Source organism: Salvelinus fontinalis, chromosome 34, assembly GCF_029448725.1.
Source record: "Salvelinus fontinalis isolate EN_2023a chromosome 34, ASM2944872v1, whole genome shotgun sequence".
Classification (NCBI taxonomy): Eukaryota; Metazoa; Chordata; class Actinopteri; order Salmoniformes; family Salmonidae; genus Salvelinus; species Salvelinus fontinalis.
Genome location: NC_074698.1, coordinates 3,784,717 through 3,842,943, shown reverse-complemented (window position 1 = coordinate 3,842,943; position 58,227 = coordinate 3,784,717). Strand labels below are relative to the sequence as shown.

Genomic DNA, 58,227 nt, shown 5'->3' with positions numbered 1-58,227 from the left:
GAGGAACTTTAACTGTGTGCATCCTCAAGCTATAAGTTCAATGTAGGTACAGATGAAAACCAAAAAGAACGATATGCTCAGTATGTCCCTATATTGAAAGCTATGCTCAAGGATCCGGTTGTTTGGCAGGAATGTACAAAGTCAGTAAAGGACACCACATGTACTTCTGCACATGTGATACATGATGTTTGTGATGGATCTGTGTTCAAGTCTAATGCAGTGTTTATGGACTCAAGGTGTAACTCTAAAGCTTGTATTGTATCAAGATGCTTTTGAGGTTGTTAACCCTCTTGGATCATCAAAGAAGAAACATAAGATTGTGGGGGTCTACTTTATGCTTGCAAACTTTGATCCATTTTATCGCTGCTGTATTGATACTTCACAGCTCATGTTATTGTGTAATGACAGAGACTTTAAATACTTTGGCCATGACAAGCTTTTTTCGACAATGCTGTCAGATCTCAGAGATTTAGAAACCAATTGGGTTGGAGATATCTGGACATGCAGGAAAGGCAGCAGTCTTTTGCATTACTGGGGATAATTTGGGGTCTCACGACATAGGAGGATTCACAGAAAATGTTAGTACCTCCAACAACTGCTGTCAGTACTGCCTTGCAACTAGAGGTTAGCTGTTTGATTTTGATGACCCTGCTGCTGCCAGAATAGTACAAAATTACAAGGCAGTGAAAGCACTACAAGATGGTAATGAGGCAGAATCCAGAGGGTTAAAATTTGACTCTGCATTTAATTCCCTCAAGCAGTTTCATGTCTTACATTCAGGCCTCCCACCATGCATTGGCCATGATTTGTTTGAGGAGATAGTGGCATATGACCTAGCCATTTATATCAAGTACTTTGTACAAGTAAATAAATTCTTTACATACTTGGAGCTTAACCGCAGGATCAGGCAGTTTAGCTCCCAAGGATCTCATGTGAATTCCACACCCTCAGAAGTTGGTGAAAAGGGAAATAAACTGGGTGGCCAGGCAACAGAAAACGAGTCTCTTTTGAGGCTCCTCCCTGTGATAATAGGCAAAAAGATTACTCATACAGAAGACTGTGTATGGCAACTAACAATTCTACTTAAAGAAGTTGTGGAATTAAACTGCCCCCTCCATTTCTGTGGCTCAAGTTACTTTGCTCAAGTATCTACAGACAAGAAAATAGTTAATCCTTCTCTCAAACTGAAACCAAAGCACCACTATCTGATCCACTATCCTGCTTTGATACTAAAATTTGGCCCACTTATAAGGCTGTGGATAATTTGTTTTGAAAGTAAAGTCTCATATTTCAACAGATTTGTCTGGAGAGTACAACATTTCAAAAACGTGTCAAACGCTTGCCAATAATCACCAATTTCTGCAAACCTATCTGAACTCAAGTTCCTTCTTTGCTCCTGCTTTGCAAGTAAAATGTTCCTTGCTGTACGCAATGCAGTTGAGGCAAGCTTGCTTAGGGGACCGGATATTCTGGTGTCCACTGAGATGCATTTGAAGGGCACCTTTCTATGTCTTTGTAATGGTGTGTCATCAGAATTCGGGCAGAGAGCTTCTGTTGATCAAGGAGAACAAGCGTGTCTACTTTCTTGTTACACGTCATAGCTCATCTTATTCACCAGAATTTGGACTGTAATGACGTTCAAAGTGCTATTGAGGGCATGATGTGTCTTAATGCAGAACTATGTTTGGATTACTACCCATTACCTGCGTATGCTTTCTACAGAACTAGTCATTTCACTGAAACATAGCACAGTAGATGCTGAATAGGAAATCAATTAAGTGGTAGAAGTGACAGTTCAAATAACACGAGTTTGGACAAAAGTACAGTTGAATAGAGACCATGTGAACAATTTGTATTGAACGGTAGTCTTTGCTTTTTTTTCTCTAGTAGACATGGATGATCAAGACAGTGCTCTTGCATAATTTCTATGTTCTGTGCTGCCAAACTCAAGTGGACATCAGTCAGTGCTGGATTCTCTGAAGACATCCGGGTGTGGAAAAGCTGGAAGACATGGAGTATGTTCAGGAGGCAAGTCTTCATGTCCTGAAGCCAGTAGATACAAGGAAGCTGATAGCCCGAGTGTACGCTATATGTAAGTGTATCAGTTTGTTACTTAAAGAACTCATAACGGTCATTTAAACATGGTATTGCCACTATGTAATATGTGTTAAGCATGGTGAGACAATTAGAACATGATACACGGCCTGATTCCCAACCTCTTCTTTCTAGCCAAGGTGAAAAGGATAGTACTGAAATGAATGATCCAACACCCTGAAGTGTGTCTGGTAGCCCCCAAGCACCCCGCAGCGAGGATTGTTCCTTTGCTGTACATAAGAAACTGCTAAACGGGCTATACATTTACTGTTTAAAAAGCGCATATACATCCAAAACTTAAATGGGCTCTATATATGATTTACAATAAAATATTTTCAAGGTGGGTGTCAAGTCAGGTAATATTTGTCTTATTCAAATAGTTAAAATCATAACTTTTGGAAATCTTTTCGAGTTATACTACCAACGATTTCAGTCTACACAGACATTAGAACGTTCTCATCTAGGCTCAGTTTCTCAGACTCTGATTTAAGCCTAGTGTAGCCCTCCTATTCATCGTGTGTAAAACATGTAGTTTTATGGCTTTATCAAATGTTTTATGTCATGACAATCATATTATTTAACAAGCAGATAATCGACAGCAAGATGTATATGTTACAATGGGAGTTAAGTTTGGATGAGAAACTCAGTGATGATAATGTATGTGGTGTCAGGGAGTAAAATGTGGAGTCGAGAGAACCCCAAATGTGTTTCTTGTGCACTTTCGCAGGTGGTAGATACAACACTGAAAGCACAGGCTCAAGTTCAAGCGCTTGCCCCAGTAGACGAACAGCACTGGACAATAACTGGCACTTCAGTTTTGTAATTCCTTGGAATCTAATGCCATCTGAGGTTACAAGAAAGCTGGAGAACAAGGAGCGCCCAACTGGAAGGGAGAGACGTGCCTGATTGTAGATGAAATCCTTACTGTTGGTCCAATGCCAGGAAAGAAGCATTTGAGTGAAGTAGCCAGAAAGATGGTGCTGACTTATCCTAAGGCATTCCAAGATGTTATCGAAGGTGAAATTGTTGGTAGTGGACACGACTCCCTCACTAAGCAGCTGCAGAGCCGAGTTGAGCGAGGGAACACCCCCCCCCCCCCCCCCCCCCCCCCCCAGTCCCTAAGAAGACAGTCAAGTGAGTCTGAGGATGCACAATCCAAGAGGATATGCCTGGATTCTTACGGCTGTATCAACTGGTGACCAGGACGGCTACCAGCCAATGAAACTAGAGAAACACAGAAACATACACAAGAAGAACTGAAGAAGATTTACAAAAACAGAAGCAAAGACAACAAGAGTATTGAAAAGAAAATGGCAGCAACCTTCTACTCCCAGATGAAAGACATAATTTGTGGTATGGAGACCTGTGACATTGCCAAAGAATGGCTATATCTACACCAGACCCCTGGCATCAAGACTCATCTTAGAGAACTTACTGGTGTTGATCTCAATGAAGAGCATGAAAAAGCCATGGCGAACAAATGTGTGACAATTGTGTGCTACTTCAAGTCACCCTCGTGAGTGGAGGAGCAAGATTGCCAAGACACTGTCAGATATAGAAACTGTCAAAGAGAAGCCAGAAGCCAACCTACCTGGGTCTTCAATGAAGAAGAGAACAATATGTTCCTCAACGTTGATGAAACTTGCCTTCAATAGGAACGTGAATGTGCAAAGCTGCCAAGCACACCATGCATCGCTGTTTGTGGTAAGACTTTTTCTGCATTTTCACTTTACATACCCAAGTGAAATCAACGGTTTTTCTAAAGTGTACTATTTTGGAACCACATAAGTTTTACTTTAGTACACAGAATAGTATTAAAAGTAATCATTATACGTAAGTGTGTTAAAAATAAACCTAATTATTTTATACTTTAGTATGCTTATAATTCAAGATTGGAAATATCATTTTAATATACTTAAAATATATTTCTAATTTAAACTAATAGCTTATTTTAAGTGTACCGAAATGCTATTCGTAGTCCTGTATTAAAAGCATTGTGATCGGTCCTGCATAACAATAAAGCAGGACAAGTGGGAAAGGAACGAGACAAAAAGAACCAAGGGCAATTTCAAGTGTTTTAAATTTGAATAAACAAGGCGTTTAATTTCCAAATAAGCAAGTTGACTTATTTCTCTGACCATTTGAAGGGAACTGAAATAAACAGTAAACCAATATGCACTCTAAGGAACAAAAAGGAGACTTAACAGAAGCTATACTGATGAATAGGAAGAGAGGAGTCCGACTCCTGTCTGGTTGTTGCGTGAGGTCAGAAGCTTTGAACGTCATTGGGCACGTGGTGTTGTTACTTTGACAACAAGCTTCTGGTTTACTGCATTGAATTGGTAGCTCTTTGAAAACTGAACTGGGCATCAGAGCTTGTTTTATTTTATTTTTCCCATCACTACTTATTATTTAAATATCATTTAAATACTATTTTAATACTATATAGTGTTCTAATGTACAACTAAAGTGGCTCCAAAATAATACAAGGACAGAAGCTTTTTTCGCTTGGGTAACAATGTGTCAGATCTATGTGGGTGTGTGTGAGGGAGATAGAGCGGGAGTTTGAGGAAGGAGGAGGAAGTGGGTGAGGTTGCAGGAGGTAATGAGATAGATGGGTAAAGAGAGGGAGAGTTTGAATGGAGGATAAACAGTGGTAAAACATTTCACCCCTTGTCTGTTATTACCATAAGAAGTTATCCTCTGACTGCTGAAAACTTCACGGTTTCTGTGGACCAGATCGTCCTGAATGGCATTCTTACCTTCAACGATTCCCTGGTAATGATGTGTGTGTTATTGCTTTAACGTAAATTACGCCTCTGACCTGGCAGCAACATTGGAGTTCCTGCAGAGGTATGAATTCATCCCTTATTACCCACTACAATTTCATTTGAAGTGACTGACTTTATAGTTTCTCCAAGATTTTTTTGTAGCACTTGGGAAAGTGGCGTGTAACATTATATTGTGCACCCATTGCAATAGACATTACTTTCTTTGCACACGTTATAACTAACTGTAGTCTGGTGTTGTCATCTATGATGCCTTACTGTTGACTACAACTTTCAATTTCAAAACAGAACCACACCCACCAGTCCCTCTTTGGCCAATAGAAATGTAACATTTCAGGATACACTTTCTATGCACCCAATATACTTTCGGGTGAAAAAGCATTGTGAAACATTATCGTTCCACTGTTACTTTAACTGTATCATAGACATTTTCTAATATTACATTGCAAACATCATACATGTAGCCTCTTTCAATTCAATAAATAGATTTTTACAGGTTCATTTTTGATAGTTAACAAATCAAATTAAAGGGGTAGAGGGCCAGTGCTAGTGATTAAGAATGGCAGACACACAAGTATAGAATGACATTATTTATGTTATTTCATCCAACGCAGGTGCCTATTCAAGATCAACCAAGATAAGGGGTCCAAAGTGGAGAAGATTTCAAGAAAGCAGCATGCAATCAATCCAAAAGTTACTTCTCTGATCTCAAACAATGCAGACTATGAATGGAGGGTGTAGCCTTGCGCACGGACACAGACAGGGACTTAAACTGCAGCACGCAGTCAAGAAACAGGGAGATGATAAACACTTGACCAAAATCTTAGAACTGAATGTTTTTACATTAGCATGTTGTAAGTTGCGTTTAAGTGAATGTTTGACATAGTATATGTGAAGTTTGAGTTCAATAAATAGTTTTGCATTAGGAGCAACATACCTTGGCAAACACACATCTCCCATCCCCCCCATATACAGTTGAAGTTGGAAGTTTACATACACCTAGGTTGGAGTCATTAAAACTCGTTTTTTAACCCCTCCACACATTTCTTGTGAACAATCTATAGTTTTGGCAAGTAGGTTAGGACATCTACTTTGTGCATGACTGTAAGGGCTGTCGTTCTCCTCATCCTCGGACGAGGAGAGGAGAGAAGGATCAGTAGACCAAAATGCAGCATTAGGGAAATAAGCCATCTCTTTATTCGTAACGACGGCACACGAAAACAAACACTTTTACAAAATTACAAAACAAGAAAACGACGTAGACGAAAACTGAACATGAACTTAACTAACTAAACGTAAAACTCACGGACAGGAACAGACTACATCAAAACGAACGAACAACCAAACAGTCCCGTATGGAGCAAACCATAACACAGATACGGAAGACAATCACCCACAAACAAACAGTGAGAACACCCTACCTAAATATGACTCTTAATTAGAGGAGAACGCAAAACACCTGCCTCTAATTAAGAGCCATACCAGGCAACCAAAACCAACATAGAAACAGAAAACATAGACTGCCCACCCAAAACACACGCCCTGACCATAAACACATAAAAAAACAACATAAAACAGGTCAGGAACGTTACGATGACACAAGTAATTTTCCCAACAATTGTTTACAGACAGATTATTTCACTTATAATCAACTGTATCACAATCCAAGTGGGTCAGATGTTTACATACACTGAGCTGACTGACTTTAAACAGCATGGAAAATTCCAGAAAATGATGTTATGGCTTTAGAAGCTTCTGATAGGCTAATTGACAAAGTTTGAGTCAATTGGAGGTGTACCTGTGGATGTATGTAAAGGCCTTCCTTCAAACTCAGTGCCTCTTTGCTTGACATCATGGGAAAATCAAAAGAAATCAGCCAAGAACTCAGAAAAAAACATTCATCTGTACAAACAATAGCTTGCAAGTATAAACACTATGGGACGACGCAGCCGTCATACCGCTCAGGAAGGAGACACATTCTGTCTCCTAGAGATGAACGTACTTCGGTGCAAAAGGTGCAAATCAATCCCAGAACAAACAAAGGACCTTGTGAAGATGCTGGAGGAAACAAGCACAAAAGTATCTATATCCACACTAAAACGAGTCCCATATCGACATAGCCTGAAAGGCCGCTCAGCAAAGAAGAAGCCACTGCTCCAAAACCGCCATAAAAAAAAGCCGGACTACGGTTTGCAACTGCACATGGAGACAAAGATCATACTTTTTGGAGAAATGTCCTCTGGTCTGATGAAACAAAAATAGACCTGTTTGGCCAGAATGACCATCGTTATGTTTGGAGGAAAAAGGAGGATGCTTGCAAGCTGAAGAACACCATCCCAACCGTGAAGCACTGGGGTGGCAGCATCATGTTGTGGGGGTGCTTTGCTGCAGGAGGGACTGGTGCACTTCCCAAAATAGATGGCATCATGAAGCAGGAAAATTATGTGGATATATTGAAGCAACATCTCAAGACATCAGTCAGGAAGTTAAAGCTTGGTCACAAAGGGGTCTTCCAAATGGACAGTGACCGCAAGCATACTTCCAAAGTTGTGGCAAAATGGCTTAAGGACAACAAAGTCAAGGTATTGGAGTGGCCATCACAAAGCCCGGACCTCAATCCTATAGAACATTTGTGGGCAGAACTGAAAAAGTGTGTGCGAGTAAGGAGGCCTACAAACCTGACTCAGTTACACCAGCTCTGTCAGGAGGAATGGGACAAAATTCACCCAACTTATTGTGGGAAGCTTGTGGAAGGCTACCCAAAACATTTGACCCAAGTTAAACAATTTAAAGGCAATGCTTCCAAATACTAATTGAGTGTATGTAAACTTCTGACCCACTGGGAATGTGATGAAAGACATAAAAGCTGAAATAAATCATTCTCTCTACTATTATTCTGAATATCACATTCTTAAAATTAAGTGGTGATCCTAACTGACCTATGACAGGAATTTTTACATAGATTAAATGTCAGGTATTGTGAAAACTGAGTTTAAATGTATTTGGCTAAGGTGTATGTACATTTCTGACTTCAACTGTAGTTGTGGGTTAGGACGAAGGAATAATATCTTCACCTAAATTTTATATCCAAAATGCTTAAGAATATAATAATTCTCAAAGTCTGCTGCCTCAGTTTGTATGATTGCAATTTGCATATTCTCCAGAATGTTATGAAGAGTGATCAGATGAATTGCAATTAATTGCAAAGTCCCTCTTTGCCATGCAAATTAACTGAATCCCCCAAAAACATGTCCACTGCATTTCAGCCCTGCCACAAAAGGACCAGCTGACATCATGTCAGTTATTCTCTCGTTAACACTGGTGGCTGGAGATCACTCTGTCATGCTGATTGAGTTTGAATAACAGACTGGAAGCTTCAAAAAGAGGGTGGTGCTTGGAATCATTGTTCTTCCTCTGTCAATCATGGTTACCTGCAAGGAAACAGTGCCATCATCATTGCTTTGCGCAAAAAGGGCTTTACAGGCAAGGATATTGCTGCCAGTAAGATTGCACCTAAATCAACCATTTATCGGATCATCAAGAACTTCAAGGAGAGCGGTTTAATTGTTGTGAAGAACGCTTCAGGGTGCCCAAGAAAGTCCAGCAAGCGCCAGGCCCGTCTCATAAAGTTGATTCAGCTGCGGGATTGGGGCACCACCAGTACAGAGCTTGCTCAGGAACGGCAGCAGGCAGGTGTGAGTGCATCTGCATGCACAGTGAGGCAAAAACATTTGGAGGATAGCCTGGTGTCAAGAAGGGCAGCAAAGAAGCCACTTCTCTCCAGGAAAAACATCAGGGACAGACTGATATTCCGCAAAAGGTACAGGGATTGGACTGCTGAGGACTGGGGTAAAGTCATTTTCTCTGATGAATCCCCTTTCCGAATGTTTGGGGCATCCGGAAAAAAGCTTGTCCGGAGAAGACAAGGTGAGCGCTACCATCAGTCCTGTGTCATACCAACAGTAAAGCATCCTGAGACCATTCATGTGTGGTGTTGCTTCTCAGCCAAGGGAGTGGGCTCACTCACAATTTTGCCTAAGAACACTGCCATGAATAAAGAATGGTACCAACACGTCCTCCGAGAACAACTTCTCCCAAGCATCCAGGAACAGTTTGGGGACAAACAATTCCTTTTCCAGCATGATGGAGCACCTTGCCACAAGGCAAAAGTGATAACTAAGTTGCTCGGGGAACAAAACATCGATATTTTGGGTCCGTGGCCAGGAAACTCCCCAGACCTTAATCCCATTGAGAACTTGTGGTCAACCCTCAAGAGGCGGGTGGACAAACAAAAACCCACAAATTCTGATAAACTCCAAGCATTGATTATGCAAGAATGGGCTGCCATCAGTCAGGATGTGGCCAAGAAGTTAATTGAAAGCATGCCAGGGCGGATTGCAGAGGTCTTGAAAAAGAAGGGTCAACAACTGCAAATATTGACTCTTTGCATCAACTTCATGTAATTGTCAATAAAAGCCTTTGACACTTATTAAATGCTTGTAATTATACTTCAGTATTCCACAGTAACATCTGACAAAAATATCTAAAGACACTGAAGCAGCAAACTTTGTGGAAATTAATATTTGTGTCGTTCTCAAAACTTTTGGCCACGACTGTACTAACCAGGTGTCCGCGGGCACGCGCACAGACGAGATGCTGCACCAGACGAGGTAAGAAAAAACGACTACCAGAGGCAGAGGAGACCATTCACACGGTCCCAGAACCCACGGGACTGAGTGTCTTTAATCTATCAAGCAAGATATTGAGCCCTGCCCATGTCTCCTTGCTTAATATAGCGGTATATGTTGTGCCTACAACTCAGTGCAACGATGTTGATGTTAAGGTAGACATGTTTAAGTTTTTTAGAAACTTCCGTTTTGCTTGATTTACAATCCGATAGGTCAGTACTTAAAGGACACCAGCAGTATGATCTCTGTTATTGAATCTCTTGATCCTCTCCCTGATAATACTTTGTTGGTTGCTTTTGATGTTGAGTCCTTATACACAAATATTCCACACGAGGGCGGTATTGAAGCTATGGAACATTTTCTTCTGCAACGTGACCCTAATGAACTACCTTCCAGTGCCTGCATTATAACATTCCCTGAAATAGTACTCACACATAACTACTTCATGTTTCTAAATGATTTCTTTATTCAGACGAAGGGTAAAGCTATTTGGATCCCCCATGGCTCCTAACTATGCTCATTTGTTTGTGGGTTACATGGAGAAACAGTCAATTTTCTCTCTGTTCTGAGCATCTGAGATTTACTGTGCAATCTGACACACGTCAAATCAGTTTCCTTGATATTCTGATCTTGTGTGAAGATAATGTTCTATACACTGATCTTTACAGGAAACCTACTGATCGGAACAGTTTGTTGAGGGCTGACAGTTGTCACCCACTTCCCTTGAAAAACAGTTTGCCCTACAGCCAATTCTGTCAAATCAAAATAATTTTCAAAAAACAATCATATTTCAACAGAAATATGGCTGAGACGCAAAGAAGATTCAAGGAGAGGGGGTACAAAAATGGTCAGATTAATACTGCCATTGAGAAAATTCAAACCAAAACGAGACATGACCCTTTTCAAGGTCAGTCTCACAAAAAGATGCATTATTACTATTCAAAGTGCTCTGAACAGTTGTTCATAAACATTGGCACGTTCTAAGATCCGATGACAGTATCAGTAATGTGTTTTCGACCCTCCCTTGGTCGTATTCTCGCGAGGCAGAAATTTCAGCGATCAATATGATAACTCTGATTTACCACATCAAGATATCCCTGCACAACGTCTATTTGCGCCCCTACTGGATGGAAATGACAAGTGAAATGCCTGTGCTCAACGCAATGGCACTTATAAATGTAGATCCTTCAAACACCCACAAACAGGGAAACAGATCCCAATCAAAGTTGTTATCACGTGCTCCACTTAGACAGTTATTTATCTTATAACTTGTCCTTGTGGTAAAAATGATCTGGGTAAAACAAAGCGCAAATTAAAAGTACGAATATCGGAGCATTTATTTAAAAAGCTAGTTGTGAACAAGTTCTCATTTGCGACTGCGACCTGGCCAAGATAAAGCAACGCAGTTTGACACATACAACAACACAGAGTTACACATGGAATAAACAAACATAATCAACAATACATTAGAAAAGTCTATATACAGCATGTGCAAATGAGGTAGGATAAGAGAGGTATAAGGCAATAAATAGGCCATGGTGGCGAAGTAATTACAATATAGCAATTAAACACTGGAGTGATAGATGTGCAGAAGATGAATGTGCAAGTAGAGATACTGGGGTGCAAAGGAGCAATATAAATAAATAAATACAGTATGTGGATGAGGTAGATTGGATGGGCTATTTACAGATGGGCTATGTACAAGTGCAGTGATCTGTGAGCTGCTCTGACAGCTGGTGCTTAAAGCTAGTGAGGGACGTAAGAGTCTCCAGCTTTAGGGATTTTTGCAGTTCGTTGGCAGCAGAGAACTGGAAGGAGAGGCGGCCAATGGAAGAATTGGCTTTGGGGATGGCCAGTGAGATATACCTGCTGGAGCGCGTGCTATGGGTGGGTGCTGCTATGGTGACCAGTGAGCTGAGATAAGGCGGGGCTTTACCTAGCAGAGACTTGTAGATGACCATTCTTGGGATTATTGCGATTTTGACTATTATAAATGTTTGTAGGCCTATGTAGCCAAATGGTATCTATGATCGTATGCTATCCATTTATGTTTTTAGTATGCGTTTTTAATATATGAGAATTAACCGACGGTATCAGGCCACACCCGGTCATGATTACAGACACCTGTGTGTGTCCTTTGACACTATAAAAGCTAGTCACCCCGCAGTGTTTGTCATTATACCCTGATGAAGACAGCTTGTCTGTCGAAACGTTGGATATTAGGTTATTCAATTATTGCATCTGAGCTCCTAGAGTGTGCGGCTCTCCTTGAAATGTTCAAGCGTTCCACTCCGCTAGCCAGCACCTCGCCTAAATAGGTGTGCGTTTCTTTCGCCTTCAGACGACTGTACACTGAGTTTACCTGATAGCCCTCTTCTTAACGCACCTCTCCCATCCCTCCTTTTCTACCCCTTTACCTCTCTGCCATGCAAATGCACGCACAGGTTAAGGTTTGAACGTGTATTGAACAACTTAATATACGTAATAAATCTTGTAAAAATATATATAAGGAAATCCCTGTGTAATGTCTGTTATTTATTTATTTTTTTTACTGGAGAATTCTTTATTTTCACAACCAATAATAGTTACATTGAGAGTAGATTTTTGTAATATTATGATACTTTTCTGTTTTCTAGCTTTATTTTGTCATCAATTAAGGAGTTGTGTCTGTTTTTTTAGCTGACCAATTCTCTATTTTCACAAATGATACCAATTGAATGAAGAGTAGTTTTTTTGTAATATAATGACAATTATCTGTATTTTTGTTTAACGTTGGCATCAATTAAGGAATTATTTCGTTTTCTTAGCTGACCAATTCTCTGTTTTCACAACTGATACCAGTTATATTGAGAGTAGGTTTTTGTAATATTATGACAAATATCTGTGTTCTAGCTATATTTTGTCATCAATTCAGGAGTCATTTCTGGGTTTCAGCTGTCTAATTCTCTATTTTCACAACTGATAACAGGTCGATTGAGAGTCGTTTTTTGTAAAATATTATGATTATAATCTGTGTTCTAGCTATATTTTGACATCAATTAAGGAGTTATTTATGCTTTTTAGCTGGCCAATTATTTATTTTCACAACCAATGCCAGCAAAAGAAAAGAGGATTCAATGTAAAAAATAGGAGTTCATGTCGTAAAACTGTAGTAATAAACTTTATTTGATGGAAAGTAAATCACCGTTTTTATACAGATTACATATGTTCGTTTTCAGTCTGTAGTTTTACAGTCTATTTCGGGCACCCATGCTGCCAGACTTTTACCGTATACTAACAGATTTTTTTTTTTACAGTGTAGCACGGAGGAGGATCGCATGTTGTAGTAGGCCTTTTAGGCCGCTTAAAAAGTTTTACGTAATTTTCTTATAAACCTACAATAAGGTTATCACAACACATTGGCAAACTAATTTATTTAAATAAGTAACGACAAAATATAAAAATATGTTAATGCTAACGCAGAGATTTGGTTCTAGGTTGCCGATATTATTCAGATGATAAAGACATATATAGGTCTACTGCATTCATATAAGTGTCGATATTCTCTCTCTCTCTCTCTCTCTCTCTCTCTCTCTCTCTCTCTCTCTCTCTCTCTCTCTCTCCCTCTCTCTCTCTCCCTCTCTCTCTCTCCCTCTCTCTCTCTCCCTCTCTCTGATTTAGCTATGTTTGAGCCTTCGCAAGGCCAGATGAGTGGCATTGTTTAGACCTAGCCTACTGAGGACACATTAGGCACACGATGAGAGAGAAGTGTTAATGCTAAATTGTAATTATTTCGCCTCTATGGCCTATTTATTGCCTTGCCTCCCTTAATTTTACTACATTTGCACACACTGAACATATATTGTTCTATTGTGTTATTGACTGTACGTTTGTTCATCCCATGTGTAACTCTGTTTTGTTGTTTTTGTCGCAGTGCTTTGCTTTATCTTGGCCAAGTCGTAGTTGTAAATGAGAACTTGTTCTCAACTAGACTACCTGGTTAAATAAAGGTTAAATAAAATAGATAAAGTGGAGAATGCGAAAGGGAAATCCGGTAGGCCTATTGCGGTTTTGACTAGGCCAAACGTTCCCAAATTCATTCATTTTTTACTTAAACTTAGTGAGACCCCCTTTCACGTTTTGTACATCCTTTAAATTCGTACAATTTAAATTAAGCCGCGGATATGGGATCAGAACACAAATTCTGACTCTATCAGAAGACAAACGACATTCTGAAATGGCAACAGGTGAGTCAATATATCATTTGATCATTGCTTCAGGTTTCAACGAATGAATCATTTTCAGGATTATATTCAACTAACAATGATACTCTGCTGCAGATCATCTCACTACCCTAAGAATGGCACATCAGACTATCACTTGGATGAGCGCCTTCCTCTGCCTCGCGCAAGTTTTCTCGATGCCCATGCCTTGCCAGCTACGACGATATCTTGTGGGAACATCCCACAACCTACTGAGAGACATGGTACATTTTTTAAATGACTTTTGACTTGAATTGTATTATCCAACTATGTTTATTAATTAACTGACTAGCTCAACCTGACTTCTGTGTTTTCTCTTTCTTCCAGGGAGGTCATTTTCCACTGGAGTGCCTGCAGGAGAATAATGTCTTCATGGTATTCCCAGCCACTGCATTTGCAACCTCGGGCGCGCCACAGGTAAGCGCATGGGCACATATCCAAGTGTTCTTTACAGCATGAAAGAGTATTTGCAACCGTTAGGATTAGAAAGTAGACAGACAACGTTACGATGCCATTTATGTTATTTGAAATTATTGTTGTCTGTTTCAGTTGAGCAGCAGTGGTGCTAAGGCTATTTATGAGACATTGAAGAACATCGACACATTGTTTGGAACTGACGAACTGCCGACAATGTGGGACCAACATAAATTGGAGTATTTTCAGAACATTATCTACCGTCAGACTGAAGAGAGCAAATGTGTGAGTACCAACCTATGCCAATACAGATAGCTTAACTGTTTAAGTGTGGTATGGTGACATTTGAATTATTTTCTTCTTGTGTCAGATGATGGGGAGTGTGGATTCACGTGATTATCTAGTCAGGGAAAATGCGCTGAATACATACTTTAGTAACATCGCGGCTGTCCTAAAATAAAAAGTAGGGTACAAGCAAATACACTATAATGGATGCATTTTAATTATTATTCATCGCCTGCCTCTTTCTTTCTTTCTGTCAGATGATGGGCAGTGTGGATACAAGTGATTATCCCATCAGGGCAGAGGGCCTGAAGACGTACTTTGGGAACATTGCAGCAGTCCTAAAAGAAAAGGTAGAATATAGGTTGAAAACAAATAGACACATTGTTTTGATAATATCTCTACATAGGACAATATTACCCTACATTGCCCTAACAGTTTATTTTTTATTTTCACAGAATTTCAGTTACTGCGCCTGGGAAGTGGTTCGAAAAGAACTCCTGTACACCCTAGAATTCATTCTGAAACACAACTCTGATAGCCTTCTGTGGTCCAACAGAACATGAATTTGAATTTGCAGAACTGATTTATATACTGTACTTGATTTTGATAGCCTACCATTCTACAATGATGTAATGTGCCATGTCAAACTGCAATATAAGACATGCATTTATTTGTCTTTCAAGGTTATATATTTATTTACATATTTATTTATTTGAAAATTGTGCCTATTGTTGCTGTCAAGTAAATACACATTTTTATACTTTTAAATATTGCTACTCTGTGCACTCATTCTGAAGCATCGTGATGCACTGTCTGTCGGTGTGTGAACGTTCAGATTTGGGTAAACATGCTCAGGACATCAAATCAAGTCAAATTTGATTGGTCACATACACATGGTGAGCAGATGTTAATGCGAGTGTAGCGAAATGCTTGTGCTTCTAGTAGATTCGACAGTGCAGTTTTACAACAACTACAGAAAACACACAAATGTAAAGGGATGGAATAAGAATATGTGCATATACATATATTCAAGAACACTAAGGTAACCTGCCTAAATGACTACCGACCCGTAGCATTCACGTCTGTAGCCATGAAGTGCTTTGAAACGCTGGTCATGGCTGACATAATCACCATTATCCCAGAAACCCTAGACCCACTCCAATTTGCATACCGCCCCAACAGATCCACAGATGATGCAGTCTCTATTGCACTCCACACTGCCCTTTCCCACCTGGACAGATGGAACACCTATGTGAGAATGCTATTCATTGACTACAGCTCAGCGTTCAACACCATAGTGCCCTCAATGCTCATCAATAAGCTAAGGACCCTGGGACTAAACACCTCCCTCTGCAACTGTATCCTGGACTTCCTGACGGGCCGCCCCCAGGTGGTAAGGGTAGGTAACAACACATCCGCCACGCTGATCCTCAACACAGGGGCCCCTCAGGGGTGCATGCTCAGCCCCCTCCTGTACTCCCTGTTCACTCATGGCTGCACGGCCAGGCACGACTCCAACACCATCATTACATTTACCGATGACACAACAGTGGTAGGCCTGATCACCGACAACAGCGAGACAGCCTATAGGGAGGAGGTCAGAGACATGGCCGTGTGGTGCCAGGACATTAACCTCTACCTCAACATGATCAAGACAAAGGAGATGATTGTGGGCTACAGGAAAAAGAGGGCTGAGCACGCCCCCATTCTCAACGGAGCTGCAGTAGAGCAGGTTGAGAGCTTCAAGTTCGTTGGTGTCCACATCACCAACAAACTAACATGGTCCAAGCACACCATGACAGTTGTGAAGCGGGCACGACAAAACCTATTCCCCCTCAGGAGACTGAAAAGATTTGGCATGGGTCCTCAGATCCTCAAAAGGTTCTACAGCTGCACCATCGAGAGCATCCTGACTGGTTGCATCACTGCCCAGTATGGAAACTGCTCGGCCTCCGACCGCAAGGCACTACAGAGGGTAGTGCAAATGGCCCAGTACATCACTGGGGCCAAAGGTTCCTGCCATCCAGGACCTCTATACCAGGCGGTGTCAGAGGAAGGCCCTGAAAATTGTCAAAGACTCAAGCCACCCTAGTCATAGACTGTTCTCTCTGCTACCACATGGCAAGCGGCACCGGAGTGCCAAGTCTAGATCCAAGAGGCTTCTAAACAGCTTCTACCCTCAAGCCATAAGACTCCTGAACATCTAGTCAAATGGCTACCCAGACTATTCACATTGCCCTCCCCCCTCCACACCACTGCCACTCTCTGTTGTCATCTATGCATACTCACTTTAATTAACTCTACCTACATGTACATACTACATCAACTAACCGGTGCCCCCGCACATTGACTCTGTACCGGCACCCCCCTGTAGATATTGTTATTTTTTACTCTTTAATTACTTGCTACTTTTATCTCTTATTCTTATCCGTATTTATTTTAACTGCACTGTCGGTTAAGGGCTCGTAAGTAAGCATTTCACTGTAAGGTCTACACCGGTTGTATTCGGCGCATGTGACTAATCAAATTTGATTTGATTTGATTTGGATGAGCAATGGCTGAGCGGCATAGGCAAGATGCAATAGATGGTATAAAATACAGTATATACATATGAGATGAGTAATGTAAGATATGTAAACATTATTAAAGTGACATTTTTTTAAATGATTAGTGGTCCAATTATTAATAAAGTGGCTAATGATTTGAGTCTGTATGTAGGCAGCAGTCTGATGGCGTTGAGATGGAAGCTGTTTTTCAGTCTCTCGGTCCTAGCTTTCATGCACCTGTACTGATCTCATCTCCTGGATGGTAGCCCCTGGTGATGCGTTGTGCAGACCGCACCACCCACTGGAGAGCCTTGCGGTTGAGGGCGGTGCAGTTGCCGTACCAGGCGGTGATACAGCCCGACAGGATGCTCTCAATTGTGCATCTGTAAAAGTTTGTGAGGCTTGTGACAAGCCACATTTCATCAGCTTCCTGAGGTTGAAAAGGCACTGTTGCACCTTCTTCACCACACTGTCTGTGTCGGTGGACCATTTCAGTTTGTCCGTGATGTGTACGCCGAGGAACTTAAAACTTTTCACATTCTCCACTACTGTCCCGTCGATGTGGATAGGGGGGTGCTCCCTCTGCTGTTTCCTGAAGTCCACGATCATCTCCTTTGTTTTGCTGACGTTGAGTGAGAGGATGTTTTCCTGACGCCACACTCCCAGAGCCCTCACCTCCTCCCTGTAGGCTGTCTTGTTGTTGGTAATCAAGCCCACTACTGTTGTGCCGTCTGCCAACTTGATGATTGAGTTGGAGGCGTGCAAGGCCACGCAGTCACGGGTGAACAGGGAGTAGAGGAGGGGGCTGAGCACGTACACTTGTGGGGCACCAGTGTTGAGGATCAGCGAAGTCGGGATGTTGTTTCCTACCTTCACCACCTGGGGGTGGCCCGTCAGAAAGTTCAGGGGTCCTCATTTATCAATGTTGCGTAGAAAAGCTTCTAAATAAACTCGTACAATTTTGGGGGGAATTTTCGCAAATACAAAAAAAGTTTATATTTATCAATTGCTCGTACGCTGATTTACACACACCTGTAAGTATTTTTGCCTTGATGAATCAGGCACGCTCTAAAACACTGCACTAGTGCACGTGAAGTCTCATTTACATAAAGAACCGCCCTAAATGACCATTTATGGTCACAAACCTTCCCCTTAAAGCTGCAAAAAAATGTCACTTGGGAGCAGGTTAGAGCTGTGGTAAATTCTGCCTCATCTGAATTCAGGACAGTTAAGGAAATTAAAAATAAATTGTTTGGTTTGAAAACATTGGGCAGAGTGACTCTTCACTGTCTGCTATGGACCAGCGCATTGACAGCATAATTGGAGAGACCTCAGTGTCTGGCATATTTTTTGATGGTGATACTGAGGACCCTCTCCCAGACCCTGAAGGAATACCAGACCCACCAACTGATGGTAAGTCAAGCTTTATTTTCGCAACCATATTCAGACATGGACCACATCTAAATATATTTTCTTGACAATAAATAACAAATATGACAAAATAAATGTAACAAAATGAATAAAAATAACAATACATGAAATCTTCACAGATGTGGGTGATTTGCCTGGCCCCTCAGCCATCCCCAGGCCTTATCAGATATGAAGATAAGACCCAGATGCAGACCCCGTCGGATAACCAGTAGTTTAATAATCCTAGAGGGGCAGGCAAATAGACAGGTCAAGGCAGGCAGGGTTCAATAGTCCAGAGAAGTGGGGGAAAGGCACAGGACGGCAGGCAGGTTCAGGGTCAGGCAGAGGTCGGTAATCCAGAGGTAGGGCAAAGGTATAGGACAGCAGGCAAGCTCGGGGTCAGGCAGAGTGGTCAGGCAGGCGGGCTCAGAGACAGGCAGAGTGGTCAGGCAGGCGGGCTCAGAGACAGGACAGGCAAGGGTCAAAACCAGGAGGGCGATAAAAGCGTGACTGGGGGAAAAGCAGGAGCTGAGACAAACCGCTGGTAGGCTTGAACAAACAAGGTGAACTGGCACAGACGGGTGAAACAGATCAGGGTGTGACAGGCCTACAAGAAGGGTGTCCTCGTTGGCCGAGCGCTTCAGCTGCGCCGCATGTTTTGACTGACGCAGTCCTGAAACAACAAGAAGAGATCAACACATCAATTCTCGGACTGAAAAAGCATCTGGGGGATGTACGCAACGGCCCGAGAGAGATAAATCAATCATTGAAAGAACTTGTTGATTGTGTCAAACGTGTGAGACAATAAATTCTGCTGCTATGTAAATGTGTTTTCCTTGTCGATTTTATTACAATACTTGGAAGAACAGATACCTAAAACCGTTGTATGATATTGACTCTTGTCCTCAGTGCCAGGGCTATGGGTGGTGGGAAACACTCCCTGTCAGGCATGGGCTCATCGAGTCTGGGTAGATCATTCAGTGGAATGCCCTTTTTGAATGCAAAGTTGTGGAGCACGCTGCAAGCCTTGACAATTGTAGCAAACCTAAAAGGGAATTTGCACATTGTATTACATTCACGTGATGGCATTTGAAGGAATGTCATTTCAGTGGCGAACCTTGCTAGGCTGCTATTGCAGTGTGCTTCGTGTCCCACACAAGCACAGACAACGCCCTTTTCAGCAGGCCTATGGTGCGTTCCACTGTTGATCTTGTGCGTGCGTGGGCTTGGTTGTACCTTGAGGGGTTTGTGAGGAGAGTCCTCAGCCATGTTTTTAATGGGTAGTCCCGGTCTCCTGCAGTTATGAACTCAACATTCAGATATTGTTTCCCAGTAGAGGTCTAGAACCTAAACATAAGTCACTTACCAATAAGCCATCCATCCTCAACAGCTCCTTCCTGGAGGTTAAGGCCCGACTGAACTGTTCTGCACAATGAATGAACCATGTGTCCCACCTGGCCATTTGGCCACTACATTCAACGAAGCCAAATGTGAATCACAGATGACCTGCACATTGACAGAATGGAAATCTTTTCTTTTTGACGAAGTTGAATTCGTTCACTGATGGTGCTTTTACTGCGACGTGGGTGCAGTCAATTGCTCCTGTGACATTGGGAAATCCAGCTACGGTATGGAAATCCCTTTTCACTCTGGCCTGTTGCACGGCAGTGTACGGAAACCGTATGTATTGTGGGGGTCAATGAAATAAAGCCATAAAGGACTACAGGCAATATTCGGCTCGTGGTTGGTTGTGAAATGCCAATCTCCCGTTGGAATGTTCCAGTGGCCCAAAATCCCAGGGTGGAGAGGACTTGGGTATGCACTGGGATGTCATTGGTGCGATTCGTCTCCCTTTCTAATACCGGACAGAGTTGGTTGCAGAGATACAATAAAATATGCCCTGGAAAACGAAATCTACTAATAAGCCAAGCGTCGCTCTCAGCAAAAAACATCTGCACGCTCATTGAAAACACGCTCCTTGCAGCTTGTGCCAGATCCTCCAGCAATGCAAGATTTGTCACTTTGGACAAGTCACAATGCCTCAGTGTTGCCCTTTATATTATTAAACTGGTTTAACTAAATTGCCTCCAACCTTACATTCCACTCTTTCTAATTGACTTTATTATTTGAAAAGGCTTAAGTGGTTTCATATTTATGAATTCGATAGCACCCTGAGAAAACTATTAGTAGCTTAAGTGTCTATAAAAGAAATACATTAATAAACTATTCATGTATTATCTTTTTGTCTTCATAGTTGATGATTTGGTCCAGTATGTTAACCCTTTGTCCATTTGGTGGGAGGTATTTCATTAGCAGTTTGACTTTTCTACCACAAGGTGTTGTGGGTACGCATGGTTCCCGAACATTTCTGTTCCTACTCAACATTGATAAACGAGGGCCCAGGACCCAGTTGCATAGGGGCGGAGCTGAGACCCAGGGCCTCAAGCTTGATGAGCTTGGATGGTACTATGGTGTTGAATGCTGAGCTGTAGTCAATGAACATCATTCTTACATGCACGGCTGGCAGTAGAATTTGGCCAATACCCTAATAATTCATAAAGGAAATCCCTAAAAACAAGTCAGATGTAACTTCTCAGACTCTAGTTAGGCTATATTAAAAGCATGCCTTCAATGAGGATAAGTAAACGGGTTTCAGCAGGGCTCGCCTGTTTTGAACACAGTACTTTGAGCTCTTACGAATTCCGTTTGAACCCCCTCCATGAAGTTGCATTCCACAATAACTTAATCAGAACAATATTCGCTGAATAGAAATAAGACGCATGGTGAATTCCCAAGCAGTGAGGAATAACAGCTTTCCCTACAGTTCCCTTTTCCACTTTCAGTTTCAATTTCCATTTCCTTAGAGTCTTCAAAAAGTGTTCAAACCCTCTGACTTATTCCACATTTTGTTGTGTTACAGCCTGAAATCAAAATGGATTAAATACTATAATTGTTTCCCTCACCTATCTACACAAAATACCCCATAATGACAAAGTGAAAACATGTTTTTAGATTTTTACTTAATAATAATAAGCATAACAATAACAACAATAACACAATATTTTAGTTCTGTGTTTATGATTTTATTTTAATATAAAAATCCAAATATGAGGTAGACTCCCAGCAGAGCCCCAAATCCAATGGACATATCCTCTGGCTTGTTGATGTTAAAGTGTTGATATTCTTCGTACCCATAGCCAGAATGATTTTGCAGTTTGTGGTGATGAACAGGTTTCCTGTTCTATTCATCAGAGGTGTGGGGAGTGTGAAGTCTGTGAATCCCAAAAATAGTAGTTATACAGATGATTAACAAAACGTGCACATGACAGAATTCATACCAACCGACATACCTTTGTATGCCTCCTCGTCTGTAAACCTGCAGACATAGACACGTACGTGAACAGTTCAGTCATCTGCACCCAATACAGCTAGCCTTCAACATATTCTTATAGCCTTACCTCTGATTGGGATCTATTGAATTGTGTCCATTTTGTTTTAGAAAGATTTGCACAAAAATGAAACGATAGATGGTATCATCATAAAACATCATATTAGATCATACAAGGGACAAACCTTACCTTAACCCTCCTGTTGTGTTCGGTTCATGTTAATGAATTGTGTGTTCCCGGTCCAAAATTACCGCCCCATTATAGCTGATTGTAAATCCATATATTATCACCTAATGTTGTGTTAGATCTTTTTAACGTAAGTTCTTGTGAACATTACACGTTTTGAACTTCTATTTGTTATTTACCTGAACTCGTACAACTAGTTTGAGTTAAAAAAATGCATAATGTATGAATTATTTTGACTATAAAAATACTCAGATGAAACATTGTGCCATTTATCACAGACTACTGTGTCTCAATGTTTAACAAGGACTCGCACCTCCTCACCAGTGTCAAGATCAAAGATATGATCAAGAGCCTCACATGGTGTATCGTTTGGTCATTGTGCTGCCACAGAATGAATTGCGAGCAAGGCCTCAAAAAACTTTATATACCAGAGCTGTGAGAAAAGTTCTATACATTATTGAAGCAATGTTGCGATTGTTTGTGAGAATGCCAACAGGTGTGGTTCCCGTGGGGGAAAGATTCTATTGGGGAAAGGTTACCGTCGGGGTTGCCATGGAAGCCAAGAAGGGGAGTGAGGTGTGTGAGTGTGTGCTCAAACACATATGTGGGGGTCTGGGAGAGGAAGCGTGTCCATCTGATGAATGGGCATGTGCCTGAACTCAATTGTATACACTAATTGTAGTCTCACCCTGTCACGAGCTTCAAAGGTAGAGAGTGAGGACCAAGGCACAGCATGTGGAAAATAAGCCATCTTTTTTTATTTAGAAGAGAACCAACACAAAACCACTTTAACGAACTAACAAAATAACAAAACTGACGAACGTGAAGCTAAGAATGAACTAGTGCATACATGCAACATAGAACATCGACTTAGACACAGCGACAATCACCCACAAACAAACATTGAGAAACAACCTCCCTATGTATGTCTCTCAATCAGAGGAAAACGAAAACACCTGTCTCTGATTGAGAGCCATACAAGGTCAATTAACCCTTTAACCCAACATAGAAACACAACACATAGAAATGCCCACCCAGCTCACGCCCTGACCAATAAACACATACAAAACAAGAGAAAACAGGTCAGGAACGTGACACACCCATTAATTTCTAATGACCAGTCATTTTTGACCAGGAACACCACAGGTGTACAAAAGTTCAATAAAACACCCAAAATGTAATGAAAATCATCAAAATGTATTTTGTGTGTTCAGATGCCCTGTATAGACAAAGTCATGGAACCTTATGACAATCAGATTAAATGAACTACATTTTCCAGAGAGAAAACGTGTAAATCGGTCCAATTCGACCAGAACACAGGAGGTTAAATTGAGGAGATCTTTACATTTTTCAGTTAAGTGCCTGCACCTGCTGTCCTTTCAAATTCAAATCCCAAAGTTTCAGTTGGGCAGTTAGGTTCCTGCAAGAACCCCCACCAACTAAGGAGGTTCCTTGATGAACCCCACCTCCTATGGGGTTCTTGGAAGAACCTTTTGGGGGAAAATTTCAGTGTCAAGAACCCTACAGTTCTTCAAAGAACTTTGAGGTTCTTAGAAGAACCCTTGTCAAACCCTTAATTTTTAGAGTGTACTTATTGACTCAAGACATTTTAGCTTTTCATTTTTTATTTATTTGTAAAAAATGTGAATAACATAATCTACTTTGACATTATCTACTTTGACTTCCGGCGCCGACCAAGATGGCCGCCTCGCTTCGCGTTCCTTGGAAAATATGCATTATTATATTTTTTTTTGTGTTATTCCTTACATTGGTACCCCAGGTAATCTTAGGTTTCATTACATACAGTCGGGAGGAACTACTGAATATAAGAGCAACGTCAACTCACCATCGTTCCAACCAGGAATATGACTTCCCCGAAACGGATCCAGTGTTTTGCCTTCCACCCAATACAATGGATCTGATCCCAGCCGTAAAAGGGGCAAACGTAGCGGTCTCCTGGTCAGGCTTCGGGAGACGGGCACATCGCGCTCCACTCCCTAGCATACTACTCGCCAATGTCCAGTCTCTTGACAATAAGGTTGATGAAATCCGAGCAAGGGTAACATTCCAGAGAGACATCAGAGATTGTAACGTTCTCTGCTTCACGGAAACATGGCTAACTCAAGAGACGCTAACGGAGTCGGTGCAGCCAGCTGGTTTCTTCACGCATCGCGCCGACAGAAACATACATCTTTCTGGTAAGAAGAGGGGCGGGGGTGTATGCCTTATGATTAACGAGACGTGGTGTGATCATAACAACATACAGGAACTCAAGTCATTCTGTTCACCTGATCTAGAACTCCTCACAATCAAATGTCGACCGCATTATCTACCAAGGGAATTCTCTTAGATTATAATCACAGCCGTATATATTCCCCCCCAAGCAGACACATCGATGGCCCTGAACGAACTTTATCTGACTCTTTGTAAACTGGAAACCACACACCCTGAGGCTGCATTCATCGTAGCTGGGGATTTTAACAAGGCTAATCTGAACACAAAACTCCCTAAATTCTATCAGCATATCGATTGTGCTACCAGGGCTGGTAAAACCTTGGATCATTGTTATACTAACTTCCGCGACGCATATAAGGCCCTCCCCTGCCCTCCTTTCGGAAAAGCTGACCACGACTCCATTTTGTTGCTTCCAGCCTACAAACAGAAACTAAAACAACAAGCTCCCTCGCTCAGGTCTGTTCAACGCTGGTCCGACCAATCTGATTCCACGCTTCAAGACTGCTTCGATCACGCGGATTGGAATATGTTCCGCAGTGCGTCCAACAACAACATTGACGAATATGCTGATTCGGTGAGCGAGTTCATTAGAAAGTGCATTGACGATGTCGTACCCACAGCAACGATTAAAACATTCCCAAACCAGAAGACAAACCGAATACAAACAGTGTAGCTATTCTCTCCTCAAGGCAATCAAACAAGCTAAGTCCCAGTACAGAGACAAAATAGAGTTGCAATTCAACAGCTCAGACACAAGAGGTATGTGGCAGGGTCTACAGTCAATCACGGATTACAAAAAGAAAACCAGCCCCGTCGCGGACCAGGATGTCTTGCTCCCAGACAGGCTAAATAACTTTTTTGCTCGCTTTGAGGACAATACAGTGCCACTGACACGGCCCGCTACCAAAACCTGCGGGCTCTCCTTCACTGCAGCCGAGTTGAGTAAAACATTTAAACGTGTTAACCCTCGCAAGGCTGCAGGCCCAGACGGCATTCCCAGCCGCGTCCTCAGAGCATGCGGCTGGCTGGTGTGTTTACGGACATATTCAATCAATCCTTATCCCAGTTTGCTGTTCCCACATGCTTCAAGAGGGCCACCATTGTTCCTGTTCCCAAGAAAGCTAAGGTAACTGAGCTAAACGACTACCGCCCCGTAGCACTCACTTCCGTCATCATGAAGTGCTTTGAGAGACTAGTCAAGGACCATATCACCTCCACCCTGCCGGACACCCTAGACCCACTCCAATTTGCTTACCGACCCAATAGGTCCACAGACGACGCAATCGGAACCACACTGCACACTGCCCTAACCCATCTGGACAAGAGGAATACCTATGTGAGAATGCTGTTCATCGACTACAGCTCAGCATTTAACACCATAGTACCCTCCAAACTCGTCATCAAGCTCGAGACCCTGGGTCTCGACCCCGCCCTGTGCAACTGGGTCCTGGACTTCCTGACGGGCCGCCCCCAGGTGGTGAGGGTAGGTAACAACATCTCCACCCCGCTGATCCTCAACACTGGGGCCCCACAAGGGTGCGTTCTGAGCCCTCTCCTGTACTCCCTGTTCACCCACGACTGCGTGGCCATGCACGCCTCCAACTCAATCATCAAGTTTGCGGATGACACTACAGTGGTAGGCTTGATTACCAACAACGACGAGACGGCCTACAGGGAGGAGGTGAGGGCCCTCGGAGTGTGGTGTCAGGAAAATAACCTCACACTCAACGTCAACAAAACAAAGGAGATGATTGTGGACTTCAGGAAACAGCAAAGGGAGCACCCCCCTATCCACATCGAAGGGTCAGTAGTGGAGAAGGTGGAAAGTTTTAACCTCTAACGAGCCCCTACCCCGGGTCCGGGAGCACCCCCCACCCCCCCCCACACTGATTAGCATCGCTAGCATAGCGTCACAATTAAATAGTAGCATCTAAATATCATTAAATCACAAGTCCAAGACACCTAATGAAAGATACAGATCCTGTGAATAAAGCCACCATTTCAGATTTTTAAAATGTTTTACAGGGAAGACACAATATGTAAATCTATTAGCTAAACACGTTAGCAAAAATCACCATTTTTCTTGTCCACCATTTTCTCTCAACACCAGTAGCTATCACCAATTCGGCTAAACTAAGATATTGATAGCCACTAACCAAGAAAAAACCTCATCAGATGACAGTCTGATAACATATTTATGGTATAGGGTAGGTTTTGTTAGAAAAATGTGCATATTTCAGGTAGATATCATAGTTTACAATTGCACCCACCGTCACAAATGGACTAGAATAAATAAATAGAGCAACGTGTATTACCTAATTACTAATCATCAAATATTTCGTAAAAATACACAGCATACACTAATCGAAAGACACAGATCCTGTGAATACAGACAATATTTCAGATTTTCTAAGTGTCTTACAGCGAAAACACAATAAATCGTTATATTAGCATACCACATGTGCAAACATTACCAGAGCATTGATTCTAGCCAAAGAGAGCGATAACGTCAACATTGCCAAAATATATTAATTTTTTCACTAACCTTCTCAGAATTCTTCCGATGACACTCCTGTAACATCATATTACACAATCCATATAGAGTTTGATCGAAAATGTGCATATTTAGCGGCACAAATCGTGCTTACACAATGGAAATACTGTCCAACTACTCAAGCAATCTGCCCGGCGCCATCATGATAATACAACTATTTTTATCGAAAACTATTCATAAACTTGACTAAAAAAATACAGGTTGGCCATGAAATGAAAGATGCATTAGTTATTAATGCAACCGCTAAGTTAGATTTTTAAAATTAACGTTACTAGACATACAGTGTGCGTTACAGACAGACTAGTGCCGCAATAACGGCGTCACTATTCACCATTATTGAGTTTACATTTTTCCACATAAAAATGGAATAACATCATAAATAGCTCTTACTTTTCGACGAGCTTCCATCGGAATCTTGGCCAAGTGGTACTTTGTCCAAAATAATCGTTGCTTGGTTGTAAAACGTTGCATTCAACTTCTGATATAGCAGCTAACTATAGCTAACAATTGCTAACCTTAGCTATTTTGCCCCAACGTGTCCAAATCCTCAATACGCAATACTGAGGAAATTCCGAAAAATAGCAATATACTCGCATAATCTGATATAACTCGGTTTAAAATAGCTTCGTTATGATGTTTCTAACACCTATATCAAATTAAATTACAGACTGATATATCTAAAGTTCATTACTGAGCGTTCGAAAATGGCATCCCGAGGTCTCTCTCTGCGTAATGTTCAGCATTGAAAAGAAGGCGTACCTCACTCCTTGGTCTTTTATAACCTCTGAGAGCTACCTAGGAAGCCCATTCCACTTCTCATTGGTTACTGACATCCAGGGGAAGGCGGGTGCAGTTCGTGTCGTTCCATAGGATATACACACGCCTTTAAACTGAACTGAGATCAGAGCTTCGCTCTCAGACCTTCGCAAAGCCTGTCATGGATTTCGCTGTAGAAAGAGTTCTGTTCCACTCAGAGACATAATTAAAACGGCTATAGAAACTAGAGAGTGTTTTCTATCCAATAATAACAATAATATGCATATTGTACGAGCAAGAATTGAGTACTAGGCAGTTTAATCTGTAGAGACAATTATGCTAATTTGAAACAGCACCCCCTATAGTTGCAAGAAGTTTAAGTTCCTCGGTGTACACATCACGGACAAACTGAATTGGCCCACCCACACAGACAGCGTTGTGAAGAAGGAGGCTGAAGAAATTCGGCTTGTCACCAAAAGCACTCACAAACTTCTTCAGATGCACAATCGAGAGCATCCTGTCGGGCTGTATCACCGCCTGGTACGGCAACTGCTCCGCCCACAACCGTAAGGCTCTCCAGAGGGTAGTGAGGTCTGCACAACGCATCACCGGGGGCAAAATACCTGCCCTCCAGGACACCTACACCACCCGATGTCACAGGAAGGCCATAAAGATCATCAAGGACAACAACCACCCAAGCCACTGCCTGTTCACCCCGCTGTCATCCAGAAGGCGAGGTCAGTACAGGTGCATCAAAGCAGGGACCGAGAGACTGAAAAACAGCTTCTATCTCAACGCCATCAGACTGTTAAACAGCCATCACTAACATTTAGTGGCCGCTGCCAACATACTGACTCAACTCCAGCCACTTTAATAATGGGAATTGATGAAAATTATGTAAAAATGTATCACTAGCCACTTTAAACAATGACACTTAAAATAATGTTTACATACCCTACATTACTCATCTCATATGTATATACTGTACTCTATATCATCTACTGCATCTTGCCATCTTTATGTAATACATGTTTCACTAGCCACTTTAAACTATGCCACTTTATGTTTACATACCCTACATTACTCATCTCATATAAATATACTGTACTCTATACCATCTACTGCATCTTGCCTATGCCGTTCTTTACCATCACTCATTCATATATCTTCATGTACATATTCTTTATCCCTCTACACTTGTGTGTTTAAGGTAGTAGTTGTGGAATTGTTAGGTTAGATTACTTGTTGGTTATTACTGCATTGTCGGAACTAGAAGCACAAGCCTTTCACTACACTCGCATTAACATCTGCTAACCATGTGTATGTGACAAATAAAATTTGATTTGATTTGATTATGGGGTATTGCGTGTAGGCCAGTGACATTATTATTATTTTTTTTAATCAATTCAGGCTGTGACACAACAAAATGTGGAATAAGTCAAGGGGTGTGAATACTTCCTGAAGGCACTGTACATGCATGTAACCTATTGCTGTAGTGATCATGTCAGGTTACAGCTAGGTGTAGTCTGGTCAAATGGTAAGGCTTGACTGAGGGCCCGTTGAGCTCATTGAGAATCAAAGGATTTATGTCTAATGGAACCAGACGGGTAAACAGAATGACACACCCTGCACCGCTCATTATGTAAACCTGAAATAGAAACATGGAGGTGAATCATATTTTATAGTATATGATTCACTGACTTGAGATTGAAACGGACCTATATCAAAACACCCCGATTAATCAACAAGTGTTATGATTCACCACATAGACCTACATTATCATCGGTCTGATTTTTAAGCACTGCTGGCTAAAACAGAAATATGTCATCTGATTCACAGGGGATTATTATTACTGTAGAAGTTCATGAAGGGGCTATACATGCTGTGGTACATCTGTATGAGAACTACACCCTAGAATATGACAAGTTGGACGGGTCTGACACTGAATTAGGGCCAAATGTCAACATTTGTCAGAATATCGCTAATCACTAAAGAAAAGTTATGGTATTAAATGTCAGTTTTTCATATTGCTTTTTCTCATCATCACTTACCATGACATTTTTATTGACAATTAACGATTACATTTAAATGAATAGTCTCACGCTATTGCAGTAGTAACATTTGAATTCCTTTTTTTAAGTCAAAGTTATGGATTAACCTTAGCGCAGCTCATTTGACTCAATAATTCACATGCTAAAATATATGACTGAGGTGGAAAAACTTTCACAAGGTCCGGAAATAGCGTCTGCTTTTGTAAACCTCAGTCTCTTATCGGGGATTTATTCATCTTCTTCTGAGGTCAAGTATTACTCATCATCCTTGGCCCAATAATTGTCTTTAAAATCCCGCCAGTCTGCCACTTCCACCGAAAGTGTGTCATTAGTCGGTATTTAGCAGAACTAGTGCTGCGAAGGTAGGTGTGAGCTGTGAAGTGACTCACGACTTCAGCCCACACCTGTGAAACCAAGGTAACCCCGGAAGACACCACAGACCTGTGGCTTTAGGCAACCGACAATAAACCACTTCTCTTCTAATCCACAAATCAAAAGGTGTTGGCCAATACAGTCAAGTCCATAATTATTGTCACCCTTGATAAAGATGAGCAAAAAAGACTGTATATAAAATACAGTAAATAATATAAATACTGAGCTACAGTATACTGTATGCAAATTTTTTTGGGGGGAAATTATATTATTTTATACTCATACAATTGCTCAGAGAAAGAGATTTGAGAATACGTTGCGAGGGATCTTAGATCATTCCAGACCCTTGATCGTCTTTGTCTGCTCTTAAGGCCTGCCCTCTCAGGTTTCAGGTATACTGTAGGTATGAGGTACTTTTCTGCATACACTTCCCTTTTTCTCGGCACCAAAGAGCTCTACTCTTATGTCATCTGACCATCTGGAGTTTTATAAACGGCATTGACACTGATTGGAACCGGTGCTATGGTCAGATGACAATAACATTTGAGCCCTTTGACCTTGAAAAATAGAAGCATACTCAGAAAATGACCTTATACCTACAGTAAAATATGGTGGTGGATCTTTGATGTTATTTGGATCCCACTGGTCCTGGAGCCCTTGTTGATTGACCACAAAATCAACGTTTTGCAATGTCCATCTCAGTCTCTGTACTTGAACCCCATTGAAAACTTGTGGTTTGAATTGAAGAGGGCAGTCCATATGAGCAGAAGAAGGAAAGATCTGGAAAGATTCTGTGTGGAGGAATAGTCTAAGCTCCCTCCCAACATCGAATCTCATAACACATGTAACCAAAAAATGTGTTTACACTTTCATCCGACAATAACATACAGTGTAGTATCATAAGATGACTGATCCACCACAGTGACTTCCAGTAAAATAGTCTGCCATGCACTCATACACTTCTAATGACGCGGAGGCAGATTAGAATAGGGAGGAGTTTGGTATCCATGGCTGCAGATGTTTAGATTAGAAAACGAATACAATGAAAGGAAAAAACTACATGAAAGAAGAAAACTCCCTTTGAGACATTGTGATATGATCTCGTGGCATGACATAAATAGCGCTGGTGAGACTGGCAGCGGTTTGAGGAAGTTAGTTTCCTTGGTGGGGGGGGGGGGGGGCGCACACACACGAGCCAACGCTCAGTGCCTGCTGGCGGATTGTGACTCTTTTACGGCCTCATTGCTTAATCATCTAATTTGATGATTTATGACACATTTTTACCATAAAACATAAACACACTGACTGGCTGCTCTAGTTCTCTCTCTATCTAAGATACACAAACACTTCAACATAATGAGGAAAGATCCACTTGTGCTTTTAATAAAATATTGAATTGTCAAAAGTTCATAAACAATGCAGAATTTCAAAAGCATGTTACATGCAGTAGTAGTACGTCAAGATATACAGTTTAATAAAGGTATTTCCACAAAAGATTCCATAACATTTTACCAGGTACATTCTTTAAAAAGTAACAGGAAATGTCAAGTTGTTATTTGGCACCAACTTGAACACAGTAAGTGCAGGTGAACACAGGTGAACTGTCTCCAGGTACATGTCACATGTTGACACTGAGTTCCCACGGTATATCCTCATTTTCCTCCTGGCCGTCAGGGTCAAATTAACTCCAGGGTATGTCATTCACCTGACAAAGAAATAAAAAGAAAGGATGTTGATTCCTGAGATCAGATTTGATTTAGATTTCATTAACGCTTGCGTTCAACAAGACTGCATTACGCAGAATACACAATGACATAAGCAGTTACATGAAGTCATAAAGTAGAATACTAAAGTTAATATTACATAAAGTTAACACCAGTGACTGTCCAGTAAAGTTGCCAATAATGTAAACTGCACTGGCAATTTTTGTAAATACTACAATGGCCAAAATACATACAGACTAAGCAACCCATGTGGGTAGAAAACAATTAAAAGAATACAATGGCAATCGAATGTGTGGAATAATTGCTGTAAGAGAACAGTGTGGTACACTTATGAGTCCTTCCAGATCCTCATCCTGTAGGACATCCTCTCGCTCCATCCTGCATTCAAGTACAACTTGAGTACAGCAGATTTGTGTTTTTGTGATTACATTTGTATTCCCTTATTTCGTTAGTAACGATCTTAAAAATCTTTGCACATCTACAAGTGATCCAGACCACTCGTAGAGTAGCCAAAGTGCATCGTTGGATGTGTTTTGCCCTTCCACGTCACTTTATTCACAGAATATCTCTGCTAAACATAGAATCAAGATGTTTAGGCTAGTCATCTGTCTGAGATTGACCACCAATCACTTCAGAATGAAGTTAACTACAAATACAAAGTTGCCAAAGTATTTCCAATTGTTACAAACAAGTGAAAGATAAAACCATCGACAGGGCTGTAGTGGAGCGGGTCGGGAGTTTCAAGTTCCTTGGTGTCCACATCACCAATGAACTATCATGGTCCAAACATACCAAGACAGTCGTGAAGAGGGCACGACAAAACCTTTACCCCCTCATGAGACTGAAAAGATTTGTCATGTGTCCCCAGATCCTCAAAAGGTTCTACAGCTGAACCATTGAGAGCATCCTGACTGGTTGCATCACCGCCTGGTATGGCAACTGCTCGGCATCTGACAGTAAGGCGCTACAGAGGGTAGTGCGAACGGCCCAGTTAATCACTGGGGCTAAGATTCCTGCCGTCCAGGACCTATATAATAGGCGGTGTCAGAGGAAAGCCCATAAAATTGTCAGAGACTCCAGTCACCCAAGTTATAGACTGTTTTCTCTGCTACCGCACGGCAAGCTGTACCGGAGCACCAAGTCTAGGACCAAAAGGCTCGTCAATAGCTTCCACCCCCAAGCCATTAGACTGCTGAACAATTAATTAAAATCGCCACTGGACAATTTACATTGACCAACTCCCCCCTCCATTTTGTACACTGCTGCTACTGTTTGTTTGTTACCTATGCATAGTCACTTCGCCCCCACCTACATGTACAGATTACCTCAACTAGCCTGTACCCCCGCACACTGACTCGGTACCGGTGACCCCTGTATATAGCCTCGTTATTCTTATTGTGTTACTTTTTATTATAACTTTTTATTTTAGTCTACTTGGTAAGTATTTTCTTCTTGAACTGCACTGTTGGTTAAGGGCTTGTAAGTAAGCATTTCACGGTAAGGTCTACACTTGTTGTATTCGGCGCATGTGACAAATAAAGTTTGATTTAAAATGAAAACCGAGATGACGGCATTAAAAGTTAAATAGGCTTCATGGGTATGGTTAAGATTTTAACTACTCTTACCGATACTGCTTATCGAGCCGGTACTTTAACAGTATTCTTATCGATTCTTTTGTTATTTCCAGAGCATGGAGGCGCTACCAGGAGACAGGTCAGTACATCAGGAGACGTGGAGGAGGCCGTAGGAGGGCAACAACCCAGCAGCAGGACCGCTACCTCCGCCTTTGAGCAGGAGGAGCACTGCCAGAGGCCTGCAAAATGACCTCCAGCAGGCCACAAATGTGCATGTGTCAGCATATGGTCTCACAAGGGCTCTGAGGATCTCATCTCGGTACCTAATGGGAGTCAGGCTACCTCTGGCGAGCACATGGAGGGCTGTGCGGCCCCACAAAGAAATGCCACCCCACACCATGACTGACCCACCGCCAAACCGGTCATGCTGGAGGATGCTGCAGCCAGCAGAACGTTCTCCACGGCGTTTCCAGACTCTGTCACGTCTGTCACATGTGCTCATGTGCTCAGTGTGAACCTGCTTTCATCTGTGAAGAGCACAGGGCGCCAGTGGCGAATTTGCCAATCTTGGTGTTCTCTGGCAAATGCCAAACGTCCTGCACGGTGTTGGGCTGTAAGCACAACCCCCACCTGTGGACGTCGGGCCCTCATACCACCCTCATGGAGTCTGTTTCTGACCGTTTGAGCAGACACATGCACATTTGTGGCCTGCTGGAGGTCATTTTGCAGGGCTCTGGCAGTGCTCCTCCTGCTCAAAGGCGGAGCTACCTCCTGCTGAGCTACCTCCTCCTCCTCGGTCCTGCTGCTGGGTTGTTGCCCTCCTACGGCCTCCTCCACGTCTCCTGATGTACTGGCCTGTCTCCTGGTAGCGCCTCCATGCTCTGGTTACTACGCTGACAGACACAGCAAACCTTCTTGCCACAGCTCGCATTGATGTGCCATCCTGGATGAGCTGCACTACCTGAGCCACTTGTGTGGGTTGTAGACTCCGTCTCATGCTACCACTAGAGTGAGAGCACCGCCAGCATTCAAAAGTGACCAAAACATCAGCCAGGAAGCATAGGAACTGAGAAGTGGTCTGTGGTCACCACCTGCAGAATCACTCCTTTATTGGGGGTTTCTTGCTAATTGCCTATAATTTCCACCTTTTGTCTATTCCATTTGCACAACAGCATGTGAAATTTATTGTCAATCAGTGTTGCTTCCTAAGTGGACAGTTTGATTTCACAGAAGTGTGATTGACTTGGAGTTACATTGTGTTGTTTAAGTGTTCCCTTTATTTTTTTGAGCAGTGTATATACTGACAGACTTTTTGTTACCTAAAGCCCTTGGACTCCAATGCTGCAAAGGGGTGTAGGCCTTTCACTATGAACTTGGTCACGGCTAGGTGGCACTCATTCACCCTCTCCTAAATCATCCTCCCACTAGCTGCCAGCAATCAGCTGGCTAATGGTTCCTTTTGATCATGAACCCATGTTGCATAATTTTGTTAACTCCGTGTGTGGGCTTTAGGCTGCTAGCATACGTACATAACGTAGATCGCGAGTCGAAAACGGTGGATTTCTCTGTCTGTACATGATGCACTGTCGATAGATGTTTGGACAGATTGCTTGTAAGGGCGGAAACACGAGCAAAAGTCTTGTTGCAATTGTGGCAACGAGCATTGTCAGCAAAGTGTAACCACACTTTTGTACGTGTTGCTCTCTCAGCCATTGTCACTAACTACGAGCAGGGTGCTGTAACGTGTGAGAGACGCGCGAGAGAGATCTCTCTTCTGGATTGGGAATAGCGAAAATGCATCATAGACGAATGTCTTAATTTGATTGCAAATTAGAAACGGTTGGTGGGATAAAATGTGCAAGATATCGTTTATGTAGCAGTAATAAATAGGAAATCTATTTACTTAATTTCTCCAGTACCGAAAGCAGAACCGATAACATCGAAGCTTATCGATACTACGGTCTTTCATAATTTTGCCCCGGGGCCCGTTTAATACCTAGTTTCGGTGTCATCCCTATTCATGAACCTATATATTGCCATCAATGTGGATCAGGGTACTGGAATGCTCTGTTCCGAGAATAACACCGACATTTTGGAAAGGCAATTAGAAATCAACACCTTTATGTCAACTAACCCTGAGTTGGGCAAAAGTATGCGTAAATTATTTTGTCTATATTCTGTCAATTCGGAAAGTTTGCAGACCCCTTGACTTTTCCCACATTTTGTTAAGTTCTAAAATGGATTAAATAAAACAAAATCCTCAGCAATCTACACACAATACCCCATAATGACAAAGCAAAAACAGGTTTAGAAATGTTTGCCAATTTATAAGAAATTCAAAACATAAATACCTTATTTGGATAAGTATTAAGACCCTTTGCTATGAGACTCAAAATTGAGCTATGGTGCATCCTGTTTCCATTTATCATCCTTGAGATGTTTCTACAACTTGATTGGAGTCCACCTGTGGTAAATTCAGTTGATTGGACATGATTTAGAAAAGGCACAGACCTGTCTATATAATGTCTCACAGTTGACTGTGCATGTCAGAGTAAAAACCAAGTCATGAGGTCGAATGAATTGTCCATAGAGCTCCGAGACAGGATTGTGTAGAGGCACAGATCTGGGGAAGGGTACCAAAACATTTCTGCAGCATTGAAGGCCCCCCAAGGACACAGTGGCCTCCATTCTTAAAAGGAAGAAGTTTGGAACCACCAAGACTCTTCCTAGAGCTGGTCACCCGGCCAAACTGAGCAATCGGGGGAGAAGGGCTTTGGACAGGGAGGTGACCATTCTGGCCATTCTGACAGAGCTCTAGCGTTCCTCTGTGGAGATGGGAGAAACTTCCAGAAGGACAACCATCTCTACAGCAGTCCACCAATCAGGCTTTTATGGTAGAGTGGCCTAACGGAAGCCACTACTCAGTAAAAGGCACATGACAGCCCGCTTGGAGTTTGCCAAAGGGCACCTAAAGACTCTCAGACCATGAGAAACAAGACTCTCTGGTCTGATGAAACTAAGATTGAACTCTTTGGCCTAAATGCCAAGCGTCACGTCTGGAAGAAACCTGGCACAATCTCTACAGTGAAGGATGGTTGTTGCAGCATCATGCTGTGGGGATGTTTTTCAGCAGCAGGGACTGGGAGACTAGTCAGGATTGAGGCAAAGATGAACGGTGCAAAGTACAGAGAGATCCTTGTTGAAAACCTGCTCCAGAGCACTCAGGACCTCCGTCTGGGGCAAACAGGACAACGCAGGAGTGGCTTCAGGTCAAGTCTCTGAATGTCCTGGAGTGGCCCAGCCAGAGCCTTGACTGCACTGTATTCTATTTATTATAAGGACCCTGTCACCACCATTTCACCAGGTCAAATTCCTGTACTTTGCAAATAATAGCGATTCTCGTGTTGTCAATCTTTTAATGTCTTTATACAAAAATCCTTTAATGTCTTGCTCACACAAAGCTAACTAGCTAGCGATTTCACATTGGCTACACCCACCTAACCAAACAAAGATTGTATCTGTTGTATCATAATGTAACATATTATTGGAACATTAAAGAGATAAATCTCTGGGCATTGCTGCTCCTTACTGTAACAATGTGGGTGCGCCATCCACTAAATGCCATGTAGTGATTGGCAAAGTCCTGACACTTGCGATGGCTCAGTGGCTTGGAGTTGTGAATGAAGTTTGGGTACTGCTTTGTGCTCAGCTTTACCTGGAGAACAGACAGAGAATGTACAATCAGTTCTAAAATGTCAATCATTACAATGGTTATATGGTGAACAGTGTTTAGGGCAGAAAGTGCAGCAGAGCAGAGTCTACCAGCAAAGAGGCCGGTCTACAAATCATCATGGAGTGGTAAGACATTGCCATCTACAGGTCAAGGTCTGGTATTAGTTATTGGTCAAGTGTTAATGTGATGGTTCACAGCAGCTGTGAGAAAAATACTACTCAGGGGCCTCGAAGTTGTTTTAAAATGGGGGGGAAAGCGCTTGGTTGAAAATATATACACATGTCACATAAGCAATGATCTTTTGAAATAACACAACTTAATAAATTAATTTGGAGTGTATTTTGATATCTATGTTGGGGATTTATGTTTGATAATCGGGGCTTCTACACTTGCATTGCTTGCTGTTTGGGGTTTTAGGCTGGGTTTCTGTACAGCACTTTGAGATATCAGCTGATGTAACATAAATAAATAAATTTGATTTAAAATTTGATTTGATGAGAACTACAAGCACTAAATTATACAATAGAGTACCACCGTATGAGTCAATACTCAAAAACAAAGTGGTAAACAAGGAATCGTTTTCCCACCAATTTCTCCCATATGGAATTTTAGAAACACTTAAAATAAGGTCTGTGTTTCGTGTAAGCTTACCCTGGCGAGACAATTTGATAACCGTGTAAATCTCTCTAGGACAAGGTAACTTTTATCAATATATTTTCCTGTCTTTAACCCTCAAAAATGAAACGCTAATTAGCTGCTAATGTGGCTATCATAAAGAACTACAACTGATCTGGACGAGACTGACGAATCAAGGCAAAGGTAAGAATCTCTGGATTAACTATCTAATGTTAGCTAAATGTAGTCATGAATAAATTGGCTTAATTGTTGTGCCAGTTTTAAATTAACACAATACCTGTTAGCATAGGTGTCAGCCAGCAGGATACCACTGCTGGCTTGCTTCTGAAGATAAGCAGGGTTGGTCCTGGTCAGTCCCTGGATGGGAGACCAGATGCTGCTGGAAGTGGTGTTGGAGGGCCAGTAGGAGGCACTCTTTCCTCTGGTCTAAAAAATATCCCAATGCCCCAGGGCAGTGATTGTGGACACTGTCCTGTATAGGGTGCCGTCTTTCGGATGGGACGTTAAACGGGTGTCCTGACTCTCTGAGGTCATTAAAGATCCCATGGCACTTATGGTAAGAGTAGGGGTGTTAACCACGGTGTCCTGGCTAAATTCCCAATCTGGCCCTCAAACCATCATGGTCACCTAATAATCCCCAGTTTACAATTGGCTCATTCATCCCCCTCCTCTCCCCTGTAACTATTCCCCAGGTCGTTGCTGCAAATGAGAACGTGTTCTCAGTCAACTTACCTGAAAAAATTAAATAAATAAATAAATAGGTGTCAGCTAGATATGATGTGCAAGGGCTTGCAGGGATTTGTCATTTTGCATGTCTACTTTGACTCTAATTATCATTTTTGAATCAGAGTAAATAGAGCCTAATATATTGATAAAAGTCACCTTGTCCTAGAGATTGACATGGTTATCAAAACATCACACCAGGGTAAGCTTACACGAAACAAAACCCTTATTTTAAGTGTTTCTGAAATCCCATATGTGAAAAACGAACAGTGGAAAAAACATTTTCCCGTTTGACCGCTAGGTTTTATGGGTATTATGACACCTCCACTGTGGGGCTCTATAGTCTACAACATGTGAGTAAGTTTCTCTCGGTTCCTTTACCTTCAAAGGAGAGCTCTGTAAAAAGCCTCTTCCGTGTGTTGCTCTCTGTGCTTTAGATGCCTGGGCTGCGGAGAAGTACTTGACTAGAGCATAAAACCCTGGCTCGACCACGGCAGCATTGGGACACCTTGACCAGATACAGCGGTCCAAAGTTACAGAAGATGTTCCAGATGGATTCCTTTCAAGTGAAAATCACTTATTAGCCTACTTTACATAGGCTGGCGGGTAGGAGCGTTGGGCTAGTAACAGAAAGCTTGCTGCATCGAATCCCGGAGCTGAAGAGGTAAAACTCTTGTCGTTCTGCCCATGAGCAAGGCAGTTAACCGACTGCTCCCCGGGCGCGGATGTAGATTAAAGCAACACTTAATCCGACATGCACTCATAATTGACTGTAGCGCATATAAAGCACCCACAAGTTACCGGTGGCTGAAAACAGAGTCATCGCGGGATGAACGAGTAACACATTTCCGGCCAAGGGTGGTCTATTTAAAAACCATTCCTTCCCTCGCCCCTTTTTTAAAAATGTGTATTTTTTTATTCATAATACAAAAATCAACAACTTTACATTGCTACATCAAACATGTCTAACAAAACAAAACACAGGTATTAACAAGAAAGTACTAAAACATACAACAAATATCAAATAATTTTTATAAAATTTAAAATTGTAGTTGTATTCACTCTAAAAAAAAATCTCATTATAATGATTCAGAAAGATGTTATTCTTGTTGTTATTCACTAAGGATAATGTCTTAACAAGATAATTCAATTAAATAAAAAAATGTGTAATTTTGGTATTAGAATTCTGGAATTTTGGTTGTGTATAAAGTATTTGGCAACAAGAATAAAACATTTCACAATCATTTCAATGGTCTTGTTATCATTGCAATAGTAACATATTATATCCTTCATGTAAAAAACATGGGTAATGTTCATAATGGTAAATAAGTATTCTGCAAGGTTTTCCCAAAATTCTGACACAAATTTACATTCAAAGAACAAGTGAGTCAGATTCTCACCTTCTTTTTCACAGAAAATATCATCAATAGCCACAAATTTGGACAACATAGAATTTCATGGATATATCTTATGCAGATTTTTAAAGTGCACTTCCTTAAATTTGTTTGGTATGCAATATTTGTAAGTCCTTAACCAAGATTTTTTTCCGGAGAATGTCAGGAATAAGCATGTTCCAGAAATTTTTCCTCTAGGAGTAAAGTTGGTTCTGTGAATGGATATATATTTATTACAACAAGATTTCTCAAGTAAGCCAACGCCTTCCAAACTGAGTTTTGGATAAGCTTAGTGATCATTACCAAAGCTAAGATGAGTTTTCATTAGGGTAGTTAGACCCACTGGGAATAGCTTTGATCACAGAAATAAACTCTGAAAGGTATTGGAAACTTATTCAATGTTATAAATTGTTCATATGTAAGAATATTACCCCTGTTGTCAAAAACATCAAGAACAATGTCAATATTTCTCTCATGCCAGCTGGGGTAGAACAACGACTTATTCCTTACAGTTATGTCTGAATTTTTCCACGAAAGAGCTTCATGTGGGGGGAAAATTGTGCAGGCCATTAAAGCTTGTTGGTGAAACCTAGCCAATTTAGCGGGTAATCTTTCAGGAATATAATTACATTTCAGTAAAAATTGTAGTCCTCCCAACTTATTAAACACATTATTTGGAATGAAATACCATACTGAATCAGTATTGATCAAACATATTTTCAACCGTGCTTCTACACCTGCATTGCTTGATGTTTGGGGTTTTAGGCTGGGTTTCTGTACAGCACTTTGTGACATCAGCTGCTGTAAGAAGGGCTTTTTAAATACATTTGATTGATTGATCTTGAAAGTGTTATTTATGTCGACAACATCCAACACTTCCAAACCGCCTTCAGCTCTTTTATTAGAGAGGACTGACGTTTTTAGTTTGTGAGACTTATTTTTCCAGATGTCAAGAAATGTCTTGTTGATCTCTTTACAAGTAGAGGGATTTACAAATAAAGATAATGAGGGATACACAAAGCGAGACAGTCCCTCTGCCCTGGACAGAAGTACTCTCCCAAGTATAGAAAGATCCCTTTGTAGCCAATTTTTAAATATCTTTTTTATTTTCTTAATTTTAGGAGAGAAACTCATATGTTTTCTGCCTAAGTGTTTTTTTGGCAGATGTATACCTAAATATTTAACTTAGTCCTTTACAGTAATATTTTATATTTCTTCATCATCAGAGTCATATAAACATAAGATTTTGTCACGATCGTGTGGGGGAGAGACGGACCAAAACGCAGCATGTGGAAAATAAGCCATCTTCCTTTTATTTTGAAGAAGAAAAAACGAAACAAAACACTTACAAACTAACAAAAACAATAAACGACCGTGAAGCTAATAAACGTAAACCCATACACTACACCCAACACCCCCTTTACCATATAACCACCCAAAACCGACAAAACAAACATTTCCCATGTCACACCCTGACCTAACTAAAATAATAAAGAAAACAAAGAATACTAAGGCCAGGGCGTGACATAACCCCCCCCTTAAGGTGCGAACTCCGGGCGCACCAGCACACAGTCTAGGGGAGGGTCTGGGTGGGCTTCCTTCCACGGTGGCGGCTCCGGCACTGGTCGTGGTCCCCACCCCACCACAGTCACTAACCGCCTCCGTAGCTTCCTCCAAATGGCCACCCTCCACATTAACCCCACTGGATTAAGGGGCAGTTCCGGACTAAGGGGCAGCCCCGGACTAAGGGACGGCAGCTCCGGACTGAGGGACGGCAGCTCCGGACTGAGGGACGGCAGCTCCGGACTGAGGGACGGCAGCTCCGGACTGAGGGACGGCAGCTCCGGACTGAGGGACGGCAGCTCCGGACTGAGGGACGGCAGCTCCGGACTGAGGGACGGCAGCTCCGGACTGAGGGACGGCAGCTCCGGACTGAGGGACGGCCCATGGCTGGCTAACGGATCTGGCTGCTCATGGCTGGCTGACGGATCTGGCTGCTCATGGCTGGCTGACGGATCTGGCTGCTCATGGCTGGCTGACGGATCTGGCTGCTCATGGCTGGCTGACGGATCTGGCTGCTCATGGCTGGCTGACGGATCTGGCTGCTCATGGCTGGCTGACGGATCTGGCTGCTCATGGCTGGCTGACGGATCTGGCTGCTCATGGCTGGCTGACGGATCTGGCTGCTCATGGCTGGCTGACGGATCTGGCTGCTCATGGCTGGCTGACGGATCTGGCTGCTCATGGCTGGCTGACGGATCTGGCTGCTCATGGCTGGCTGACGGATCTGGCAGATCCTGTCTGGTTGGCGGCTCTGGCAGATCCTGTCTGGTTGGCGGCTCTGGCAGATCCTGTCTGGTTGGCGGCTCTGGCAGATCCTGTCTGGTTGGCGGCTCTGGCAGATCCTGTCTGGTTGGCGGCTCTGGCAGATCCTGTCTGGTTGGCGGCTCTGGCAGATCCTGTCTGACGAATGGCTCTAGCGGCTCCTGACTGACGAACGGCTCTGACGGCTCGGGACAGACGGGCGGCTCTAATGGCTCGGGACAGACGGATGGCTCAGATGGCGCTGGGTAGACGGATGGCTCAGATGGCGCTGGGTAGACGGATGGCTCAGATGGCGCTGGGTAGACGGATGGCTCAGATGGCGCTGGGTAGACGGATGGCTCAGATGGCGCTGGGTAGACGGATGGCTCAGATGGCGCTGGGTAGACGGATGGCTCAGATGGCGCTGGGTAGACGGATGGCTCAGATGGCGCTGGGTAGACGGATGGCTCAGATGGCGCTGGGTAAACGGATGGCTCAGATGGCGCTTGGCAGACGGGCAGTTCAGGCATCGCTGTGCAGACGGCAGACTCTGGCCGGCTGAGGCGCACTGTAGGCCTGGTGCGTGGTGCCGGAACTGGTGGTACCGGGCTGGGGACACGCATCTCAGGGCTAGTGCGGGGAGAAGGAACAGGGCATACTGGACCCTGGGAGCGCACATTAGGCCTAGTGCGTGGTGCCGGAACTGGTGGTACCGGGCTGGGGACACGCATCTCAGGGCTAGTGCGGGGAGCAGCAACAGGACGCACAGGACTCTGGGGACACACAGGAGGCTTGGTGCGTGGTTTAGGCACTGGTGGTAAAGGGCTGGAGACACGCACCATAGGGCTAGTGCGTGGAGGAGGCACTGGTTGTACTGGGCTGGGGACTGTCACAGGAGAGTTAGTACGTGGGGCTAATACAGGAGGTGCAGGACTAGGGAGGCGTACAGGAGGCCTGGTTCGTGGGACTGTCATTCCCAGACGGTTAGCACGCACATCAGGACGAGCATGGAGAGCTGACTCAGGTAACATCACATCCCGCACACGCTCTGTCGGGTGGATCTTGTGCCTCACGCACCAACACAGCAGCTCCCTCATTTCACTCTCTTCCAACCTCCCCAATAAATCCTTAACAGTCTCTGTATCATTCCCATTGCTCACCTCCAATATCAGCCCGACTGGCTCAGGTTCCCTCTTAGAGTCCTCGCTGGTAGCACGGGAAGTTGATGCAGATCTCCCATCTGGACTCGCCACACTCCCCATGAGCCCCTCCCCAAGAAATTTTTGGGTATTACTCACGGGACTCCAGCCTTGCTTCCGTGCTGCCTCCTCATATCGCCTCCTCTCGGCTTTCGCTGCCTCCAGCTCTTCACGAGGGAGGCGATATTCTCCCGGTTGTGCCCAAGGTCCCTTACCATCCAGTATCTCCTCCCATGTCCAAGAATCCTGTGTAGGTGGGTCCTGTTGCCGCTTTACATGCCGCTTGGTCCTGCATTGGTGGGTAATTCTGTCACGATCGTGTGGGGGAGAGACGGACCAAAACGCAGCATGTGGAACATAAGCCATCTTCCTTTTATTTTGAAGAAGGAAAAACGAAACAAAACACTTACAAACTAACAAAAACAATAAACGACCGTGAAGCTAATAAACGTAGTGCACACACACAGGCTACAAACGTTCAGACATAGACAATTACCCACAACAAACTAAAGCCTATGGCTACCTTAAATATGGCTCCCAATCAGAGACAACAGAAACCAGCTGTCTCTAATTGGGAAACCCATTCAGGCAACCATAGACTTTCCTAGACAACTACACACAACATAGACACAGCTAGACACATTCACTCAACACAAACCCATACACTACACCCAACACCCCCTTTACCATATAACCACCCAAAACCGACAAAACACAAACATTTCCCATGTCACACCCTGACCTAACTAAAATAATAAAGAAAACAAAGAATACTAAGGCCAGGGCGTGACAGATTTCACATTTAGAAACGTTCAGTTTTAATCCTGATGCAATAGAGAATGCAGTTATAGCATTAAGGACATGGGCGACCTGGTCTTTGTCTCTTAATAAAAGAGTAGTATCATCAGCCAGTTGGGAAATTTTGATTTCTTTGTAAAAAATGGTTAAGCCACACAAATTTGCATTATTCAGAATATGTGGAGATAGAATTTCCACAACCAAAATGAATAAAAATGGCGAAATTGGGCATCCCTGTCGTACTCTTCTGTTGATACTGAATCTTTTGGATGTATTAAGGTTTAGAAACACAGAACTATTTATACCTTCGTAAAACATGCAAATGACTTCGATAAACTCTTTGGCTTCGGTGAAAATGTTAAGTGACCTAAAGAGAAAATCATGTTCAATTGTCACGCCCTGACCTTAGAGAGCCTTTTATGTCTATTTGGTTTGGTCAGGGTGTGATTTGGGGTGGGCATTCTATGTTTTGTTTTCTATGTTTCTTTATTTCTATGTTTTGGCCGGGTATGGTTCTCAATCAGGGACAGCTGTCTATCGTTGTCTCTGATTGGGAACCATACTTAGGTAGCCCTTTTTCCCTCCTTTCAGGGTGGGTAGTTGTCTTTGTTTGGGGTACTATAGCCCTCTTAAGCTTCGCGGTTGTTTCTTTGTTTATTGTTTTTGTTGGCGACATTATCCAAATAAAAAGTAATGTACGCTCAGAACGCTTTGGTCCAGTTCTTTCGACGGCCGTGACATCAATTGTGTCAAAGGCTTTACAGAAGTCCAAAAATAAGACTGAGTCAATTGCATCTGAATAATCTAGAAGGTCCAAGACTAAATGAATGTTAGAGCTTATGTCACGGCCCTTCATAAATCCCGGTTGAGTCTCATTTATAATGGTATCTATTCCTTTCTTTAATCTTTTGGCATAAACCAGAGCAATCAATTTGTAATCAATATTTAATAAAGTAATTGGTCTACAATTGTCAATGAGAGAAGGGTCTTTATCGGGCTTCGGAATCAGTGAAATAAGGCCCTGTTTCATAGTGGAGACCATTTCCAATGCAATCTTGAAACATAATAATAGGGTCTTCTAGTAACTCCCAAAACTGTCTATAGAATTCAACTGACAGGACATCATGGCCAGGTGATTTCCCTTTTTTCATTGTATTCAGAGCATCTCTAATTTCTTCAATTGACACAGGTGAATCGAAAACTGAGTGGAAATCCTCCTCAATTACAGGGACATAATTCTGAACGTGGTAAATGTAGCTTTCACAACCAATCTTCCTGAAATTGTGAGTGGTAAAGGTTTTCATGAAAGGAATTGACAAATGTTGATATTGTAATGGGATCTTTGCATAACACATCATTCATTTTGAGTACAGTTCTAGATGTTCTTTTGTAGTTTTTCTTTTCAAGTGCAAAAAAGTAACTGGTGTTTCTTTCCCCCTCTTCAATCCATTTTGCTCTTGATCTGACAGAGGCACCCTTTGCCAGATCCGTGTAAAGCTGTTATAAATCTAGTTGTAAAGATTTAAATACAGATTATCTTTCTTTAGAAAACTGTCAAGCTTGCTGATCATCTCTTTTTCTCTTATGTTCTTTAAGTGCATCAGCTCTTTGGCACGTTTAATGGCTACAACTCTGACTTTATATTTGAAAAATTCCCATCTACTTCCATGACCCAAGTCTTCTCTTGCAGAAATATATTTGGCTAACGATTTGATGTTTCCATTGAGAATAGGATCTTTAAGAAGTGTGTTGTTTAATTTCTAATATCCTCGAGGACCTTTAGATTTTTTTGCAGTGCAACGTCTGCTTCCAACTCACACCCTCAAACACGAAGAACCCCTGAATGCAGCTCACTTTCCAGCCCACCTTCCAGCTCAAACTCTCAAACACCTAGATCCCCTGAATGCAGCTCACTCTCCAGATCCCAATCACCTGAATTCTAATCACCTGTTCACACACCTGTATGTCATTATCACACACTATTTAGTTCAGTTCTTTGCACCCCATCACTGTGAGGTATTGTTTGTTTTGTGACACATGTCTTTCAGAGTCCTGGGTTTCCCATGATTTACTCCTCTTGTGTATGATAGTTTTCACCTGCCTCACTAATGATGCCGTTTGCCTATTCCCTGGCTGTACTTTAGCCTATCGGATTTCTTGTCATCTAACTATTGCCTGATCTCCCGGACTACATTACTAGCCTTTTTCCTGCCTGTACTGTTGCCCTTTTGTACCCCCTGTGTATGACCTTCTGCCTGCCCCTGGACCCAGCTACCTGCCTCCTCCTCTGGTCCTTTGCAATAAACACCTGCTGCGCCCTGCGCTTGAAATCAGCTCTTTCTCCCCTCATGTTCATTACAAGTAGTTTGTAAATTCAGGTAAATCAAGTGATGATCAGGAACGGGAGCCAACTGATGATCTACATCTGTAACAAAACGGGGGAAATTAGGAATAAATATATTCTAGATTTATGTGACATAGTTTTTGTTGGTCCAGGTATAATCCCTTTGCATCCAGATTGAAATAATGCCAGGCATCATCAACAGAGATCATTGCATAATGTAGTGATGATATTTCTATTTTGAAGGCTTTGACTCGTTCTTGGAGGAAAACGATCAATAGATTCATCAGGTGTTTCATTAAAATCCCCTGAAATAGTTAGAAAAGCCTCTGAGTGTTTGTTGCGTAAATCCTGTAATTTTCTGTTAAATCGGGTAAAAAGGGTCTTATTTGGAGCATGTGAGTTATGTTCATATACATTACAAATAATGAAAATAGCTATGACATTCTTTGAAGATTTGGATTCTACAATGTCGCCTTTAAACTTGTGAATAAGTGTCAAAACACCAGCAGGGTGGTTTGATCCATGACTGAAATAGGCCATGTCCCCCCACTGTGATTTCCAAAATGTCAAATCACTTTCACACAAATTAGTTTCCTGAAGAAGGACAAAATCTGTGTTTACAATATAAAAATAAGGCTTTCCTTTTTGTAAGATCCCTCAAACCCCTAGCATTCAGACTAACAATATTGAGAGAGTTGAAAACAAACTCCTGCATTAAAAAAAGAGAACACAACCTAAACAGAAGTAGCAATGTGTACAATAAAACAGTCAACCTTGAGAGGGTTACTCTGACGGAAAACTACGCTCAGCTGAGGTAGTGGTGGTTAACAGTAAAACAAATCTCTTTTTTTAGTTGGCAAGTGTTCATAAGTTTGAACGGTACATTTACTCGTGGCAGTACATTAAATGTACTCTTGGCAGTACTCACAGTTCCAGTATGGTTCATGTCAACAGAGTTACCCAGTAATCATTCTTCCTTCGATAAATGCGTGTGGGCCCTTGAACCCAGCCTTCTTTTTCTCTTGTCGTGCCTTCTGTATGAGAGGCCACAGTTTCTCCCTGGCAGTTTGATCCTGTGATATCAAAGCCTCTTTGATGCAGAGCTTCTTGTCATCCAGAAACTTGTTCCCCTTGGCCATTTTCCAGATGATGTCCCTGTAATGGCGCATAGTTAAGCGCAAGATGACATTGCGAGGGGGTCCATCAGATCTTCGTTTCCCAAGTCGATGTACCACGTCGACCACGTCTCTTAGCTTGTCTTTGATGCTCAGAGCCACCTTTCCCATTGTTAGAGTCGACTTGGACATATTTGTATAAAATCCAGAACATACAGAGCTCCATGTACATGTTTGTAAATATATTAAATATTAATGTATATGATGAAATATTAGGTACGTACCTTTATGATATATATTTACCTGATTGAGATATATTCATTTGTTGTTAGTGTAACTTAGTTTTTGGCCTCCCCTCTTGCCCATTCATTGTACTGTGGTAAGTGTGTTATGATAAAGGCAGGAAGTTGGGCCTTCGGGGGGGGGGGAGTCCTTGCTAGACGTGGGAGCGGTATAGTTTTTTGACCATACAGACATACAAACAGGTCATATTATGTATTTTCCGTGTCAAGTAATCTATGATTTAAGTTGATTGGAGAATCATTTTTTTGTTAGATATTAGAAGAATAAATATTTTTGTTGCACCATATCCCTGGATCTCATTGAATGTTTTGGCCGTTTGGAAACTTTGCGTGTAGACTGTATGCATACAAAACAACCCCGCTTCAGGCTAGGGCAGTGGCTATGGTAAAGAGGAAAGGAAGCCACTACACCCATGATATTTATTAATGACTGCTTACCTAATATCCTCTCCCTCTACCTCTTTTACACCTTGGATTTTCAGATTCCGCCTGCGAGAGTACCCTTTGAAGTTCAGCTACATTCTCACACAGCTCATTATTTTGGGATTGCAGTTTCTTCAGCTCATTTTCTAGGAATGTTATCTTTTCCTACTTCTCGCTCACAATTTTGTGAAGCTGACTGACAGTTTCTGATAAATGATCGATCTTCTTTGATGTTTCTTCGGTAGGCCGCTCTATGATGGACACTTTGGAGAACGTGGCGTCTTGTTTAGTAGACAAGGACTGGATTGCAGAGAAATGTTCAAATGTCCGGTGGATTTTTAATTGGGGTCTGAGGTAAAGAGGTTGCAAGGATTTCATCCTGGTCAGTTTTGTTCTTTCTCTTGCTTGACCTCGCGGCTTCTTGTGTATCCATGATGCTCTGGCAATCGTCGTAGCTAGCTAGCATGCCTGCCGTCTTCTGTGAGGCTTGGATATTCCGTCTAATGTTGTCTTTCTGTCGTGTTCTTCCCATTCAACTTGACAAAAACAAACTCTAAACTTGTGTATACTCGTCAGACGTCATGAAACGTCATCAGAAGTGTCCACCTAATTTGAGGGTTGAGGGGATAGGGTGTGTCTTTTAAGTGTTTGGCCCGCAAGCTAGGTATCCCCCCTTTCTACCTTGCTCTCCTATCAAAGATTTTGTATCAAAGTTGCATTAGTGTTCTGCAAGTTAATTGTAAAATGTAGATGTGTCCAAAACAAAGTATTACAAAAGGCCTATACTATTAGATTGCTTTAATGTCACTGTATGTAATGATGATGACAAAGAAAACAGTCTCACTCGTTTTTTTCTGAATTAAAAGTGTGGCGATTCTCAAGTCATTAACTAAGCTATATAACTACTGTATTAATCACATAGCTAACTACTGTATTAATCACAAACAATTCATCAATGGGACTTACGTAAATAAAAGCTTCTGAAAATGTGGATAGAATATTCCAGACAAAAAGTGTTTTGATATTTTCAATGGGTACACTGAACTCTTACGTCCACCTCAACCTCCATTGCAGTAGTGAATTCTGGCTAGAGCAACATTACTGTAGGCTACTACTATTCTCTGCCAACAGTGTTGCACGAAATGGTTTCAATGTTGCAGGTTGGTGTTAATGTCCCCCTAGTCAAGTCTTTTCTGGAGGATATCAATCTATTGCAGATGCTTTGATATGACGTTCATGTTTACGATGACTTCAGCACAAGAGCCTCTGATTTCCGCGCACTGAAAACGTCATTTGTTACGCAGTAGATTTTCTTCAAATCAAATAAAATCAAATTTATTTATATAGCCCTTCGTACCTCAGCTGATATCTCAAAGTGCTGTACAGAAACCCAGCCTAAAACCCCAAACAGCAAGCAATGCAGGTGTAGAAGCACGGTGGCTAGGAAAAACTCCCTAGAAAGGCCAAAACCTAGGAAGAAACCTAGAGAGGAACCAGGCTATGAGGGGTGGCCAGTCCTCTTCTGGCTGTGCCGGGTGGAGATTATAACAGAACATGGCCAAGATGTTCAAATGTTCATAAATTACCAGCATGGTCTAATAATAATAATCACAGTAGTTATCGAGGGTGCAGCAAGTCAGCACCTCCGGAGTAAATGTCAGTTGGCTTTTTTAGCACATCCGGTGAACAGGTCAGGGTTCCATAGCCGCAGGCAGAACAGTTGAAACTGGAGCAGCAGCAAGGCCAGGTGGACTGAGGACAGCAAGGAGTCATCATGCCAGGTAGTCCTGACACATGGTCCTAGGGCTCAGGTCCTCCGAGAGAGAGAAAGAAAGAGAGAGAGAAGGAGAGAATTAGAGAGAGCATACTTAAATTCACACAGGACACCGGATAAGACAGGAGAAGTCCTCCAGATATAACAAACTGACCCTAGCCCCCCCCGACACATTAACTACTGCAGCATAAATACTGGAGGCTGAGACAGGAGGGGTCAGGAGACACTGTGGCCCCATCCGATGATACCCCCGGACAGGGCCAAACAGGAAGGATATAACCCTACCCACTTTGCCAAAGCACAGCCCCCACACCACTAGAGGGAAATCTTCTTCTCCTATGGTATTATGGTGGTCCGCAAACACACGTTAGAGGTGCATGCCGCCACCTAGTGTATGGGGTGAAAACTGGGGAACTTTTATACAGCAAAAGAAAGGTTGAAAAAAACAGACTCATGTTATTCCCAAACGTTTTTACTAAAACAAAACATCAACGTACTACTTTAGGCAGTTTCCAATGTCTACTCAGATCCCTACACAGGCTCTGGGGCCTGAGAGGGAGGAGTATCTTCCAACAGTATTCCCTGCAATGTTTCAGCCGTGAAGTCCTGAAGATCCAATAACATTTTTGCTGCTTTCACAATGATATCCAGTTTCTTCTATTTTTTTAATTAGTTTGTCCTGTACAATTAATCACCTGCACAATGAGTGCAACAAAAATCCATCTTCTTCACCATTAGTATTTGAGTATCTTTTATCTGATGAATGACATCAACAGGCTGCTTGCTTGTCATCCACTGCCAAAGCTTCATCATCTCTACTCTCTCCTTCAACAATGTTCACTGTCTCCACATAGGAGACCTGATTGACAGCCTTGAGCCTCACTACTTTGACCTCCTTCACCCTAACAGGGCCCTCGGGGAACTCTGGAAAATGCTTCCCATCCCATTTGCAGCATTGTGTATCCTCACACTCTTCAACACTTATAGTCCATCTGCAAATACTTGACACGTGGCCAAACATTTCACATGCATGACGTTGCAGTTACTTTTGTACATACACTCGCACTGCACAGCTCATGTATCACAGCTTCACATGGGTCGGGAGAGACTCTTCATCCTACAGACTTGTTCTCCTCCTTCTTTCACAATGAGGGTTACGTGATGTGAAGCCTCGATATCCAGCGAGATGACACCTTTCTTCGGTGCCCTTCTCTTGGAAATCACAACTCTCCACTTCGTATGTTGACAGTTTATAGAGCCACAGAGCTTTCTCCTTTCGCTGTTTCGACACACATGAAATCCCCATCATACCGTTCCTGGTCACTCTGACTGACTCCACCTTTCTCAATTTGTCCTTCACCATCTTCGTAATCGCAAACAGGTCTCCCAAAAATGAACATTATTATTCACGAATGGTACTCCAACCAGAAACTGCTGTTCATTTCCAGCTTTAGCTCTTTTAGCTCGATTCTTCTTTATTACCGTGGTCCAGTTATTCTTACCAACTTTTTTTTTCTTTTTTTTTTTTCTCCCATTTTCTCCCCAATTTTCGTGGTATCCAATCGCTAGTAATTACTATCTTGTCTCATCGCTACAACTCCCGTACGGGCTCGGGAGAGACGAAGGTCGAAAGCCATGCGTCCTCCGAAGCACAACCCAACCAAGCCGCACTGCTTCTTAACACAGCGCGCCTCCAACCCGGAAGCCAGCCGCACCAATGTGTCGGAGGAAACACCATGTACCTGGCCCCCTTGGTTAGCGCGCACTGCGCCCGGCCCGCCACAGGAGTCGCTGGAGCGCGATGAGACAAGGATATCCCTACCGGCCAAACCCTCCCTAACCCGGACGACGCTATGCCAATTGTGCGTCGCCCCACGGACCTCCCGGTCGCGGCCGGCTGCGACAGAGCCTGGGCGCGAACCCAGAGACTCTAATAGCCCTAGACCACTGCACCACCCGTGAGGCCCATTCTTACCAACTTTACTCGCGCCAACAGAATCAAACGTTGCATCAGCTTCCGCCATTGCACGACCTGCCACCACCGGGCCAGATTCAAGTTTGTCCATCCATCTTCCGTATTCCTCCACTCCGGAAACCATCCTCCTTCTCGTCATCTCATTGTATCTATCTAGCATCTCCATTCCGTCCAATATTGTCCTCACTTGGCACAACCAACAAGATAGTTCGACCACCGAACAGTTGATATAGCTGCCAATGTTAAACAACAGTTTACTAATTGAAGAATTTGAGAAAGCTCTGACTTTACTCCGACAGTAGATTTTCTGTACCCAACACAACCAATGAGCTCGTAGCTGCGTAACCAATGAAATTCCAAGTGCTGGGACACACCTTCATCTGGTTAAAGTTTGTTGGGGCCACCAAAGGGTTTGGAGTTTCCCATGATCGAAGGCCTGAGAAAAGTAAAATAATCGAATCGTTTTAGCTCACCGTTGAAGTCCCTTCACTAGAACCCCAATTGACTCAATATATTCAGAGGTTGGCAGGCTAATTGTCTGTTGGCAACAAGGTAAAATATTCCTGTGGTAAAAATGGTAATATTAGCATCGCATTCTATTTCCTGCCCCCTGGCTTTGCAATTGGTCTTGCTCGTACCTTGCAGGGGAGCCTCGCGAATCCACAGTACGCCACTGGTCATGGCATTGACATTAATGATGAATGGTAAATTATAACACAGCTACTAGTGCTGAAGGTAAGTCCATAGATTTAGTTATGGTGGGAGTTGATGTGAGGTGGTGTGGTGTTTTTGTAAATCCAAGATTTTGGTACTACTAAGACTCTCAACTCACTTCATATAACACTAAAATGTTCATTATGTTTTATGCATGGAACTTTTTATTCATGATGCACCGATGCTATCCGTCTGACATGCTCAGCGCACAAAAAGCCATTGCCAAAACCTGAAAGCTAGCTTCACGTCCACTGTGTGTCATGAATGTTGAATAAAATTCCAGTTGAACTTACTCTGACAATTGTCCACGAGTTTGGTTTTTGTATAGCGTGGCATTTGAGGCAAAATATCTAAAGGAACATATCAATGAACAGGTCTGCTGTATACCCTCTTCCTCTCTGTCAAAATAAGTCTGGCACAAGGTTTCGCTTGCTTACACTTGCAGGACTTTTGTTTTGACATGAGGTGTTTCGACATTTTAGGCACCTGCAGCAGACCCATGTTTGGAAAGACTTTTTATGTACGTTCCTTTGGATATCTTTTCTCAAATTCCGAGCTATATAACAACCAACTCTATGGACAATCGGCAGACAATGTTCAAATTGAGCTTTATTCAACATTCGCAACCAGACAGGGGATATTTATGTACAATACAAATGTACGTGACTGTGGGCTGTTTTCAATCTGTATTGCTGAAGAACCGCGTAACATTTTTTTAAGGTCATTTCCGATTGAGCCTGACATATGCAGCGTTTGCAGTGAATGCCGTCTCCACGAACGCGGGAACGTAGCCTTTACATTTCAATGGAGCATCTGCGATACGAATTGAATCCAGCCTTAAGTTGTACAAAGGACACAACAGGAATGTTGAGGCTAGAAACTTGTAAAAAAAATTGATTTGAAAGACAGCAAATAGTAGCCAAGAGATCATGTACCACAGAGAACAACAGCTTTATTAAAAACGAATCACGATTAGTTTCAAACAGTAAGATTAAGGAATGAAATTACTTAAAGGAAATTACTCTAAAATATATATTATCCATCTGTGGACATACCAAAAGCTTGGAGCTCTACAAGTTCCCATTTCACCCCGAAATATTAATTTATGCATAAATGGCAGCACCACCTTGAATCACATATCTAAATAAGACATTTTTATAAACTTTTCTATTAATGTACTAATCTAAAATGTCCATGAATCAATGGTAGCTGAGTAATAGAGTGAATATCATAGAAAGTGCTGTTCTTGATTTCAGAGAACAAAATGCAAATGCTTGAAAACCCCTGGAGTCAGGCTCTACCAGATCCAAATTAAATCTACTCTAGACTAAAAAGCACGCCTAATGGAGAATCTCAATTGAAAATGCTCTTCAGTGCAGGGCAAGGTCTAATCTGTATCTGGGAAACCGAACCCTGGAGACAGGCTCTTGCTGGCTGCCGCTCCAGCGCACGTTTACAGAGTGCAGTTGGCCTCCAGCGACTTCCTGCACTTAGCGACGGTCAGGTAGGTCTCAACCTTGGGGGGGGGGGGGGGGGGGGGGAGAATAGGTTATAGTTGACACATTTTAATGTGAATGTTCTAAGTCGCTAGGACTTTCTCGAGACCAGTCTTGATCAATGGACAATAATAGTAATAATATATGGGTTGAAGACCCAAAGATACTTCACAAAGGAGAACACAAAAAAAAAACAATGCACTGTAGAAAATATAGGTAGGCACATGCAATTGAAGGCAAAATGCTCTTCCACCTTATGCATGTCCTTCTTGAAGCAGGCCAACAGCTCGTAGTTCCTCCTGACGTTGCCGTCGCCCCCCAGATTCTGATAGTAGTTCCCGTAGGGGGGCAGATGCTGAGAGTCATTGTCATCCAGGCTCAGTACGCCGTCCTGGCTCCCCTGTGGGAGACAGAGAGAGATGCATGGTGGGGTGGATGTGTGCATATCAATACTTGTTTATTGGGCCATTCTAAAAGCACATATAGCAAAAGACACATGCGTAAATGTCCTTGAATGGGCCAATATTCAGTCATTGAATGGGGTGTTACTGATATAGTCACTATTAGTGATGATCGATGAGGTGAGTTACCCCATCACAATGTAAAGCACTGAAAGATCTGCTGAGAAGAGGCAGACGTGGTCCCACACTATGCTTTCTAACTAGGAAAGCGTAGTTGTATTTCACTTTCATGTCGGTGGAAGATAAGAACCACACTGTAAACCCCAATGTGCTGTCATTACTCAAAACTTTTGAGGAAACCGTTGCACTTAATATACAGAATCTGACTACAGTTACTTAAAGTGATTTTTATAGTCATTACTCAAACCTATAGAGTCACCCTGTAGAGGGTTGAGATTTGAGTGGTATCAGCTTGACATTTTTTAGTAATGCCCCCACTAAGCCATGTCTCCAATATAATTTCCAAGTGTGCCTTGCCTTTTGGGTCAATTGTAGAGTTATCACCCATGACTGTATTTGTTAGTGGTAGAGACATGTTTGTTGTCATTAATTTTCAGTCCTGTGGCCTTCAAGTGATTTTCTAGGCAAATATTATCATTATGGTTAAACTCTTTATAACTCTTTATTACATATCTCATAAGGCTTTATTTTGAGGTGTAACTTTACCCTAATACAGTGGCCCGAAACCCATGGTTTACAGGCCACATCAGGCCTGCAAGTAGGTTTGCAAAATTCCGGTAACTTGTATGTTATTTATCTTTGTGAAAACGTAGAAAAATGTATGTTATATATCTGTGTGTAGCATAAGATTAATCAATCAATCACTCAATGGACTGTACATGCAAAAACACAGATATTAAAAACAATTCCAAAAAATCTACCTGTAGTAGAGCATGCTGGGTAAAAAGTTAATTCGTTATAACTTAAACATTTTTTATTGATGTGACTCATTTAGATTTGAGCCAGTACCACATAGACATTTTAAGTAATAAGGACTTTTCATTGACTGAGTTCAACTTACTAGAAGTATTTGAGTTCAAAAATGCCTTGTGATTTTACAGTACACAAAGTGCGGCACCACAAATGGTCATTGTTCTCTCTCCTTTCTTTACCTTGATGAGCAGGTTGATGCCCACTTTGAGGTCGCTGAGCTTCTCAGAGATCTGGTTGGAGTTTCTGACCATGAGGCTGTTGGAGATGGCCAGGGTCTGGCTAGGGTACTCCCAGGATTCAATCAGGCGGTAAGAGATGTGGAGCAGCTTCAGGACCTGTGTGTGTAGATGTAGAGAAACCACAGATTGTTAGAAAATGAAGTTGAGTTGTATTCTACAGCTTGAGATGCCATGTCATTTACATGATACGTGGCTGGAGAATGTAGACGTAGAGAAGCCGCCGATTAGAGAGTGATGGGTTTTACTTACAAGGACTGTGATATGTGGTTGTTTTACCTACCTTAGTTGAAGAGAATAATAATAGTGTTTGTTTCGGTTGGGAAGAGACATGGCAAATGGCACCCTGATGGTCTGATGTTACTTAGAACCTTTTAATTCTTCTGCAGTGACACCATAGTCTGAATATTGATATTGGTCATTCCTATGTTGAAGTCTTTACATGTGTTCTATCACCTCTATCACTGAGGTATAGGAACATTTTACTGCCGATTTTAAGTGGACAATTTAAAACTCCCTGTCATGGCTAGATTTCATTTCCACCATGCATGATGCTGGCTCTGCTTATCTACAGTATATATTTACCCATGGAGTTTAGACAATCGGGGATCTGCCTGCCCAATAACTAATGACTAAGTTGTATTGATTGTTCAAATTGAGATGCCCTATTATTTATTTTGGAATCCTGCATCATGGAGGATTGTCTCAGCCAGGTAACTTACTGAACTCTTCTGAGTCTCCTGCTTGTCGATTGGGCTCACGATGGAGTCAGAGTTACAGAAGTCCAGCAGGAATATCTTGTTCAGCTGTCTGCGTTCATCAGACAACAGGGTGCCTTCCTGCACAAAATGACAAAGACGGGAGAGAGAATTTTTTGTGTGAAGAGGACACGGTCTACAAGAAGAAGAACAACCTCTGAAACGTTATTTGCTATGTCAAAAGAAGATTCGAAAGCTATCTTACAAAGTCATTGAACATTTTCTGAGCCAGCAGGTGGAGATGTTGCACCCGGTTGACTGCAATGTTGAAGAGCCGTTGGTTTTCCATCGCTGCCCCTTGACTCAGAAAGCAACTGACCAGTAAGACTGGCATCAGCAGAAACACTAAAAGAGAGATGAAAGAAAATAAGAAATGTATAAAACGAGTAAGTCAAATTATGTTGCGACATGTTTAGTAAGATATTCTCAGCCTTTGTACACCAATAGCCTAGCGATTAAGAGCGCTGAGCCAGTAACTGAAAGGTTACTGGTTCGAATCCCTGAGCTGACTAGGTGAGAAATCTGTCGATGTGCCCTTGAGCAAGGCACTTAACCCTAATTGCTCCTGTAAGTCGCTCTGGATAAGAGCGTCTGCTAAATAACTCAAATGTAAATCTAATAGATCACATAGCTACGTTGTTAAAGGAAGTGGTTATGTGTCAGTAGTTTATACCCTCATGGCACTTGTTCACTCTTTCTCTGCCTCGTTGGCCCCTGCCTCAGGGATTAAATGTTTAAGTTAAAATGGTATTAAACGGTACACTGACTTCCTACTTAAAAAAAGAAAAGAAAAGCTGGTTTACCTTGTCCCATTTTTTCTCTTAATTGCCAAGGATGATTACTTCACTTGAAAGTGCGGTGGTCGGTTGAGTATGTTGCCGTTTGTTTGGGGCCACTCTTTTTATAGATGGATAACACATGTTTTAATGTATCAACAGGAGGAAACATGAGATTTTCTCCATTTACCACCTTTCGTTGATGGGACCTGTTTTTCTATGTGATTGTGGAACAATCAGTACAATGCGTCAAATCAATCATGAATTTTTTCCATGAGTCCGGGAAGAGGTGACCTGTCCTAAAAAAAAAAAAAACGTACTTGACAAATTAGGGTCAAAACACAGACAACACCAACCTCTGTTGTCTAGGACGTAATGAACGGACAAAAGTCACGCTCACACACAGACAGACACACACACACACCGTAACTTGACGACAACACCGGTTATTCTGCCATTCCGCTGTGGTACTGTAGATAACAGGCATTATATGACAAATGTATTATATTGCTTCTTTATTAGCAGCAATATTGTATTGTTTAATGTCAATTGAATGTCCTATGGTGCTAGCACAGGCCTCAAAGTAGACACACAGAGAAAGACCTATCAAGGATGCACATCTTAGTATGTTTTTAATTTGTTTAAATAACATAAACAGTCACTTGATCAATACCCACTTTTTCATTTTTGTGTGAGAGCCTTTGTTATACCTGACAAAGCCCAATACAGGTATCTGTTGGAGCAAGTGTGTAGGCCCTACTTCATTGATTGATTGATTTTGGGGTAAAAATCTATATGCCGTTTTTTTTAAAGTACACATCTCAT

General features: G+C 42.3%; 2 protein-coding genes and 1 pseudogene across 2 annotated transcripts; 1 reads left to right on the top strand and 2 right to left on the bottom strand.

Moving 5' to 3' along the window:
• The first annotated feature begins 13,910 nt into the window (after window positions 1-13,910).
• Window positions 13,911-15,074, top strand: LOC129832720 (interferon alpha-6-like). The gene is made up of 5 exons (XM_055896718.1): window positions 13,911-14,036; window positions 14,140-14,229; window positions 14,362-14,511; window positions 14,769-14,861; window positions 14,967-15,074. The coding sequence occupies exons 1-5, from the start codon at window positions 13,911-13,913 to the stop codon at window positions 15,072-15,074; spliced, it is 567 nt and encodes a 188-aa protein (XP_055752693.1).
• Window positions 15,075-19,107: 4,033 nt separating this feature from the next.
• On the bottom strand, window positions 19,108-49,348 carry LOC129833903 (RAD52 motif-containing protein 1-like; annotated as a pseudogene).
• A 4,326-nt stretch (window positions 49,349-53,674) lies between these two features.
• Window positions 53,675-57,514, bottom strand: LOC129832875 (somatotropin-2). The gene is made up of 6 exons (XM_055896963.1): window positions 57,430-57,514; window positions 56,832-56,971; window positions 56,591-56,707; window positions 55,812-55,967; window positions 54,492-54,638; window positions 53,675-54,258 (listed from the first exon to the last, which is right to left on the bottom strand). The coding sequence occupies exons 1-6, from the start codon at window positions 57,437-57,439 to the stop codon at window positions 54,196-54,198; spliced, it is 633 nt and encodes a 210-aa protein (XP_055752938.1). The 5' UTR covers window positions 57,440-57,514; the 3' UTR covers window positions 53,675-54,195.
• Between the last annotated feature and the right edge of the window lie 713 nt (window positions 57,515-58,227).

What these genes read in the sequence shown, in the direction of transcription:
- LOC129832720 (XM_055896718.1), top strand. Translation starts at nt 13,911, where the DNA reads ATGGCACATCAGACTATCACTTGGATGAGCGCCTTCCTCTGCCTCGCG. An exon ending in CAACCTCGGGCGCGCCACAG is followed by an intron (nt 14,230 to 14,361) that starts GTAAGCGCATGG and finishes TGTCTGTTTCAG; the next exon opens with TTGAGCAGCAGTGGTGCTAA. An exon ending in AGACTGAAGAGAGCAAATGT is followed by an intron (nt 14,512 to 14,768) that starts GTGAGTACCAAC and finishes TCTTTCTGTCAG; the next exon opens with ATGATGGGCAGTGTGGATAC.
- LOC129832875 (XM_055896963.1), bottom strand. An exon ending in AGAAAATGTTCAATGACTTT is followed by an intron (nt 56,708 to 56,831) that starts GTAAGATAGCTT and finishes CATTTTGTGCAG; the next exon opens with GAAGGCACCCTGTTGTCTGA. An exon ending in TCAAGAAGGACATGCATAAG is followed by an intron (nt 54,259 to 54,491) that starts GTGGAAGAGCAT and finishes CCCCCCCCCAAG; the next exon opens with GTTGAGACCTACCTGACCGT.